The following is a 72089-nucleotide window of genomic DNA, read 5'->3' on the forward strand; positions in this document are numbered from 1 at the left end:
TGTTCCACTATCAAACAGCTCTCACTGTCGAACAGCTACATGCTGGTATATTGCTCAAAAAGCAACAATTCCACAATGCAACAAGTACTGCAGTGTGAACGGAATATTAGAAAATGGGATGGAAGCTTTAGTATTATAATTGGGAAAACTAATGCAATATTCCCATGCCTGAACACACCCAGGCTGGATCTATGCTGATTGTAAAAACACTTTAAAAAAGAAATGTTCTATAGCTTTCAATGGAATTTTACATTGTCAATTTTACATTGCTCTGCAGCGTCCTCTGGTATCACATGCTTATAACACATGTACGTACAGTGGTACTTCGGTTTATGAACACAATTGGTTCCGGAAGTCTGTTCATAAACTGAAACGTTCATAAACTGAAGAGAACTTTCCCATTGAAAGTAATGGAAAGTGGATTAATCTGTTCCAGATGGTCCGCGGAGTACTTAAACTGAAGTGTTCATAAACTGAAGCGAACTTTCCCATTGAAAGTAATGGAAAGTGAATTAATCCGTTCCAGATGGGTCCGCGGCGTTCGTAAACCGAAAATTCGTAAACCGAGGTGTTCATAAACCGAGGTTCTACTGTATAACATTTTAAATTTACCAGTATAGATTAGTTCCCAGTCTGTTCCCCTGTCATCCATTTCTCCTCTTTCCTTCTTTTTCTTTCTTTCTTTTCCCCGCCCCCTGTCAAATTCCCATGCTTTAGCCTTGCTTACAAACCATCTCTTCCTGTTTTGGAGCTGCAGCTGTCAGAAATGACGCAGGCAAGCAAGGAAGCGCTGGGCAGGCTGCAGGGCTGAGGCCTCCCTGAAAGTAGACCAGGCATAGACAAACTCGGCCCTCCAGATGTTTTGGGACTACAACTCCCATCACCCCTGACCACTGGTCCTGTTAACTAGGGATGATGGGAGTTGCAGTCCCAAAACATCTGGAAGGCTGGGTTTGTCTATGCCTGAACTAGACTAAGACCTGCTGGCCCTCTCTGGCTTACAGTTTGTGAAACTCTGGTGGGCATACTGTATTGAGTTGGGGGGTCAGTCTAGATGATGCCCTGGATCCCTTCAAGTTACAGTATTGGGCTCCTTTATCTGTTGGGGTAACAAAACAAGCTTGCCAAACCTTTTCCTTCCATTGAGGTAGTGACATTGGCTAGCCAGTTAAGCATCACACTTAGCATAACCAAATACTTGTTCTGTGCCATAGAACAAATGGGCCAATATTAGGCGGGTTAACCCCCTCTTCCCCTTACTTATGGGGTTCATCTTGGAAGCTCCCAACCCCCCAGTGACCCAGTCCAACACTGTGAGTACTATGGGACCTCTTCATTTTATTCTTGTTCTTACTCGGAGCCTAGTACATTTTAGGTACAGTACTTGTTCTGTATTTTATGTCCTGCATTTACATAGCCACTCGTTAACAGAAATTCTTCTCGCTATCCACCAGGTGAAAGAGCAACAAAATACACTACAAAATAATAACAGCACCTGTGTATAACAAACGATACACTTTTGTATTTGAACGAACAAATGAATAGAGGACACCATTAATAGCTGGGACCCTCTTTAGCTTGGCTGGGATGGAAGAAATGCCCTCTGCATCTGCTCAGGGGCACCCATATTCCAGGAGTTCACCCTTGATGCTACTACCAATTAGGTGCCAACGCAAAGTCTCCATGAGCTCCAGGTTAAACCCCAATTTCTTTGCCCCTATTTTCTTCTAATGCCAAGGACGGGGGGGGGGGAGGGGACGGACGGACCTGTGGCCCTCCAGAGGCACTCCATTTCTCATCAACCCCAGCCAGCATTGCCAGCTGTCAGGGATGATGGGAGATGCAGTCCAGTCCAGCAAACATCTGGACTGAGGTCCACAGCTATCCTCATCCCTGGACCACAATCAGGCGAGCCCTTCTTTCCCGGCGCAGCTCCACCCGCTTTCAAAGAGGGAAGGGGGCAAGCAGACGTCGTTATATAGAAGTGTAGCATTTCTTTCACCCAGGCAGCGAGTGAGGGCGGATCTCGCCGCCCACAACCGGGGAGGGGGAAGCTCTCTCTGGGCTGATTCTCTGATCTCATCGCACAAGCCAGTCAGCTGCGAGCTGTCTGCCTCTCTCGTCAGCTGATCCAGCAGGAGAGCCTCCCGTCTCTCACTGACTCTTCTCTCACTTCCCAAGTGGATCCCTTCCTTCCTTTTTTTTTTTTTAAAGATAGCAGCAGCAACAAAACAATTGCCGGGGATTTTCTGGGTCAGGAGGAGGATATATTCTGAAGGCTGGTCGGTGGGGGGATTTAAAGCAAAACACCAATACACAGCAGCAGCAGCCAAGCCCACAGCCCCAAACTGGATTGCATTGCAACTTTGCTCCAACTCCGCTCCTTCTGTTCCCTCCGCCCAGGATGGCTTCCAATTTTAACGACATAGTGAAGCAAGGGTATGTCAAGATAAGGAGCAGACGTTTAGGAGTAAGTATTTTTTTTAAAAAAACAAACCAAAACCCTCCACTGGCGTTATTATACCGTGTTTGATTTATCAATGGGTTTGTGGTGTTTAATCACAGCGTTGGCCACGTGCGTTGTTGTGTGTGGTTGTCCGTGGATCTGAAAGGGAAACAAGGTTGCATGCTTTATTTTTATTTATTTTTTAAGTGTGCAAAGGGCCAGTCCTTTCCAGGTCTCTCTCCGCTGTCATATGTGCATTATATATATAGAAGCAGCTTGCAGTGCCGTGCAAAGGACATTTCTCGATAATGGATACAAGCGGGGTGGAGGGGAGGAAAGCCTGCAAAATCCACACCGGCTCTAATGCTATTTTTTCCAGTGCCTTAGCTATGTTTGTGTGTGGAGAACGTAGCAAGCTTTGGAATGTCACAGAACTCTTGTGTTATGGGGTTTGTGGAAGGGAGGAAATCTGAAGATTTATGAGCATGCTTAGATAAATTTCTTCTCTAATCGTATTAGAATTGTCTAAGGGATCTCCTAGTCAGCCAGCGTCCCCTCTTAACTTTTCACTTTCAGAAGAGGAGCCAGCAAGCAGACTTCCAGACTCAGTGGTTCAGTGCCCACATGTGCAGTTCCCATTCATATCAATGGGTCTCGGTCTCGCCCAAAAGAACTTCCTGGCAGATTACACATCAAAGAGTGTTGTAGCACCTTAGAGATAAGCAGCCTGATGCTGGACAAGCTCGCTCAGAAATAATCCCTGCAGGATCCAGTGACATTTACACCCCAATAAATATGCCGCGGCAGTAAATTCAGTGGCATTTTTGCATGAAAAAGGTCTCTGGTGAAACCCCTGGCATCTCCAGGTAAGGCTAGGAAAGATCTCTGAAGAGTCAACAGTAAACCATATGGACCAATGGTATATAGGTCAGTGTAAGGCAGCTCCCTACATTCCTATGCTGCCTTAAACATTGCTAAAGAAAGCAGAGATATAAAATTTTTGAATAATGATCAACAACGTAATATGCCTGGATGTTAGGCAGCAGTAATGCATTTGTTTCTGAGCCAACATGCAAGGAAGTGTGCTACCGTGGTTCTTTCATGGACAGTCCTATCTATGTCTAATCAGAATTAAGTCCCATTGACTCCATACTCCACCCCATTAAGTGTGTACATATAGGATTGCAGGCTGCATTAGCTGGCGCAGACATCAAGCTACAACGGGAACGTAAAATTCACATTGGCCGCAATGTGACCGATATCATCGTGTAGGTAATTGGAATGACAGTTCTTGAATATCATAGTCTCACATAACAAATCACCCATTTGAAGGAACACATGTCTTGCTACCTGACTAAATATTAGATGTTCCTTTCAAATGTGTATTGCTCAGCTTGGATACAGGTGCAAATGTGAGGGTGTCATTTCCTGCAAACACGGCACTTGTTGGAAACCTCTGCAATGCATCTATAGGTCTAAGTTTCAGTGTCAAAATGTTACCAAGGATGCCCCCTCCATGCAACATTTGGTACCTAAAGAAAGCCACAGTCTTTAGTGTGCTAAGTGAGCATGCAACTCTGTACAGTACTTGGTTGGAGAGTTTGAGGAAACAGAAACCTATACTATTCCAGTGGGGCTGATATTCTACAGAAGTGCTGGCTATAAATGTTCACAAAGGTTCATGGTATAGAAGGTGTGTGTGTGTGTGTGTGTGTGTGTGTGTAGAAGAAATACCTTGCATGAACACGTGTGTGTTTAAAGATATATCTCCAGACCAGTGCCTTATTGATCGCAACAGAAACTGATGCCTTAATTTCCATGGTTTGGCTATACCAGGGGTTCCCAACAAAATTTTCTCGAGGACCCCTCATCGAGCCGCTATTGTGACAAGGACCCCCATTAATTCCTAATCCTAAAATTAAAAAGTGAGAGCCAAATTAAGAGTCTTTTTATATTTTATATTTATACGTCTTTTACAGTTCTTCCTCTTCATCTGTAGGCCTTTGTCGTTTTAACGAACCGCTTTTTAACCAACGGTCCATTTTTAACTACGCGAACTGTAGCTTCCGCGAAAAACAACGCTTTGTTTACAAACACTACTGTTTTGCAAAGAGGCGGCGCATGCCAGGGAGGAGGGAGGGGAATAGAGAAGACAGGGTACCTGCGCAGTAGCGCACAAATGAAGCCGACGCACGCAAAGCATCTTGGGGAGGTGAGTGTTAGTAGAATGCGCACACTGCCTCTTTGCAAAACAGTAGTGTTTGTAAAGCGCCACCTAGCGGCATACAGCAGAACTTCTAGTTTTCTAGTTTTGCGCTAGACTCTGCTCATGCAGGAAGCAGCCAAAACACAAAATCTGTTATCATACGAAATATATTTAATATATTTTTTATTCTAATAGCATCTTGCGGACCCCTCTGGCATAGCTCGTGGACCCCTGGGGGTCCCCGGACCACCTGTTGGGAACCACTGGGCTATACATTTTACGTTTAAGCAATTATTTCATTTATTTACACTTCCGCTCCATTTTGTACTCTAGGTTCATGGAGGTTTATGTAGCAAACCTATGATATTCTTAACTCCACCATCATGCTCTTTGCCACACAATGTTGAACTACAGTGATCCATATTAGGACTGGGTTCTGGAAGTCTTGGGTTGAAATTTGAGGGAGGCACATAGTTCAATGGTAGAGCACATGCATTGCTTGCATAAGATTCCAAGTTCAATCCCAGGCATCTCCAGGTAGTGCTATGCAAGACTCTTATGTGAAAATCTGGAGAGCTGTTATCAGTCGGTATAGACCAGGCATCCCCAAACTTCGGCCCTCCAGATGTTTTGGACTACAATTCCCATCATCCCTGACCACTGGTCCTGTTAGCTAGGGATCATGGGAGTTGTAGGCCAAAACATCTGGAGGGCCGCAGTTTGGGGATGCCTGGTGTAGACCAAGCACCCCCAAACTCTGCCCTCCAGATGTTTTGGGACTACAATTCCCATCATCCCTGATCACTGGTCCTATTAGCTAGGGATGGGAGTTGTAGTCCACAAACATCTGGAGGGCCGAGTTTGGGGATGCCTGGTGTAGACATTACTGAGCAAGATGGACCAATGGCATCTTCTTCTGTTTCTATCCTCACCCATTGATAGTCATCGGCAACTCACTAGAGTTCTGCCTATACAGTAGTTCTGTGAAATGGGAACTATGACCGATCTTGGAGATTGCTCATACAGAACATAAAACTAAGGTGTCTCATGTGGCAAGTAGCAGACAGAAAAATAGGTGATGCCTGAATTTCAGATCTGAATTGCAAGTTGACTCCTAGAGTCCTTGCTAAGAATGCTAAGGAGCCACAGAACAGTCACTTCCAATGGTACAGTAAAAGTGGGAAAGGTGGCCTGTTGGGAGAAGGAGATAAAGCTTGCTAGTTATTAAAAGTTTCAAACAGATGATGCCTTGTGAAGATCATAATGAAATATGCCAAATTGTACCGTGTACTAGGGCCCTCAGGTACAGTTCACATTAAATTGTCACCTCAGGTGTGGTAAACTTTCTGTGATTATTCTGCTCATCTGTGGTATTATTCTTGTTAGCCTTGCTGTCATTTTTTTTAAAAAAGGTGTTTGAAACAAACACAGCAAAATGGTCAGTGCTGCTGTTATCATTATATTGCTAATTTATTATGTTTTGCACCAGGTGTAATGAGGAAAAACCACCGTCATGTGCTTGTTTAGATGGGAGCTCAGGGAATATACAGGTGGAAAGAGGTGCTTATATTCTGCCCAGGACACCTTATATTGAATTCATGGTGTGGAGCAGTTTAGTTGATACCTATTGGAAGAATTTCCCCTCCCCCAAAATCTATTGTCCATTTGATTTGTTCACCTATGGTAAGCTATTATTTCTTATAAGAAAATAAGAAAAGGGAAAACTACAAATTCAGTACTACTTATGCATTTCCTTTAGAGTTAAACAGAACAGTTAGAATTAATGGAGTCCAGTAGGCATTGTTTTGGAGAAAGAGGATGTCACTGCGGCTCCTGGAGATGAGTTTGTGGCTGCTTTCTGCCTCTGTTCCTATTGCTGTGAATTAAGCCATGGTTGGCTTAGCATGTTCTCTAACCCCAGGATCGTAATTTCTCTTGCTTTAGACAAGCCATAAGCTGTAAACAAACTTTGTTCTCGGCTTACAGTTTGTGCTTTGCCTGGAAGAGACAAACTAGAAGGATGGGTTTGGATGACATGAAGCAAAGTAGCAGCAGAAGGGCTGGGGCACCAATTTGGGCCCCCCACTGTGGGTGGCCAACGTCGGCACGCACTGCGCCATGCCCTAGTGATGTCGTGACGTGACATGATGTCATCACGTCATGCCGCGATGTCATTACCGTGCAGCGCTCTCCGGTGCTGCAGCAGCAACTGGACCAGGGCCTCCGACTTTGCGCGCCGCAGCTGCGGCCGCCGAGCACGAATCTCAGCTGAAACATCTGTAACATTCATGACTTGCTTTGAGACAACATCATTCTAGCCTCCCTGGAATTACGGTAGATCTTGAATACAAGATCACAAGCACATGGGATCAGAGATAGGAATAGTGGGTGTGAACTAGAAGTGTTGAGGCCAAAGACTTGTTCCTAATGGTTTCAGTGTGGAGATCTTGTCTCATATTAAGCCACGGTTCCCTTTATTTATTTGTTTACTGTTTTATGTTATAGTCTACCTTGGTCATGATGGTGGGTCAAAAAAAATATGTAAGAATTAAAATAAGTAGAAATGTACAATTAAAATCATAGTATAAAAACCAGAAAAATACAACCAGTATTGGTATAACAAAATGACAGCACAGAACTGTAGGACAACATTGGAGGAAGAAGAAGAGGAGGAGGGAAGATGTCCATTCAGCCCAAGGCCTGAGGTGCCCCTTGACCAAAGAGGTGCAACTTGACCAATCATCAAAAAACATAGTGATGGAACAAGGCAGATGTCATAGGGGAGGTCTGGGGGACACCACGGAGAAGACCCTGTCACATGCTACCACCTCTTGAACCATGGAGGGTGGCAGCTCAGCCAACCAGGCCTCCGCTGCGGATCTTAACATCTGGGCAGATTGATGTAAGATGAGACACTTCTTCAAATATTTGGGGCTCAAGTTGTTTACGACATGTGAAACGGAATTCTGGCTTAATGTGGATTAACAATTGAGGAAAATAAACCAGGATTACAGTTATTCATTATTATATTATATAAGGGCAGGTACCTTAATTTCATCATCCATTGTCCTTTGGAATTATGACTATTAGACTACGTGCCATTTTTAAAAAAAATCAATTTAAGTGTAATATATTTATATAATATATTTATAATGCCAAAGGACAATGGATGAGGAAGGAAGAGGAAAATAAGGAAATTAAGGTACCTGCTCTTATATAGAATGAAATTATAGAATAGCCACTGATGAACTCAGTTTGGGGAGCGGAGGAGAGGCAACTAAATGCAGTTGGTCCCATCTAAGCCAATGGTATGAGCCTCACTCTTGTTTTCTGTGATAAGACAGGACATAAAGTCCTGCTAAACATTTGAACCAGCTGAAATACACACACATACACACACACACACAAATAAACAAGTTTTTGCTCGAAGGCCACAATGAGTGAATATGTATGTAGCAGGAAAGGGAATTACAGAAATGATAGCTGATGGCTAATTTAAAAATCTGATTTAGGTTATTTACTGTTAGTAAAAGTGCAATTTTACATTCCATTTGAAACGGGCAATTAGCATATTCCTTTAATTAAAAAAAATAGTTGCCATGGAAGCAACAGTATCACATCCTCCTCCTTTCAAAGAAAAGTAAAATTATTGTATTGCATCTCTAAAATACCAAATTCTTACAGAAAATCCAGGAATCTCAAGGCAAAATCATTGTTGCTGTTGTTGTCATCATTGTCATTATCATTCTGCAATTTTTTATCTGCCTTTTGACTTCCAAAAGGCCCCCCAATCTGGTATCCAGATTTTTAAAAAACACAACAAAACAATATAAAATGAGATAAAAAACACAGTACATCAGTTAGATGATTTAAACTATATGTGCACCTTCTAGTTAGGATCCCCAAACAATGACTCAGTTTCTCCCCCTCATAAGTGAAAAACTTCTGAGCATGTGCAGAATGCTTTTTGTTAGTAACTGGAATGTGCCATGAAGTGGCTTTGCTCCTCTACTTCTATTTCAGCATGTAATCTAAGGGTCAAGGTAGTTTTTAAAAACCCTTAAAATCAGCTAGGGGAGGGGAATGCTGAACAGCTCCCCCACTAAAATTGGTACCCCCCCCCCACAAGCTGTGATTAGCCCTGCTGGAGAGAAAAAGATCACAGAGGGTTGAACTAGATGATTCTTGGTGTCCCTTCCAACTCTACAATTCTATTATTCTGTGATTGAAGGAGAATATTTCAGCTGGGAAATAACACTGGGGGTGGGGATTAAACACTCCCTGTTCCAATGCTTGTTCTCCATTGTGATTATAAGTTAAAAACAGCTGGGAACATAGTCCTAAATTCTCGCTGGTTTAGACAATACCATACCCTCCAACATTTCTCCAATGAAAATAGGGATGTCTCATTCCATAATGATAATTTTACTATTTATACCCCACACATCTTACTGGGTTGCCCCAGCCACTCTGGGCAGCTACAAACGTACATAAAAACACAAAACATGAAACATTTTAAATAACCTTCCTTATAAAGGATTGCCTTCAGATGGCTTGGAGGTTGGATAACTTCATACCCTCCAACATTTCTCCCATGAAAATAGGGACATCCTAAGGAAAAGTGGGACATTCTGGGATCAAACCAGAAACCGGGATGTCTCCTCTAAATCAGGGATGTCCCTGGAAAATAGGGTCACTTGGAGGGTCTGCAATATGCTTGCTACATATTCTTGTGAGACTGAATGATCTGTAATCACAATATTATGTTGCCTATGCATTATATTACAGAGTTATCTATCTGGACTATGAAAACTGAATCCAAAGGACACTTTCTGCTCTCTACCTAGATCTGCCTTCCTGTAACTCACTGCTTCCTGTCCTATTGTCAGTGGAAGGGATGAGCTACTATATTACATCCTGCGATACTCATTCTACTATTTGTAAAATGATCACCATTTCTCCCTTCAGTCTAATCACGGGCGATTCCATTGGCTGCCTCTCCTACGGTTTTCCTGCTAGATCTTGTATCATCCTTGCAGGTGTCCTGAGAACCTTGTATGGCTTGTCAAAATCCACTGTCACATACTGTAGTGTCCTTGGTTCAGAAATAACGCTGTCTTTTCCCACCAATTGTAACACGAAGAAGAATCCCAGGCGGAGAGGCTTCTATTATATATAGATTGTGAGCTGTTAAGACCTGAGCATTCCATAGCGACTTCCTTCCTGCATCTTTGGTATCTTGTTTAATGGGGCAACCTGAGGACAAGACTTGGAACTGGCAGGGCTTGATCTTGGATGCAAGCTGCCAAATGTGTTGTGTTCACAGACCGGTTTAGAGCCACCCACTGCTGTTTCTGGCAAGATCTCTGAATTCTACCTTGCTCCCCACTTCCCCGTCCTGCTGCTTCTGCAATGGTTACAATTTTATCGACCAATAAAATGGCAGTTAAGGAGTTACAGACTTCCAAAGGGGCAGTAACAGAGCTATGGGCACCAGGCACCCAGCTGATGCTCACCAGACCTTGCAGCGCACCAAGATTAATTGAGCTCATGTACCTTCCATGTGCTAGTTAGCCCCATTCCCAGGGGTGTGCAAAACGGTTGCATCTCTAAAATAACCACATGGATTTTGTGATCATGCAGGCATTTATCTGAACGTTAAAGTTGTTTCTTGTCTTTCAATCCCAAACATATTTCTGTTAAACAGAGCATTTCTACCCCTTTGGGCACTCCCTGCAAAGTTGGGTTGTTTTATTTGATATTATTATTTGATATACTCTAATACTTGTTAATGGCCAGGTCTGACTTCTCTATCACCCACTATACCCACTTGTTTATTTTGCGTTTCTATCGTAAAGGTAAAGGGACCCCTGACCATTAGGTCCAGTCGCGACCGACTCTGGGGTTGCGGCGCTCATCTCGCTCTATTGGTCAAGGGAGCCGGCGTACAGCTTCCAGGTCATGTGGCCAGCATGACAAAGCTGCTTCTGTCAAACCAGAACAGCACATGGAAATGCCGTTTACCTTCCTGCTGTAGCTGTAGCTATTTATCTACTTGCACTTTGACGTGCTTTCGAACTGCTAGGTTGGCAGGAGCTGGGACCGAGTAACGGGAGCTCACTCTGTCGCGGGGATTCGAACCACCGACCTTCCAATCAGCAAGCCCTAGGCTCTGTGGTTTAACCCACAGCGCCACCCGCGTCCCTTTTCTATCATATTCTCTGTTATATTCATTCTCTCGCTTGCTCTTTAATCAGAGATTCCTTTTCGTCAATAAGATTTTGCTAGATTCCTGTGTTTTTTCATATGTGCCATACTTCTAAAACTTTTCCCTGCCCCCCAACACCTATCCCACAGTTAAATGTGCAGCGTTCCTTGTTGCACATGCCTGCAGGTGGCCTGTCTCTGAAACCTTTCTGAAACTGCACACCAGGGGACATAAGAACAACCACCCAGCTGCTCCTTCTATGCCCCCCACTTACCCAAATTCCACTGAGATAATAAGGCAGTAAATGTCCAGTCGCTGACAAATCCAGCATGGATCAGTGATGGTCCACTGCTAGGGAGCATTCAGGGCCATGTCAGTCCAGTTTGCCTCTGAATACCAGTTGCTGGAAACCACAAGAGGGGTTTAGGGCTTCCTATCAGCATCTGGTTGGCCCCTGTGAGAACAAGATGCTGGACTAGACTTTAAGGGTTCTTCTTATGTAGTCTGCTAAGCTCTTGATTGGCAGGAGAGAAAAGCACATCTGCCTCAGAATAGTGCCCCTCTTAGTGCTTTCTACATTCTTCCAGTTACCTGGTTTCATCCCCTTTGCCAGTATCATTGACAGGAGCGAGCCAGCAGTAAATTACACTGAGTAAGTTGGAGTTAACTCTTGATTAGCAAAAACGGGATCTGCACAGGAGTGTCATGTCTAATGAGCACAGCAACTCATCTCCAGCAGGTCTTGTTGTGAAGCTGCCTAAATCCTGTCCTCCCCAGGATTACCCCCAAGTAATCTGAGACTATGCCTGTGTGAAGCTAACTACTCTGCCCTCTTCACGCCTCTCCTGGTTCTGGGAGACCAGGGGAGAGAGGAGCTTGTTGCAGCAGCAGGAGGAGACACCTGTGCCTCTTCACCAGCTGGACTCCTCTCTGCCTCTTGGCCTCCCCCCTCTCCTGCTTCTGATTCTGGACTTCTCTTTGCCACAGACTCTCCCAGCAAACCCAGTTGACCTCTTCAGCTTCTGACACTTCCTTCCCCAGTCTTCTCCCTCTGACCACTCAGCATCCTACGTCCCCCCCTCCCATGTCTTGGAGCCTTCTTCCCTTGGGGCTTCCCCACCTGGTTTCTCCCAACATTCCCCTGCGCCCAACCAGTCCATGACCATCATTAAGCAGCACAACTTGAAATCTTTCAAGCCAAATGCAGCTTAGCTGTGTCAATAACTGGCTTGATTTTGCTGCTTATCTGGGGCTGTAAATACAGGGTATGTGTGTGTCAGGCACCTATAGAAGATAATATGAGACTAGTATGCTGTGTTTGGCTTGCAGGGACACAAGTCACTCAGACTTGCTTTAGTTTACAATCCCCAAATGTACAGGGGTTTTATTTATCTCTTGGTATTTCAAGACACGCCATCTTTAGAATGTAAATGAGGACTTTCTTCTACTGCCAATTTTTTTGACAGGCCATTTGTTTGATTTCCCTGTTTTGCAATTATTAGAGAACCGAGGGGAAACCGAGAGAGTGCGCGAGAGAGAGCACACTGTGATTTTTAAATTCACCGTGCTCGTGTTGGACGCTTTTCTGCACGACCTGCTTGCACTGACTCTTTAGTGGTGTGTAATTTGTAATTCCAGGCCATGTTTTCCCCCAAGATTCCATGGATTTATGTTTTAGCCACATCATAACGGAAAATTTGCCAAGACAAACTGCTAGCTGTCATTGATGATCTACAAAAGAATATTTTTTAAAAAGCGAATCTTAAAGCAGCATCTTGGGAAATGTTGCAAAATGCTTTCATGTCTGAGAGATGATGGTTCATGTGTCAGATGAGCTAGGAAAAAAATATGATTCTTACTCTTGAAAGAAGTTAAGTTATTAAAGTTATTATTATAGCTGATCATGTCTGCCAAGCCTGTTTTAGGATTGTAGGACAGAGATAACAGATGTATTTCTGCAAGTGTCTGAATTGTTAGAGTTGCTCTGGTCATCTTTGGTATTCTGTTGAATGATTTGCCTTTGGTAGCATTTCCACGGTGTGTATAACAGAAATGAATACTTATTTCATTCATTCCTTTGGAAAACAAGAAATAATAATAATAATAATAATAATAATAATAAATAATAATAATAAAAAATAATTTGATTAAATTTTTAGTTGCTTTAGTGCCCAAGGCAGTCCAAAGCAACTTACAACCAAATAAAAGTGCATGTGTATGATATATTTTCCTACTCAGATAGGTTTTCATTGGAGAACATTTGGCAAGTTGTGATAACCAGTCTGGTTTTATTCTGTTATTTTTATGCTGTGTATTTTAGCTCTGAACGTGTTGTCATGACTTTCATGTGTGTGGCCTCGGGCACTTTGAATAAATACTTGGTATCGAATAGGCCACAAGAAAGGTGACAAGTGAGCCTCTTTGGGAAAAGTACTTCACAGCTGGGGTGCCACCACTGAGGAGGCCCTTTCCATTGTAGTTATTGTAACAGAACACTTCTCAAATAAGAGTATGCTTTGCATTTAACCAGGGCAGCTTGTAACTTTCAGCCAGCGCCTGGTGGTATAGCTCAAAGCTAAGGGGTGCTTCCTCAAAGTAGCAGCCTCGTGTTCAGCAAGACATTCTCCCTGTTTTACAGTATATTCCTGCCTTAGGCTGTAACTGGCTTGGATCCATCCCACTCATACTGGTGCCATTGGTCCATCGAGCTCCGTATTTTCTACACTGACTGGCAGTGGTTGGTCAGTATTTCAGACTGGGAGTCTTTTTTAGCCCTACCTGGAGATACTGAAGATTAACCTCAGACTTCCTGCATGAAAAGCAGATTTTCTACCACAGAGAAAGCTACAGCATTCCTGTCAATCACGGTTCTCATGTGAAGTCAGGACCAGAAACCAGGCCAAGACCTTGCATCATCAAGGCAAAGTCCTAGGCGGAAAAGGAAGCATTTACTTTCTGTTGAGGAGAGATAGTGGCCAGTCTTGAATGAGAGAGAGGCCGACCATCCTTTATTCACTAGGAATATGCTCCAACCTGTAGGCCTGATGGCTCATCCTACAGGGCCAGCTGTGCAGAGAGCCAAGGGTTCCCAAAGCCAGTGCTTTTTTTCTAAGTGAATCTAAGTTTGACCTCATTGAGGGCAGTATTTCAATATGAGTAGGAAAATGAGAGCACCCCTAAACCAGGCATCCCCAAACTGCGGCCCTCCAGATGTTTCGGCCTACAACTCCCATGATCCCTAGCTAACAGGACCAGTGGTCAGGGATGATGGGAATTGTAGTCCAAAACATCTGGAGGGCCGAAGTTTGGGGGTGCCTGCCCTAAACATTTTTAAAGGGAAAAAAGCACTGCCTGTAGCCCCTGTAGCTCCTCACAAGAGGAACCACAGCTGCCTGTACTTTAAAAGTCTAGGTTGTGAGGTGATAACTCTAATTTACTGCTTCTCAGTGACTCAGTGCTTAAGCCTTTAGAGTAGTTATCCCCCACTAAATTTGGTGGAAAATGATTTGCTGGTTACTAGTGACAATTAAGTGAAGTTGCTTAAAGTAATGCTTGTCATTGACCATTCCCTTTCTATTCTTCATTGGTGGAGTTTAATTAAATGGAGTTGCATTGATCCAAATCAGCACAGGAGCTGATTGAAAGTAATCCATTTACTTTATAAAGAACATGTAGATGACAACTTCCAGGGCAGAACCTTCCCAGGGCGTACTGTGTCAGAAACTTAATGCATAATACATCAGATATCAGTAAAGGCAGCGTCTCAAAGCAAAACATTAAAGCGTGAGCTTTCTGCGCCAATAACACTGACAGTCAACAAACTGGGGAGGTTTTCGAGAAAGTTATGAGAGTGGAAAAGGTCAGGGAGATAAATCATATGTGGGCAAATGGAAATAGTAAGGTATTTCAGAAAAGCCAGTTAAGGCTGCAGTTCTGAGCATTCACACTGAGAACTTGTTGGAAAGTCAACGTGTTTAGATCAGGCTGCAAGATAATTATAATACTCAAACACAAAAAATAATTCTGGTTACAGGTAGGTAGCCGTGTTGGTCTGGATCGAAGTAAAATAAAAAAATTCCTTCAGTAGCACCTTAAAGACCAACTAAGTTTTTATTTTGGTATGAGCTTTCGTGTGCATGCACACTTCTTCAGATCTGAAGAAGTGTGCATGCACACGAAAGCTCATACCAAAATAAAAACTTAGTTGGTCTTTAAGGTGCTACTGAAGGAATTTTTTTATTTTACAAAAAATAATGTTATAGAAGGGAGCAATTGTTCTCTCGATCTACTGAGAGCAGCAGCAATAGCAATGCTGTCTGTGCCATAAGATGACAATTTAAACTGAGCTGCTCACCGGAACAAACAACTGAGAGGCTTATGGAATCTCCTTCCCAAGAAAAGACGGAGCAGGCATCTGTCAGGAATGCTTCACGTTTACAATGTGCCACCTTAGGGAAACGGCTGTGGTCCCATCTGCATCAATAGGAGTATAGCATCTAGATCAAGGGAAGTAATAGTACCACTGTATTCTGCTCTGGTCAGACCTCACCTGGAATACTGTGTCCAGTTCTGGGCACCACAGTTCAAGAAGGATACTGACAAGCTGGAATGTGTCTAGAAGAGGGAAACCAAAATGGTCAAAGGCCTGGAAATGATGCCTTATGAGGAACGGCTTAGGGAGCTGGGTATGTTTAGCCTGGAGAAGAGAAGGTTAAGGGGTGATATGATAGCCATGTTCAAATATATAAAAGGATGCCATATAGAGGAGGGAGAAAGGTTGTTTTCTGCTGCTCCAGAGAAGCGGACATGGAGCAATGGATTCAAGCTACAAGAAAGAAGATTCCACCTAAACATTAGGAAGAACTTCCTGACAGTAAGAGCTGTTCAACAGTGGAATTTGCTGCCAAGGAGTGTGGTGGAGTCTCCTTCTTTGGAGGTCTTTAAGCAGAGGCTTGATAGCCATATGTCAGGAATGCTTTGATGGTGTTTCCTGCCTAGCAGGGGGTTGGACTGGATGGCCCTTGTGGTCTCTTCCAACTTTATGATTCTATACATTTAGTTTTGAAAGGGAAGTCCTTAATTTGAACTGGGTTTCAGGCAGTAGAAAGGGAGAAGGAGAATGCTAAGGAGTTCAGCATGGGACTTTTCCCATAGCAGGAGTGATAATATCAACAATGAGAGCAGCAGGTTATTTGATGGAGCCTCCTTGCTTTGGAAAATGAATGAGTTGATGGTGAGGCTTTCAAGTTTGTTTGCAACAGATTAGCATAGAAGAAGGCCATAGGGTGAGGGAATCATCATGGTGAAGCTGGTTATTTATTCCCTTTTCTTTAATGCAGTTTAAATGGTTACACGTCTTTGCAAGTTGTTTTCATTTCTGATTGAATGCCTCAAAGCAGTGGTTCCCAATTGGTGGTCTGTGAACCCCAGGGGTTCTGCATAAGCCACCCAGGGTGTCCGTGGCACCATTCACATAACAAAGACTATCGTAGAGATATCAAAATTTTCAAAAATAGTGGGTTAATGGCTTGGATTTTGAAAAACAGGGGGGCTGCTGTCAGGGTTGCCATAGCGTCCAGATTTTTTTGGGGGGAAATCAGCAATTCCCCTCAAAAGCTCAAGAACTTTTGTATTTTACTTCTAGAAATATGGCAATCCTACTGTTGTAGTTAGCTAATTGGAAACCACTGCCTTAAATATTGCATGTCAGCAAGCTGAAGATCTTTTTTTTTTTGTTCAGTGTGTTTTACAGGTTGAACCTGTGCAGCCAGAAGTAAGCTCTACCGAGTTCAGTGGAGTTTGCTCCAAAGAAACTATGCATAGAATGGCAGTCCTGAAGGTCCTGATGAATTGGATATTTTCTATGTATTGGTTGTTCTCTATCTACCCCTATCCATTCAGCAGCCTGCATTTTGGGACTTTGCCTGAGGGACATGCCTTTAGACATTTATTGGGACTGTGGCTGCAGCTGGAGTCATTATGAAAATGTACCACTATACCACAGAGTGCAGAGGAATTTGTGAAGAGTGCTTCTGAGCATGTACAGGTTACATAGAGCTCATTACTAAGTAGCTGCAACCACCATCCCCCCCTCTAGGCAGAAACTTGGCATTTGCCTTTTTCAGAGACAGACCACAGTGTACAACTTTTGGTGCCTCCTCTCACATATGTACAGTGTATAGGATAACCAACGATAATTGGAGTGACTCACAGGGGATGAGGTTAATTTTTGTGGAGTTGATGGACTTTTCTTCCCACTTTCATTTTCTTGAGTCATCAGCGAGTATGGCCAGGGCCCACGCTTCTAAAATGACTCAGGGCTTTGTTTACATCTGTACCACTCATCTCTTTAGGTAACTGGCTACGGAGAAACGTATAGAAATTCGTGAAGAGTGTTTCTGAGAATATATGGGTTACACTTTGCTCATGACTAAGCTGCTATCATCTTCCCCCTCTGGGCACCTCGGTCAGAACGTGCGCTTTCCACACACTTTTGAACACTGGCACTTACACCAAAAGTGTAAGACTTTCAAGGCTTCTTTAACCATCTGCCAGATAACCAGCAATAATTGGGGTGACTTACTGTGGATTTGATTCATATATATTTTTTTGGAGCTGACAGGTCTTTCATTGCACTGTCTGCAAATATGACTGGAGTCCCACGCTGCAAGAGTGACTCAGACTTTTGCTTCAGTGAAATTAATGTCACTAGTTTTAATTGAAATTATTGATCCATCAGGATGTTTACACCATTTACTTCCTGGTGCCTAAACTGCAGAGGATTAAATAATTGGACTCCTCATTTGTTTGATGTTACTGTACTGTAGGGTAGGGGTAGGCAACCTAAGGCCCGTGGGCCGGATGCGGCCCAATCGCCTTCTCAATCCGGCCCACGGATGGTCCAGGAATCAGCATGTTTTTACATGAGTAGAATGTGTCCTTTTATTTAAAATGCATCTCTGGGTTATTTGTGGGGCATAGGAATTTCTTCATATTTTTTTGTCTCAAAATATAGTCCGGCCCACCACATGGTCTGAGGGACAGTGGACTGGCCCACAGCTGAAAAGGTTGCTGACCCCTGCTGTAGGGGAACAAAAGTGCAGCTTCGTCAACGAAGAAAACGATTCCGGTGAACTTACTGATTTAGTTTGGAGCGTGGTGAGGGAAGGAACCCCTTTCCACCTGAGGGCTGCATTCCTTCCGGGGGCTGCATGCCGGCGGGGGAAAAGTCCAGAAGCAAAAGTGGGAAGATGAGACTCTTAACCTTGATACAGTAGGCTACATTCCAGATGTGCAAAAGTCAGATATACAGACACATGCACACACCTCTCTCCTCCATCAAGGCGCATTTTTTGCTCAAAGAATAGCACTTGATGAGGTCATGGAGCAGGGCCAGTGAGGGGTGTGGCCTGGAGAAAGTGTGGGGGGAGGGGCATAGCCTAAGGAACGCCCTGAGCATCAGACAGAGATTCCTGGACAATTGCATTTGGTCCCCAAGACTTCGGTTCCCTATCCCTGGTTAAGAGTATGCTTTCCAATTTCTCCTTTTGCTCAAGTATGTGTATGTATATGATAAACACAATTCAATAATGTTGAATGGCGTAGCATCTTATAGCGGCAAGGGAGTTGTGATCACGGGGCACACCTGTTAAGGCCTTGTTCTTAGCTTCTAATTTCCTGGTTTAGTGGAGCTCGAGTGAACATCAGACAGCTCTAACTCTGAACTTAAACCAGCAAAAACAACAACAACATTAAATAGGATGATTGCCCCATTAAATGAACAAGGCTTTTTTTAAAAAAAGAAGTAAAGGCAAGATTTATCACATCCTCCTGACCACCTTGACTCTTTCCCCCACAACTGAACAACCTTCAAAACACTCCTACCGTAGTATTCCTGTGCCTACTACTGCAAGTCTTGATCGATAACCAAGAGGTCAGAAATTGAGAGATGTGTGTGCACAACTGGACCAGTCCCTAAGCAAAAAGTACCATGAAGGTATCACCCTGTGAAGCAGAAGGCATGTTCCATCTGTTTTGTTTGTCATTCTCTTATGGCTCATATCATCATCATCACCATCATTATTAAAAGTGGAGGAAATAAGGCTGCATACTACAGAAAATGGAGGTGAGCGAAGTATTAATGTGTGATTGTACAAGCTACGTCAACAGGAACAGCAGCTCTTCCCCCTCCTCTGCATCTTCCTAATTAAATGCAGTAAGTAGGATAGAGAGAACCATAAAATGCCACAGCCTTCTTCGTAATTGGTAAGTCCTCATAGTCCCCCAAGTTCCAAAGTCTGTCTGGTCATGAGTTAGTCACTGGGTGCATTGCACTGGCAGGCAGCCCAAGTTATTAATGAACTGACTCATTTTTTATTTTTTTAAAGCAATATCTGACCTGCACTGATGGAAGCTCCAATCAGGTAGCAGGAACTGAGCTAAATCGATAGTATTTTCTGTGTCTTTGTCATTATAGAGTTAGTTACTGTACTTGTGAACATTACTCATATAATTTATGTCCGGAATCAGCTTCACGTTGAAGCAGAATGGATATTAGTGTGGGCACTCAAGGTGGACTTTCCACTAGGGACAAGTGTAGGAGGAATACCAGATTACGATTTCGGATATAGTTCTTCCTCACGGAATGAATTTGAGTCTTCTGGAGGATCAGCCCCAGCTAGACAGAAGAGGCAGTGGTTGGTTTGGTGGGAATATCCATAATTCAGTGGTAGAGTATCTGCTTTGTCAACAGAAGGCCCCAGGTTCAAGTCCCGACCTCTCCAGATAACGCTGGAAATATCCCCTGACCAAAAGTCTGGAGAAACTGATGCCAATCCTGGGCTAGATGGACCAGTGGTCTGTCTCGGCAGTTTCCTGTGTTCCTTTCACCGATAATCCATTTTGGGGTTGCCACTTGGGGAGTTGCCACTCTGAGACCTTGTTTATGGCCCCCAGCATGGTGGAATGTTTGGTGAGAGAGTGTGGAAGAAAAGCTGCTGGCCCCCTTTTAGGGTGAGAGCCCACAACAACGGTGGTCATAAGGGCTTCCTGGTGAGAGCTGGGGTGGGGGTGTCTGCACTACCCCAAGTAGGAGATGGAGTGGTCTCCTTGGATGCTGAAGAATGAGTCTCAGAACCAAACCAAATATTGAGTGTGCTACTATTCTATTTAGAATAGTAGAATTCTAGAGTTGGAAGGGACCTTGAGGCTCCTTCATCCTCCATAGGTTCAGAAATCGTAGTCCAGGCATAGGCAAACTCTACAATTGGGACTACAATTCCCATCATCCCTGACCACTGGTCCTGTTAGCTAGGGATGATGGGAATTGTAGAGGGTTGGAGTTTGCCTATGCCTGGCGTAGTCACTTGGTGCCCTGCCTTGTCAGGCCCAGGTGCATCTGGGAAAAGAGGGGGGTTTCATCAAGTAGGCTCTGTGACCTCGTCTCATTCCTGCCCATCAAGGGTTCCGAGGGATTCATATGACTGCTGGATGGGGAGACTTAGTGGGCCAGATCTGTCACGGTCCGGTTTATGGGCGGTCAAATTCCTGGCTGAGGATGTTGGGACCGGGGGCAAGACAGCGGGGTGGGAGCTGGAACGGGAGTCCAGAAACCAGGAGTCAGGAAGCCAAGGGTCTGAGGATCAGGGAGCTGGGAGCCAAGAAGCCAAGGGTCCGAGGATCAGGAAGCAAGGAGACAAGAAGCCAAACGCAGGAAGCATGTTGAGCCAAAGGGAAATGCTGATCTTATATCCCTTCCCAGCTCTTGCCACCAGGTGCTGTGAGTTACCAATTGGCCTCACCTGTGCGGCCGCGCCTTGCCTCTTCAGAACAAACTTAGGAAAGCCCCAGTCCTGTGAAGCCCTATTGGTCATAGGGCCTGGCTCCTGCACGCACTCCTGACAAGATCTGTCCTGGGGGCAACAATTAGTCACCTCTGCTTTATGGGTGGCATCAGAGCTCCCATGCTTATGCATGGTGTGGTAAGATTAATGGATGCTTAACACTGTATTTAGGGACCCAGGTGGTGCTGTGGGTTAAACCACAGAGTCTAGGGCTTGCTGATCAGACGGTCGTCGGTTCGAATCCTTGCAACGGGGTGAGCTCCCATTGTTTGGTCCCAGCTCCTGCCCACCTAGCAGTTCGAAAGCACACCAAAGTGCAAGTAGATAAATAGGGACCGCTCCGGCGGGAAGGTAAACGGCGTTTCCGTGCGCTGCTCTGATTTGCCAGAAGCAGCTCTGTCATGCTGGCCACATGACCTGGAAGCTGTCTGCGGATAAACGCTGGTTCCCTCGGCCTATAGAGTGAGATGAGCGCCGCAACCCCAGTGTTGGACATGACTGGACCTGATGGTCAGGGGCCCCTTTACCTTTAACACTGTATTTACCGTAGTCAGGCACTGTCTGGACGAAGAGGAGCGGTTTGAGACACCTGCCAGGGAATTGGTGGTGGGACACCAAGGAGAGGTCAGAGGGAGAAGCAGGGCAGTCTCGAGCAGGTTGCGCGCCCTGGCGCTGAGGGGCGGAGATCGCTCCGGCGCCCCCGCCCTCGCAGGGCACAGCATGGCTTCCGCGCGACTTTGCCGCACGGTGCCCCGCACCATCGGGACTCTACCTAGAGCCGGCCCTGGGGAGAAGATTAGGAGGAGGTGCTGGATGCCGAAGGGGCAGCAGGATTTAGTGAACAGGAGGACCCTGGGAAAGGGAGCAGTTCAGACTATAAGGCTGAAGCAGAGGAGGAGGGATCAAGAATACAGGGAGTCTCTCTCTCCTGCTGTGACAAACTCCCTTCCCCCCTGGTTTTCAAGAACCCGGAGAGTAATGAGAAGAGCAGAACTGAGGTCAGAGGTGTGCAGACACAGATTGGGACTGCTTGGGGAACATCTGGGAGGGGAAGAGCTTTAGAGAGGGTAGAACACAGACACCTTCAGTCCTGGCAACTGCTCCACAGGGGCAGGACCTATTGGGAAGTGCTGCTGAATCAATTAGACCGAGTTGTATGTTTTCTTCCTTGAATAAAGTGTTAAGTTTACTGACAACAGAGATCTGCTTCCTTTATGCTGACCTGCGTCTGACTCCAACCCTGACATGAGCCCGCAGGCGGTGGGGAAAAAAGCCCCTCACCTCATTTTGCACTTCACACATTATGGCACATCTATATTTTCCTGCAAGGAGACACTCTCCCCTTCTCTCTCTCTGTATCTCATTATCTTCCTGTAGTAAAATGAAATGTGTGGTTAGTTCTGCAACTGGTGAATGTCCCTTTTTAAATAAGAACCGTGCGTTTGTAGCAGCAGGAGGGTGATAACAGTGTCATGGGCAAATAACAGTGTCATGCTTAATAAAATTGAGGCATATTTTAGGATGCAGACATAGAAGCATTACTTCTTTATGCTACTCATTGGTTTAACCATTTTAATTAAAAAGACAGTTTGCATGTAAACTGTGCTGCAGAGGTGGAAAGAGTCTGCTTGCCACAACCATCTGTTTGGTCCCTGTGAAAATGGGATGCTGGGCAAGGCAAGCCACGGACATGATCCAGCAGGTCTCTTACATTCTTATGCCTTGCATCTTGTGGCAGTGGTGAGCTTCCATTTTGTCAAGCATGCCACAAGGAAAGAGAGTGTCACCCTTAAAAAACATAGATAAATAATTCACTTTTTTATTAAAAAAAAGTATTTATGGTTTATTTGTTTGCTATGGGTGATACTCCAAGTCGACAGACCACTGAAATCAACTGATTTCAATAGGTCTACTTTTGAGTATGACTAAAATTGACTATCACCCTACTTAAGGCCAAAAAGGAGAGAGAAGGGACTAGATGGAGGAAAAATCCAAGTTCTCAGAGCGCCAAGGTGTTTTATTATCCCCACATCATTTCAGAATCAAGAAATTCCTTTGTCAGCAGCAACATTTCTCAAGATCAACCAGGACAGATAACATTCTGTAGCACTTCTGATAAGAAATGTCGCCCCACTGAAGGAATTTTTTAACTCTGAAACATGCTGGGCATAGTTTGAGAACTTGTCCTCTCTGGATTTTCATATATTTACACATGGCCATCCAATAGCTTCGTTCTCTGGATGGCACACATAAAACAATAAAAAGCAAAATTAAAATACAGTTTTCAGAGCAGAAAAGCTTCTCCCTGGCAGAAATAAAAACAAACCGCAGCTCAAAAGTGAGGGCTAAAACCATGGCATTTTCATACATGTTAAAAATTACAGGGTTTTTGATAGGCCAGGAAAAATAAACAAGGCTTCACACCACTGAGGAGGCCCTTTCCGTGGTACCAACTGGAGTGGGACCTCAAAGTTTGGATAGCCATTCTTTTAGGAATCGTGGTCATTCAGATTTAAGAGATAAAATCAGCATTTTAGATTACTCATGGAAATGGACCCATTAGACTGCCAAGGTATCTGAACTTTCCAGAAACAACTGAAGACATTTTATTTTGAGAAGCTTCCCCAGTTGGCTGCATAGGTCTGCTGCCATGGTTGTCTACTTTGTCTTGTTCTTAAAATTCATATTCTGGTGTGTGTGTTGTTGGTACTGCTTTTATTATATTTTGTACCTTGACTTGGGACATACGTTGAAGGCGATTGATAAATAATATTAACCACAACAATATAATGCATATTAAACAAACCTACACTGGAAGCCACCAGCTCTGGACAGCTCAACTTGGACAGTTCGTCTGGGATAGCTCCCCCTGTTTCCAAAGGCTGGAACCCACCAAATATAGAGAGAAAAAAGAGGGGCATAACACAGAATCTTCATAATAGAATCTCTTTTTACCTTCATATGCTAAAATTACCTTACTGTGATTACTCTCCTGGAGGTTCATAATGTTCAATGATGTCTTGACAATATTTAGGGATGCCTTGCCCAATAATTAGGGATGCTGTCAAATTCCACCACCATCGGTCTAGAGACTGGAAGCCCAGATATCAACTGGAGTGGAAACATTGCTGGAAAGGGTCAGGACTTGCCAGGCTGCAGATGCAAGGAATCAGAGTTATTTATACCAAAAGTCTGGCTGGGGAATGTGGCAGCTTTAAACTACTAGAAGCCCCTTCAGCGAACCTTGGAGGACCACTAAGAGAATGTTCTCTTTAAAACAGAAATGGGGAGTTTGCACCCCTTCAGATTTGGCTAGAGGACTACGGTGCTCCCATAATTTTTGTTGGGAGTTGATGGGAAGTTGGCTGTAGCAGTCATACCTCACCCCTTACCCCAAAGGTATTAGAAGGGGCTAGGTAATGTTCAGCATCCTCAACTGGAGTAACATCAACCTGCTTCTTGATGGTGCCACCGTACAGCAGTTCTTGAACCTCAAAACTCACCATGGCAGCCTTCATCAGCCTGCTGCCCTCCAGATATTTTGGAGACCAATTCCCACCAGTTCTAGCCCTTGTGGTTCAAAACATCTGGAGGGCAGATGACTGGCTTTTCATAGGTTCCAGCTTATTCCCTCAGAAACCTGATATCAGCTCTGAGCTTTTCCAAACATGCAAGTCGAGTTTAGCATAAAATTCCAGCTGGAAAGCTCTCGACATCTTACTATGTTTCAGAACTTGTGTGATACAAAATTGCCTGCATGGAGAAATTTTGTCATGATTCCCGCCCCCCCCCCCAAAGGTAAGTACAACGTTAGTGAAGCAGATCGCATGGTGAGAAATGTCTCCGTTAATGAGCTGCCACCCTATCTCTAGGTCGTCTATTTTTACTGGTTTATCTCAAGTATAGAAAAGTCAAATTTTGGGCACAGAGCCAGGTGTGTAGAATATGATCTTGCACTGCAGGGTATTGCATTCACTTAAAGAAAGAAAAGAGATAGAGTAATAAAAAAAACCCCAAATTCTTCAGAATACCTGATCTGTCAGTTCTCATAGGTGTTTCCTGGCAGCTTGTAGAACCACGGCAGGCACATCCTGCTTTTGTTATGGAAACAGCAGAATAAATAAAGTGAAATGTCTGTTTCCCAGAAAGTCTTCCATATGCCTTGATGAAGCAGAGCTTGGCCTGATTTGTCCTATGCAGGATAGCAGTGACAGTAATTGTTATTGTCAGCATCTGTCTGTCTCTGGAGACAATGGAGGAGTGCACTTTGGGGAGTGAAGTCAAACTGTTGGAAGGCCTCAGTGCCTGCTGTAGCTGTAGAAACTGATATGGGAGAGACATGTTTTGTTGCAGCTGGGGCAGATGAAGGCATCCGGCTGTGCTGCTGCAGATGCACCCTGGCGTTTCTTCTCTCCGTGCTCCTCCCACTCCTCATTCCACCTCTGGTCACTGCTATGGGTACATGACCTGTATGTTTCCAGGCACTGTGGTCGTCTGCAAGGAATTCCCACACAGTTGGGTCAATGTTGCTAGGCTTTGCAGACGTCTTTGTAATAGAGAGTTGATCTGCCAACTAGCCTGGTGCTGGAAGCACATCCTTGGGGATTCTCCCATCTTCCATTCTGTGGACATGAGCAAGCTGATTTGTCCTATACACGACTATAGCGACAGGAATAACAGTAGCTTATCAATACCATTGCAGTGTAGTAGCTGCAAGGTGGACAACCGTTCCTTAGCCCTGGATCTCTGAGATGTCATTCTGCAGATAACTGAGATAAGAACTGCTCTTTTTTGTATTCCAAAAAGCAATATGGAAATAACATCTCAAATTCTTAACCATACATTTCATTTGAAACCAACGCACCTGTTTTGTATATGGCAGCACACTCGGTTATTGGTTATACCAATGCCGAACCCTCCAAGGAACCCTGAATGACTTAGAAGTGCTCCCCAAGCAGTCACTGGCACAGATGCGGGTCAAGGTCAGGGCTGACAGAAGCTTCAGAGATGGTGCTACACCAGGCACCTTCAAATTGAGAGAGCTCATTGGTAGAGCACATTTGTTCAGAAATATCTCCAGGTGGTGTTGGGAAAGATTCCTTCCTGAAATGTTGGAGAGCTGTCTCGGTCACTGTAGACAATATTGAGAGAGGTGGAACAGGGATCTGGGCCAAGGAATGGTCAACTGATGGTCTGCATACCAGAGTTCATCAACAGTGGAGTTTTATCTGCCCTGGTGGTCCTCTTAGTGATGAGCCAAGACGGATGTTGAATTTCATCAGCATCACTTCCCACCCTGCTGTGACAAACAGTCCTCCTAAACCTTTTGATACTTCTATGTACCCTTTAGTGTAGGGGTGTCCTTTGGCATGTTCCACAGCCCCACTCCCTCTTCCTCTTCCTAGGCTACCCTTGCAAGGAAGAGGGTGGCATTGTGGTCTAAACCCCTGAGCCTCTTGGGAAGGTCGGCAGTTTGAATCTGCACAATGGGGTGAGCTCCCATTGCTCTGTTCCAGCCTCTGCCAACATAGCAGTTCAAAAGCACACTGGTGCAAGTAGATAAATAGGTACTGCTGTGGCAGGAAGATAAATGGCGTTTCCATGCGCTCTGGCTTCCGTCATGGTGTTTCGTTGCACCAGACGCTGTTTAGTCATGCTGGCCACGTGACCCGGAAAGCTGTCTGTGGACAAACACTGGCTCCCTCGGCCTGAAAAGCGAGATGAGTGCCACACCCCGTAGTCGCCTTTGACTGGACTTACCATCCAGGGGTCCTTTCATAGCTGCCAAGTCTCCTGTTTTTTGCGGGAAACCCCTGTATTTTAAACCGTTTCCCGCTGGCTGCCCAGATTGGAAAAAATCCTGTAAATCCCCCGGATTTCCTACCTGCCAGGGAGGCTCCATTTTGGGTGCCGGCGCCGCCAGATTTCCGGTTGTCCGGACATTTCCGATGTCCGGACATGCGTAGAAGCGACTTCCGGTGCCGCGCCGCTGCTGATCCCACATTTTTCAGCGGGAGACTTGGCAGCTATGGGTCCTTTACCTTTACCTAGCACCCCTTGCAGCGGCCTTCCCCCATGCATTTTTTTAAGTGTTCTGAACCGTGAAAATGCCTCTTGTGTGCTGTTCTGCACAGGCTTGTGACTTCTGTCTAGCTGGAATGTTTAACCGACTATAAAAAAGGTAAGAGTCATACCCATGGCCCTGGTTTGCAGCCTGAACAGCAACTCTAAGAATGCGGTTGTAACACAGGGCGACTAAAAGTTGTTAATAGCATTTGACTGACTGATGGATCGATTGCATGAAGGCACTGACCATTTCCAAAGACAATGAGGCAAAATGTTTTAAAGACTGAGAGCAGAAGTTTGAACCCTGCACAGACCATGACCGCAACCCAGTGCAAGGCCTGTTGCCAGATCCTGCAATTACATGTTAACAAACCCTTTGTATTTGCTTATTTTGTCCCTCTCCCAGAACGCTGATCTCTATCATTGTTTTAGCTTTCATGGTTGTTGGCAGTTTGTCTAAGCAGATGTTGAACTGAAAAAATTCCAAGTGCCTGAATGAGAGACAGAGAGAGGCAGGCAGGCAGGCAGGCAGGCAGGCAGGCAGGCAGGCAGGCAACCCAACGCCATCTCCTCCTGGTGTTCCTTCAGATATTTGATCCTCCTCATTTAAGAACAAATTGCTTCTGTTCAACTCTTTGGCTGTGAAAAGTATCCAGCTGTAATAGCTGCCATGTGTCGGGATCAATACAAAAGTGTGAAGCCAGTGCTTTCCCTCCTCTTTAACAAAAGAGAGAGAGAGGCAAATGAATCATTTTGAAGAATCAGCACTTAGGGATACATTAAAACTCTCTGTCTTTGTCTGTGTTCATTTCCCCGTAATCCTTATGCAAAAGAAAATGAAATCCTGACAATGTGTTTTATTGATCTCTCTGGATATTGCTGTTGCTGTGAGTTAGCTTCCTGAATTAAAGTTTGTTGTGCACTGCAAATTAATGTGGGCTTGATCCAGAAGACGTTGCTTGTGACATGCAGCAGCCAGATCAGAGGTAAGCCCTTGTAAGTTCAATGCGACTTTCTGCCTCGGAGGTGGGGAACCCTTTTCAGGGCGAGGGCCACATTCCCTGGTGGGAAACCTTCTGGGGGCCACATGCTCATGGCGTTTGGGACCAGTATAAGAGCCAGTCTAAGAATTGGTGGATGAACATGAAAGCCCATACACATCCATTTGTGTACCCTCTGATGCAAAAACATTATAATTTGGGCTGGCTACCTCAGCATGTAGCAGCTCTGAGCATGGCCAAGATTATGCATAGGAAATAGTGAGGGTGGTTGGAGAACTGCTAGGAGACCCCCCCCCAAAAAAAAACTATAGTTCCCAGAGTGATTTAACAATCAATCCCTCTTCCCAGGGGATGGAGGGAATTGTAGCTGTGTGAGAGGAACAGCTCTCAGCACTCTTCACAAACCACAGTTCCCAGGTTTACTTAGGGAAAGGCTGTTTAAAGTGGGATGTTACTACTTTAAGTGTAAAATGCAGACGGGGCCTAAGTTAGCAAAAACTGGGAATGTTAAGGCTCTGGAATGAGGTTTTAAGTTGATATTTTGGTGCAGGGATAGTGTTTCAACATGAACTGTCAAGGAGAAGCTTTGTGCAGCTGTGGTTTTTCAAGCCACTTCATTTCCCTCATGCTTCGCTGAACAGAAATGCACAGTGTGTTTTATATATTGGATGACAATCTTAATAATTGTTATGAATGGATTTGACAACAGCTAGAGAAACAATGAATTAATGCACATGTACTAGGCAAGTCTATTATTCAGAGAGCAAAATGTTCTCAAAGGATGTTGTCATTAGACATTTGTGAACCTGATTTCACTTGCTCAATGCTGGAATTATTAACTAGCAAATTATTATTATTATTATTATTATTATTATTATTACTACTACTACTATTACTACTACTACTACTACTACTAATACCCTGCCCATCTGGGTGGGTTTCCCTAGCCACTCCATGTTATGTATAGTGATCTATAATATATAGCCACTATATGTTGTCTATAGTTATGTCTGAACAGGACCTGAATCACTTATGACCCACCAGCCTGAACATAGCTCAGCATGTATGGTGGGGTAGCAGGGGCTCTATAGATGTCCCAATTTTGCTGTTGGCCTGGAACAGCAAAAGCAGGGAGAATCGTATCAGCATCTAGGAGGAGGGAATACATGGTTCTTGTCTCAGTTTGGCTCGGTGAGTCACAGTTTCTGCAGGACTTACGAAGTACCACCCACTCAGTAACCGAAGAACTGGAAAAAGGAAACTATGGACTCAGCTAGATTGGTAAAGAAAAAATGATTTATCTGTGTTGTATATGCGATGCAACATCATGCCACCAGGTGGGGCTGTGGAGTGCAGTTTTTCTCTACCTGTTTCCCCTGTTTAAATTTGCAACATGTTTAACTGAAACGCTTCTTTGATGTGTCTAGATCCAGCCTATATGTGCTAGGATCAGAAACCATGGTTTAATCTCTGCTCGTTCAGCAAACCATCACCAAGGCTGGGGAACAATTTCCAGCTTGAGAGCCACATTCCCCTGTGAGCAGTTTTCTGGGGGCTGTGACTCTTAACATACCTTATGTATCACTGGGGTACATGATAACACAAAAGGTTTGTTTCTACACACCATCCATGCGTTTCTTCATCTGGGCGAGCAGGATGGCGACTTCCAGGATACATTCCAGCCATGCAGAGACCATGGAGCAGGGCTGGTGAGAGTTGTGGTCTAGAGAGGCCTCAAGGACTGCATTTCTTCTTCAGGTCTGATGTTCCTCATTCCCAGTTTGAAGCTTCTCCTTGTCAGACATAATGACAAAGTGCTGTTAGTCATAAGCAGATGCTTAGGCTATCCTTCACAGGGAACTGGGAATTGCTGCCACCTGCCTCCTTGATTCCACTCCTGACTTCCACCACCAGCAAGAGCTGCAGCTTTCGGCAAAGCATTGCCGCTTGGCTTCTCCACTTGGTGGTGTGATGTGGAAGCCAAGCATCTATGTGGTACGTTGGAACACCCTGGTTCTCAGCAAACTCAGTGGGAGCCGGGGCATTCCATAAAGCCTCCTCTACTTAGAGCCTCTGATTATTAAATTCTGCCTAAAATTGGGAAGCTGACTTACAATTCCTCCCGAGCAAACGTCTGTGCTTAGCCCGAGAGAAGATGAGCTAGAGAACTCCTTGCCGCAAGAAAAGGTGTGTGGCAAAGAATTTCGAGAATTCCCACCAAGATGGGTGAGATATTAGTAGAAAATGATGTCAGTAGCTGCCAACTCATTATGCCAAACTCTGCCTCTGTCTGCCACCATTTTGTGGCAGGCTGTGCCCCTGCACCACCATTTTGTGACTGGTGGGCCTCAGCAATTCTCAGCTGCCTCAAGTGGGCTCTGGGGTGGAGAGTTTGAGAGCTCTTGCTGTACGGGAACTGAATCAAAACCTCTCAAAGAATAAGTGTGTGGTGTCTTCTAACCTTTTGATAAATGCCACACAAATTGACACCATTGTTAGCATAAGCAGTACTATACCCCGAAAGGTTTCAGATGCTGAGAAACAGGCCCTGGAGTCATGACTTGTAGATTTACAGAAGGGAGAAATTTGCAGAAATTCACTTTGACTAGAAGCAAATCCCTTCTCAGCAGTATCGTTATTACACTCGACAAATAAGCATGTTTACCTTCTGGCTGCTAGCATTACAGATTCAAACAATCCTGCTTAACCTTTGCAAATAATCCTAGGGTTATTTTAATAAGACACAAACTGTTCACCCACCAGCTGGATTCCCTAAATCTTTAGCTGTGCTTTTATTTGCCAAGCTGTTGAACGCAATGCCACCTGGATGCCTCAGCGGTTACTGGCGCACCTCTGCACTCTCTGGAAACGGAGTTTGGTTTCCTAATCCTGTGTAGTTATTTTACCATCAAACGTCGCCATTCTTCTCTTGTGGTGATGTATACCTTTGGTACCTAGATCTGTCATTCTGAATGTGGAACTCAAACAAGTAGGGATAAAATATCGCATCAGATTGGATGGTTTTGTTCACAAAAATGAATGTCCTTTTTGTGTCTCGGGCAATCCTTTTCAGAACTCTCAAAAACTGGCCTGGATCCAAAGAGCCATGCAATTAGCTTGCATGCCCCCCAAAGGGGTTTGGGTTGCATTTCTCTGTAAGCAGAACCCTTGTCACCTGGCAAACCTGCATTTGAAATGCAGGACGGATTCAGAAGCATTTTGGGATATGGCATGTTGTTCAAAAAGGATAAAGGGTGCTGACCTTTAAAGCCCTAAATGGCCTCGGTCCAGTATACCTGAAGGACCTGAAGGAGCGTCTCCACCCCCATCGTTCTGCCCGGACACTGAGGTCTAGTACCGAGGGCCTTCTGGCGGTTCCCTCGCTGCGGGAAGCCAAGTTGCAGGGAACCAGGCAGAGGGCCTTCTTGGTAGTGGCGCCCGCCCCATGGAACCCCCTCCCATCAGATGTCAAAGAGAAAAACAGCTAACAGATTTTTAGAAGACATCTGAAGGCAGCCCTGTTTAGGGATGCTTTTAATGTTTAATCGGTTATTTTATTTTATTTTTCTGTTGGAAGCTGTGGCTGGGGAAACCCAGCCAGATGGGCGGGGTATAAATATTATTATTATTATTATTATTATTATTATTATTATTATTATTACAAAATATAATAATATTTTGGACCCAGGTGGTGCTGTGGGTTAAACCACTGAGCCTAGGGCTTGCTGATCAGAAGGTTGGCGGTTCGAATCCCTGTGACGGGGTGAGCTCCTATTGCTTGGTCCCAGCTCCTGCCAACCTAGCAGTTCGAAAGCACGTCAAAATGCAAGTAGATAAATAGGAACTGTTACAGCGGGAAGGTAAATGGCATTTCCATGTGCTGCTCTGGTTTGCCAGAAGCATCTTTGTCATGCTGGCCACATGACCTGGAAGCTGTACGCCAGCTCCCTCGGCCAATAATGCGAGATGAGCGCACAACCCCAGAGTCGGTCACGATTAGACCTTATTATTATTATTATTATTATTACAAAATATGTTAAAAAACCTTGTCAAGTCGCTCTTGGAATCCTGACTGTGGTTCGTATGATGTGCGCTTTGAGAGAAAATATTGTAGTACAAATGTGGATGTGAAAATAGTAAATACTTTCCGAGCTGTGTTGAGGATGGTTGACATAATGGGGTTCATGTGTGGTAGAAGGAAGTGTGTTGTGGGTTGTACTGTTCTCTTTATAGAAGCTCCAATAAAGGGTTTGGGAAGAAGCTGCCAGCCCACAGATGCTGGACTCCAATTTCTGTCAGTCCCAACCAATGCATTCAGCAGTTGAGGATGATGACATTTGTCATCCAACAACATCTGGAATGTCTCCATCTCTGTACTTTTGAATGCACATGTGGAAGGTCTGCTGCCATGATGTCTCCACCCCCAATGGATTTTTAAAATAATCTATTATGTAGCTCTGTAAGGATCAAAGTGGGTGTGACACACAGAGGACTTCCATGACTCGAATAACTGATTTTTCTCTTACAAAATCCAGTCCTCCGTTTTAGATGGTAATACGCTCACTCACTTTGAAATATGGTAAGCTAGCCCTCAAGGCCAGCCCAAGACATTTTGGGCTGAGGCAAAGGACAAGATGGCACCCTCTCCACGTTCTAAGTATAGAAACTGCAAAACTATAAGGGGGCAATAGACCCCTTCCTGAAATCCCGCAGAGCTGCTATCAGTCACTGTGGACAATGCTAATTTAGATAGTATAAGGTAACTCTGTGTGTCTTGGTGGATAAATGTCCTATACAGTGGTACCTCGGGCTACAAACACCTCTGGTTACAGACTCAGCTAATCTGGAAGTAGTACCTTGGATTAAGAACTTTACCTCAGGATGAGAACAGAAATTGCGCATTGGTGGCAGCCGGAGGCCCCATTAGCTAAAGTGGTACCTCAGGTTTTAGGTTAAGAACGAATTAAGTACAGTGGAACCTTGGTTTATGAACACTTCGGTTTACGAATTTTTGGTTTACGAACGCCGCGGACCCATCTGGAACGGATTAATTAACTTTCCATTACTTTCAATGGGAAAGTTCGCTTCAGTTTATGAATGCTTCAGTTTATGAACAGACTTCCGGAACCAATTACACCCATGCTTTGGGTTAAGTACGCTTCAGGTTGAGTACTCCGCAGACCCGTCTGAAACGGATTAATCCACTTTCCATTACTTTCAATGGGAAAGTTTGCTTCAGTTTATGAACAGACTTCCGGAACCAATTGTGTTCATAAACCGAGGTACCACTGTACGTAACCAGAGGTTCCACTGTATGTTTTATATATCCACTTTGCATATTCTGTCTTTCCCCCATTTTACTGGTGCTCCTAGTCCTATCAAATGAAACTATCACAAAAAAGCCCTTTAACTGGCTTCTGAAACCATTGCAGTCTGAAATTACGGACAAAAAACTCCCAAACCATCCTGAACTCTCTGAATTCGTTGTCAAAGCCACTTAATTCCAGTGCATCACCCAATTGTATCATTTTGCCTGGTATTCTCTCCCCCCCAGTCTTCCCCCAAGTATATAATATACTGTAAACTGTCCTGCAGACAAAGCCCACCAGTTCCTTCCTTCTCAAGGATACGTAATGAGAAAGGAAGCTGTACCGCCAGCTTTAATTATACAACCATTAGGTTTGTACAGCATCTCAATACCAACAGAGCCAACTCCTTAGGCGGTGCTGTTCTCCTGGGACCCTGCATTGCTTTGCATTAGCATATCTACCACTTGTGTTTTCCCAGTTGGCTCTGGAAAGGCTAATACTCACACAGCTATTCAGTAATCATTTTCATATTAGGCTATTACGTTGTTTACTTAGTATATTGCCGCCTTTGGAAAATATAGAGAATTCTACGATTGATCTCTAATCTGCTTTGTTTCAGCAAAATATAGTTTCCCTCTTTCAGTAGGAAGTCCCTTTAAGATGCACATTGTATGTTTCCGTTGTTCTTGTTGTTGAATAATATTGCTTTAGGGAAGGCTGGAAGGTCCCAGGAGGAATCCACTGGCTTCTCCAAGAGTGGCCAGGAATGTCAAATGCCTAAGATGCTGGAGAGACTTCCAGTCAGTGCAGGCAATACTGAACTAGATGGACTGATAGTCTAACTCAGCATAAGGCAGCTTCATATGTTTCATATATACGTTTTGCTGGTGGGGGAGATATTAATAGTGATACCAGTAACAAGTCTATATAATTTTTTCTAATATATTTCAGATAATAACCCTTTAGTGTTCTGTAATTTTGAAATTAATTTCTTTTAGGCCAATTTCCTGCATTGCTAGGGGTTGGACTGGATGACATTTGGGGTACCCTCCAAGCCTACAAGTCTATGAATTCCCTTGCAATAAGTTTGCGCTGTTCACACACCCAAACCACTTACGAAAGCAACATAGCCCTTCCATTAAGCTGTTCAGTTTGCTTAATTTTGAAGGCATTAAATGCCAATTATGTAACACTTCAGAATGATTTTGCCTACAAAGGATAGAAATGGAGAATTTTTGCACCAAAAAAGCTTCCTGTATACTCCCAGTAACCTCCCCCAATAATAACCCCATCTTGCTTTTAAACCTTGGAGTTTAACTTTCCCCCTTCTGTCGTTAAGCCCCACACTTTAGTTAATAACCCTTTAGTGTTCTGTGATTGTGAAATTAATTACTTCCAAACCAAGTTAGTTTTCTATTCACTTTCCTCCCATGATAATTTAACAAATACCTCAGTGGAAGATATTCAAACCATTGGATTCTATCATCACCATTGTGTGTGTGTGTGTGTGTGTGTGTGTGTGTGTGTGTGTGTGTGTGTTTTACCAATTTCCGTATACTGCAAAATTTGACATTCTCTTTAAAAATCTGATCTTTTACTTTCCCTTCCTACCTAATTTCCCATCCATTCCTTGAGAGTAGTCAAATTGCCCACAACTTGCAGAGAAGGCAGAGCATCCTGGGATGGACCTGGGGCAGCTCAGTTGGGAGAACACGAGGCTCTTAATCTCAGGGTCGTGGGTTCGAACCCCACGATGGGCAAAAGATTCCTCCATTGCAGGGGGTTGGACTCGGTGACCCTTGTGGTCCTTCCAGTGCTACAGTTTTGTGATCCCTAAAAAAAACTCTTTGGGAAAGAGCCCTCCTGTCTTGAAACCCTGGAGAGCAGCTGCCTGTTGGGGTGGACAACACTGAGCTAGATGGACCAGTGGCATGATTCAGTATAAAGTAGCTTCTTATGCATCTTATGCTTCTATTTTCTGGAGCTTGTCCTTTGTAAAAAAAATAAAAATCCCTTCCCCTAATTTTTTCCTTTAAGGGAGATTTTAGTGTGTGCACCCATACTAGCCTAGTTCTGATGCAATGCTCACTTGCTCCTTTTTCATGGCACTCAATGGTGAATTTCTAAGTGGACAACAGAAACATACATCTTGACTTCCTTGCACATGTAGGTGCATGGACACTAAAGCACCATCTGGTGTACAACCTGCCACTCCATTTCACTTTGTGGTAGCTGGTGAGGTTCATTTCAAACTGTTAAGTATGGTAACATATACTGTTGGGCAACTTTGCTTTGTTATTTCATTCTGGCACAACCTCCTGTTTTGGTTTTAAATTATGCAGCTACGTTTTGTTCCTCCTTGGTTGCTGAAACACAGTGCCTCTCTTCCCTTTTATCCCCCACATAACCATCTGCCCATATAGTAAGTGGTGCTGTTTAAGTTGCAGCTATCTTATAACAAGTACAGCAAATCAGCTGTGTGTCTAAACATTGTACGAACCATCCTCAGGTTTTTAACAAAGGGAATTGTTATGATCGGTTTCCCAACACGTTGGTTTCTGAAGCGGGTGCAGAACAAGCTGTTGCAGAAGAAAGGAAGACAGCAAGGAAAGGGCCCCCAGGATTGCTTAGCAGAATGTATTACAGGCATAAAAGAAATTTCCCTGTTTGCATCTGTGAGTTGGTGTGGATATTGTCATTATACAGCCTAGGACTAGGTGGCACTGGACTTAATTGTATCTGGGAGGAGTAAGAAATTTCCCATGTCTATTCTATTCTTGTTTAAGGGAGACAATAAAGTTCTTGCCTAGCTTCCTGACTGGTGTGTCCTCTAAGCCTTCCATGGCAATCACCTACTAGGGAGATTCACATAACACTTCGCCTGCAGGTCGAAAGGGGATGTGGAGGGTATCCCCAACACCAACAACCCCCCTACTGTGAGTGGGCACAATGCTCATGCCCCAACCATAGACACCCACAGCAGAAATTACTCCCCTCTGATGTATGTTCAGCCAGCATGGGAAAGGGCTGCGGACATAAGGGGAAGACCCTTTTGGAAGAGGGCAACCAAAATGGTCAAAGGCTGGGACACAATGCCTTATGAGGAGCGGCTTAGGGAGCTGGGTATGTTTAGCCTGGAGAAGAGAAGGTTAAGGGGTGATATGATAGCCATGTTCAAATATATAAAAGGATATCATATAGAGGAGGGTGAAAGGTTGTTTTCTGCTGCTCCAGAGAAGCGGACACGGAGCAATGGATTCAAACTACAAGAAAGAAGATTCCACCTAAACATTAGGAAGAACTTCCTGACAGTAAGAGCTGTTCGACAGTGGAATCTGCTGCCAAGAAGTGTGGTGGAGTCTCCTTCTTTGGAGGTCTTTAAGCAGAGGCTTGACAGCCATATGTCAAGAATGCTTTGATGGTGTTTCCTGCTTGGCAGGGGGTTGGACTGGATGGCCCTTGTGGTCTCTTCCAACTCTATGATTCTATGATTCTGATTCTATGACCCTGACTGGCTGACATCCCCGAATTGAATTTATTTATTTATTTAATATTTGCTATTAAATATGGCTACTAAAAGGTTTTCAGAAATAAACAATCTGTTATGTAACATGTATTGTATACAGCAAATGAATGGACAAGCTCCAATGCAATTGGCAGCATGTTTTGAAAGCCGCTTAAGTGTCAGGGATCCCTCATCCTTGCCAAGGGACATCTTACTCACAGCATGCAACGTTCACCTCACTCACAGAGAGATGCACATCACACCCAGATCCTTATGTCGACACAAGTCGTACAATGTCCACTAGCCATCCCATTCTACCCCCCACACCTTAGAAACATCCATAAGCACACCACCCACCCAATCGCTCCAGTATCTCCCAGTCACTATCACTAGTGTTGCCAACCACTATCACCAATCTCTCCGCCCGCTCTACTAAAAATGTACTACAGAAACACCAGGAGACAATAGAACCATTCACTGATAGAGGCATATAAATATCAGGAATATCTACTGTAGATTTTGTCATTAAAATGACCCTGTAAGGCGGCTCAGTATGAGACTGATGTTGAGGACACCACCTTGCCTGACACACCACTTAGCACAGGGGTGGACAGCATGGTGCCCCTGCCAGCTGTTTTGGACTACAAGTCCCATCATTCATGACCATTGGCAGTGCTGGGAGTTGTTGTACTCCACAACATCTGCAGGCCACTGCATTGGTTGCCCCTCCACCTAGCCTGTTCATGGTGAGAGGAGATTTGAAACAGGACCTTCTAACTCCCTGTACTACAGTCCTTTCCTTCTTCCTCTTCCTCTTCTAACAACTACCAATGGATTTTACATTTTTCAGCCATTTACCACCACTACTCTGACGGGTGTATATGAAGTTGTTATTCTGCATCAAAGGCAATTTGAATCTCTCTTGAATTATGCAATTACCAGCGTAATACACAGGGAAACTCTTTAAAGAATTCATCTTGCCATTCCTCTGTGCTCACTGCCAGCAAATATGCTATCGTGGGATTGGGGATCGGTTTGCTACTTATGCACCACCACCACCAACAAGAAAAGAATGAAAGAGAACATGCTTCTTCATATGTACAGATGCAGATTTGGAAATAATTACTAACATAATTTACATATTGCACAGGTCCCCAGGTTCAAAATACAGGACCCCCAGGTAGAACTGGGAATGTTCCCTGCCTAACACCCTGGAGAGTTGCTACCAGTCAGTATGGACATTGTTGAGCTAGATAGACAAATAGTGTGACTCATAAGGCAGCTTCCTATGTTCCTAACAGAAATAGGAACGCTATATATTTTAAGATAGTAGAGAAGATTGTGACTAAGTGATCTGTGGGCCTTCTCAGTCTTCTGCCCAGGTGCGAAGAGTGGCCAATTCAAAGCCCTTCCTGCTCTCCCTTCAGAGGACTGTCCCCTGACCACCCTTCAAACAGAAACCTGCCATAAGTGTCTTTCCAGCAGCTGACCCAGGAGGGGAGAGCTTATGAGGGGAGGAAGAGGATGTCCACTTGGATAATGGTGGGTGTCGCTCTGTATAGGTAGATCTTCTTGAAGGTGATTGCATTGTGCAAATAAGCAATTTGGAGATCTCTTGGGGTTATAAAGCAGAAAAAAAATAAGATAAATAAGCAGTGTTTTTTTTTTGCGATTTTGTACTCATGGATACCACTTTTCTTTGCTGCCCATGGCAGCCATTTTGTTTTGGTGCCCATGACACTTTTATCATGTTTGTCAGGAGTACGGACCGTGACAATGTTATGAGTACTGAAACCTCATTTGTTACAAAAAAAGCACACTGTAAATAAGTATTAAAGTCAATAAGTAAATAAGGGGTTTTGGCAACCAAAAGCAATAACAAAGGCATGCTTGTGAGTGAGAATGTAAGTTGGTACAGGAAATGGACATTGTTTTGAGAAGCTGGAGGAAGAAGAGTCTGAGAAAGAAGAATCAAAACCAACTCAAGGGATTTTGCTGAGCTGAGTACCCACTCCTTGCATTTTAATGGGACTATTCATTCCCCCAAATGGAATATTTGAAAATAATTATTTGTCGCAAGGTCCAATTTTTAATAATAATAATAATAATAATAATAATAATAATAATAACGTGTTTCAATGTTCCTAGATTTATCAGAGATGCTGGCTAGTCTTCAAGAAAGCATCAAGCAAAGGGCCCAAAAGAATAGAGAAATTTTCAGATGAGCGTGCTGCTTACTTCAGATGCTATCATAAGGTAAGAGAACATGCATGCTTCCTCTGTGTCTCCTTCACAAGAAGGTTTTCCCGTGTAAGTAACTCCCATGGTAAATCTAGACTTTAGCGGCAATCCTGTTCATGATTCCTTGTGACTTAGGCCCCATTCCCAGGGCTAGCCCACCCATGAGGTGGGGTGAGGTGATCGCCTCAGGTGGCAGTTCCGCCCACCTGCCCTTGCTGCCCACCCATCCACATGTGTCCCCCCCCAATCTCCCCAATGCACCACTGGCACTTCACTAGTCCTCCCCCTCTGGGCCCATTCTGCACATCCACCCAAGAACATCTGGCTGACCACAGGATGGTGGACTAGATGGGATTTTTGCCTGATCTACCATAGGCTCTTCTTATGGTCTGTTTTTCCTATCTGTTTGTAATCAGCCTTAGAGAAGATATAAATAGTATATTTAAATTGTAACTTTAAAAAGTAATACGTCCCTTTCAGAGAATACCTATCAGGAGTTGTATCAATGAAAAAATATATATAATTCGTTCATCATTTGCATAATCATTGTTGCTAGATAGAAAAGTTTCTGAGACTTCTTGTAAAAAAAAAAAAAATCAGTTGGGGATCGCTCTGCCTGAGAAGGTACATGTGTAATTCCCCCCAGCACCATAACAATAATAGACCCTTTAATTTTTAATCTTTGACGGCAACAGGTTAATATATTAGAAAATTGGGATTTAGGTGTGCAAACAGTCTAGGCGCCTGGGAGCGAAAAGATAAGCTTTTGGTGGCTGATCCATTCTTATTTGGCTTGAGAGGTGTTTAAGGAATAAATCTCATGAGAATTCCACATTTGAATCTCCTTAAACTATTTGCTCCGATCTACATCTCTCGGATGCATAATTTATACAGGATTGGCCATGAAGCCTGGGGGACAATTGGCCCTACGTGTCTAGAAATAGACATTCAGGGGAAATTTATCTGAGGCCATTTTCAAAAGTCACGAGAAGAGACTCAAAATCCCTTCCTCTGCTTCATCTCAACTCCTATTGGGATTGCACAGAATGTATATTTAGAGCACTTTAATTTCGGCTCAGCACAGAAGGTGTGTCATCTGTAATGATACTGAGCTGACAAATTATTGATGCAAATCTTATGTCTCTTTTACTCTCTCCCCTTCTTCACATGGTAATGCAAAATATAAGTGGTACATCCACCTGTGAATGATGTGGGAATTAGGGCTGAAATGTAAGATCACAGTCTCTTAAAGATTCCCTTCTTTAAAATGGGTCTTTATTTCCTCCCCTTGCATAATCCGGAGACTAGATTATCTGCCACTCAAGGCACCTGGCTACCCATTAAACCCTGTTTATGTTGGTGTAATGTGGACCCAGGTGGCGCTGTGGGTTAAACAGTGGGTTAAACGACACAGTGCTTGGTCTCATGTCTTGAGGAACACCCTTCCCTCAATGTCTTGCTAAGGGTGCCAGGTGCCCTGGGTTACCATAGCAACACCAGCAAGGTGACATTCTCCCACCAGGCTGAACTGGTCCATGTGGTGTCTCGTGGGGTGGCAGCCATGGAGAGAGTAGGCTGTCTCATCCTTTCCTCCTAGCTCAGCAGCAGTAGTTCTGGAGGGGGAAAGTGGGGCATTCCCAGATCAAAATGGAAGCTGGGAATGCTGGGAATTTGGGATGTACTGGTAAAAACGAGGCAATTCAGGGTATGGTGATATCTACAGACTTTCTAGAACTTCTACATTTGCAGCCATAATTACAAATAAAGCCGACCTATTGACATGTTTGTTTATTTGTTTATTGTTGTTTAGAAATCAAAAGTAAACAGTAATCCAACTAATAAAACCCTAGATTACCACACTAAAGACAGCAGCAAAAGGCAACACACACACACACACTATGGTACCACTGTTCAACAAACAACAACAGAATCAAAAAGCTTATTTAAAAAAGGATTTTTGTTCAGTTGTCAGCAGAACACAAATACAGAAGAAGATGCCCAGACTTCTCAGGGAAGGAGTTCTAGCACTGAAGAAGCCTTCTTGTCATGTCACAATGAACAACAGCGCTCTCTTTTTTATGTATAGACTCAGGAATTCTAAAACATACTAAACCTTTATTGGCCTCGTTGGAGTCAATAATGTGTTCTAATAAGCATCACAGGCAATGATTTAGGATCAGTTTAATTCCACAGTGCCTGGAACTGATATAATCGAACTGGTTTTTTTCCTAGTGATTTATTGCACTAGCTCATCTGACTTAGGTTCCCTTGCCTTGGTGATGTATCATGCTGACATATAGCTCTGATGACCTGGCTTTATAGATACATGGGCATAGATCCAGAGTTTCCTTCTGCCAGCGACAGCATCCTGGGAGCTCACAGTTACACGCATGAGGTGCTCCCAGTGCCTGCTGGTGGAAGGTAGCTTTAAATGTTCCCCTTGCAGTCCATTTGGAACAGTGGAGGAAGCGCTCCTAGGCAGGGTATAGGAGTTAGCGAAAGTTGCCTTCCCGCAGCTTCCAGAAGTGAGATCCTGTGCTGGATTGGCAGCCCTTCCTTTCAGGGGAAAGAACTCTGGATCCAAGTCGTGGTCAAGGGACATTATATGCACAAGGGTTTGCTTAACCAGGTGGTAGGAGAAATGTTTGAAAGGAGAAGGTATGCTATCTGAGGCATGCCAGCACAGTGCTGCACAGCATGTCTGCAGGGAGGCCTAGAACAGCTTGAGGATTCAAGATTGGGGAGAACTTACTGAATTTCTGGGACAATATGCAAACTGAAACATCTTTTTAAATCACCTCTCTGACTTTTGCAACTCAGCTCTCCAGCCAAGTAACATGTGCAAAAATGCATATGTGAGTGAAGGTAACATACTGTACATAAATGCATTGTATTGCAGAAAATAGCTTTGCAAAAATGTGTACATTAAAGAAAATTTATATATAACATCTAACAATATTTGGAGAAATTGGAAAAACGGGTCATAGCTGCCGATCCCTACTGGGTATGTCAATGGAGAGTGTTGGGCCTCTCTGGAAATGTCCACAGTAGTTTGTAGAATCCATTCCAGATATTATAATGTACACTGGAGTTTTGGCAGAGTAGAATGAATCTATTCTGCCCAAACTCTTCAAAGCAGATCTCAGGCAGCTTCTCATTCCCAGTTGCGGTTTTGGTTATATATCACCCTAATGTATGTATGTCTGGCTATTATTGAGTAGAACAGAATTTATCGTGTTCACGTAGATGAATGCTTCTTGCTCTCTGCAATATCAAATCAGGACCTTTGGCACTATGAAGATCACAATCATGGGAGATGAACAATCTTCCTTGCCTGCTTTATGAACTGATGCCAAAATGAAGTGCAAACGGTGGGAAGGACAAGTAGCAAAAAGAAAACAAATTTCACTCTTCAGGTGAATGAACTTTGAAGCTTCAAATGTGAAGTGAGGCTTGCAAGATGTATGTTGAAATATATTGCTCTGCCTTTTGGATTTCTGCATAGCGGTTGCTCTTTCGGTGTCTGACCTTTAAGGATGAATTGATGACGTGAATAAATCGAGTAATGCTTCTCCTTTATTACCGGTACTTCTTTCCTTCCTAAACAGCATAAAGCCACCACAGGCAGCCAATAGTCTATGCCCCATCCATAGACAGTTACCTTCATAAAGAGCTTGATATGAGAAAGTGTTTCCAAATAGAGTGTGATTTCTCATTTCCTTCTACTCAGAGGAGACCCAATCATATTAATGAACTTAATTACTTAAGCACGATTAAGTACTCTGAGTGTGATTAATGCTGGATATCACCCGGAATTCAGATTAAAGCTATCTTGGAAATATGAAGCCTTTGTAACCAAAGACAATAAATGATGGCATATTTTCATTTGATTGAGAAAAATATATGGAAGAAAGCTAGATTTCAGCAAGGCAAGAATAAAATCACCTTGTTTGGGATGGGCAAAGTCTTCCCTCCCCCTTTGCATGGTGTGTGTGTGTGTGAGAGAGAGAGAGAACATTAATGCGCGTGCATGTGTGTGAATGAGAAAATGAGAGAAATTCTCAGGTGGTAAGGTAGTATTATTTACATATGGTAGAAATTTAGGCATTCAGATCTTTGTTTTGTTTTTATTAATAAAGCTTTTTCATAATACAATAAGATTAAAAAACCTAATGTAAATAAAAGCAAAAACAGAGAAAGAGAAAAGAAAATACAGAACCCTCTCTCTTAGCCCTTGTTTCACAAAGAAAGTGGAGGACCCACCTGAACTCTCACCCCCTGGGAGGTCTTCCCTTCCCTGCCTCAGATCAGCCTTAATCTTTGCATTCCACTCTAAGAACAACTCTGCTGGATTGGACCACAAGGCATCTTGTCCACCAGTCTCCTTCAAACACTGCTGAGCCAGAAGCTTCTTGGAACCATTCCAGCAAAGCATGAAGGCAGCAACGTCTGCTGTTATTTTGTCTGCAGTATCTATGCCAGCAGGCATGAGGCGGCTTTGGATAAATTCCCCCAACACCACCAGGACTCAGCCTTTGACTTTCCCATCTCAAGGAGCAGCTCCCCAAACGGGTCCATGGTCAGGGATGTGTCCAACTGCTCCCTGACTCCATGCCCACCCTGGCAAGGAGTCACCAGGACCGGACATCAGTGCAGGAAGAAGGCCATCCCAGGCCATGTCTTCTGCCACATCCATGCTTCTGGTCAGTCCTCCGATACCAGCCAATCGGGCACCTGCTTTAAACAACTACCAGATTTTTAGAAGACATCTGAAGGCAGCCCTGTTTAGGGAGGCTTTTAATGTTTAATAGATTACTGTATTTCATTTTTCTGTTGGAAGCCGCCCAGAGTGGCTGGGGAAACCCAGCCAGATGGGCGGGGTATAAATAAAAAATTATTATTATTATTATTATTATTATTATTATTATTATTATTATGTTTTTATGTTATATTATTAAGTTTTATGTTATATATTTGCTATGTTATATATTTTGTTATATATTTATATGTTATATATTTATGTTATATTATTATTATTATGTTAGGTTATGCAATTCTGGGCTGCATCAATAGGAGTATAACATCTAGATCTAGGGAAGTAATAGTACCACTGTATTCTGCTCTGGTCAGTCCTCACCTGGAGTACTGTGTCCAGTTCTGGGCACCACAGTTCAAGAAGGATACTGACAAGCTGGAACGTGTCCAGAAGAGGGCAACCAAAATGGTCAAAGGCCTGGAAACGATGCCTTATGAGGAACGGCTTAGGGAGCTGGGTATGTTTAGCCTGGAGAAGAGAAGGTTAAGGGGTGATATGATAGCCATGTTCACATATATGAAAGGATGTCATATGGAGGAGGGAGAAAGATTGTTTTCTGCTGCTCCAGAGAAGCGGACACGGAGCAATGGATTCAAGCTACAAGAAAGAAGATTCCACCTAAACATTAGGAAGAACTTCCTGACAGTAAGAGCTGTTCGGCAGTGGAATTTGCTGCCAAGGAGTGTGGTAGAGTCTCCTTCTTTGGAGGTCTTTAAGCAGAGGCTTGACAGGCATATGCTTTGATGGTGTTTCCTGCTTGGCAGGGGGTTGGACTGGATGGCCCTTGTGGTCTCCTCCAACTCTATGATTCTATGATTCTATGATTCTAGGTTAAGATGAGATGTCATGAGTGCCCCAGTGAGCCTCATGACCCCATTGGGAGTTTAATGTTTGAATCAACTGAAAGGCTAGAGGCAAGAAGGAGAAGAGAGAGAGAGAGAGAGAGAGAGAGAGGAAGGAATAGAGGTGAAGCTCAGATAATTACTGTATGTCTGCCGCCTGGTGGAATGGCAGGGTACCTGATTGCTTTTTGAGAGGATTAGACATAGAATGGAAGATGGCAAGATCCCCAAGGACATGCCCTGTGGGGAGCTGGCTTCAGGCACCAGACCTGTTGGCAGACCAAATCTATGTCATAAAGATATCTGCAAACATGGCATGAAGTCTGGCAACCCACCATGTGGGAATCCCTTGCAGATGACCGCAGTGCCTGGAGACAGACAGTCAGGTCATGTATCCACAGCAGTGACCACAGGAGAAATGACCACTGGCAGGAGCGCAGAGAGAAGAGATGCCATAGTGCACCATCAAAACCTAACACCTTCATCTGCCCCAGCTGCAACAAAACATCTCTCCCGTATCGGTCTCAGCAGCCAGAGCAGGTGCTGTAACTCACCAACAGTTTGACTCAATGGCATACTCTTCCATAGTCTCTTGAGACAGATGAATGTCAACATTGAGAAGACTATATTTGCCTATCTTCAGCTGAACGGGGGGATGAAAGGAATCTGCGTGCTTGCCAAGGAAGGTTCATTACTGAGCTATTTGAAGTGCATCGGGTCACTCTCCTTCACAGGCTGGGGGGTTGGGTGGAACTGGTGAAAACAGGATACAGTATATACTGTATTTTCGTATGTATGTGTGATTTTTGCAGCTGCTGTTGAAGTTGTAAAGCAATGAACCACGCGGTGGAGCACTGGAGAACTTCTGAAACAACAGTGGCATACAGTGGTGCCTCGACTTATGAATTTAATCCGTTCCGAAGGCACCTTCGTAAGTCGAAAAATTCATAAGTCGAAAAACGCCATTGGAAACGCGATTTCCCATAGGAATGCATTGGAAACGAAAAATTTCGTAAGTCGAAGCAACCCTATCTAAAAAGTCAAAAAATCCCTATCTAAAACCGCCAAGGTTTTTCCCCAGATGTTGAGACATTTGTAAGCGCACGGCCATTACCTCCATTCGTTGTCGAGTCGTTTGTAAGTCAAGGTACCACTGTATTAACTCTGCCCAAGGCATGATGGAGAGCAGCAACGGCTGGGAAGACCACAGCCAGAATAAATGTTACACACAGGAGAAATCAGGATATACTGTACTGTAGTTTGAATGCTTCACCTATAGGGTTTATAAATCATTTAATGTGTCAAGACGAATGGATGTCGTTAATATTGCAGTTGTTGTATAAGGGATGGTTATTTTGAATGGAATGTAACAGATGAATAAGATCTTGGAACGCAGAAACAAAGTAAATAATCAAACCATCAATTCTAGCATGCGGGAGGCCACCTAAATTATATAATTGGGCACCCGAGTTAATGGAATTAGTAATTGTATTGTATTGTATTGTAATTTGGCATTGCTATCACGAGACTACCATTGAATTATTGTAATTGAAAACTAATAACAATTATTGTTAAAAAGACCATTGAGAACAAGGCTATCGGGAGCTACTAGCCGTAATGACTGTGCTCTCCCTCCTCTATCCAAGGCAGTATGAGTCTGAATAAGAGTTGCTGGGAATTGCAGGTGGGCAGAATGCTGTTGCACTCATGTCTAAGTTGCAGGCTTCCCACAGGCATCTGGTCAGCAACAAGATGCTGATCCAGATGAATCCTTGGCCTGAACCAGCAGACTCATCTTAAATTCTTATGCAATGTGGTAGAATCATGAGATCCCCAACTATTTTGTGTTAATCTGTTTTTAATGTACTTTAAATTGTTGTGACCTGCCCTGGGATCTTAGGGGGAAGGGTGGAATCATCATCATCATTATCCAGTTCTCTGCCCAAGTGGAGAAAATCTGGGAGGACACGCATCTGAGCCAAGCTATTGCAGATGGACCTGATGTTCTTTCTTGCTCACCTACACCAGAAAAACTGCTGCTGTAGTGCCCTGCTCTTGAGCTTTGAGTGCTCAGAATCCCATACCTTGGTAACGCAGATCCCTGGCTATTGTGCTGGCCCTGAATCCAACTTGTCAGATGCAGGGCTGTCTTAAGCATACGTGGCGCCGAGAATCCCATACCTTGGTAACGCATCCCTGGCTATTGTGCTGGCTCTGAATCCAACTTGTCAGATGCAGGGCTGTCTTAAGCATACGTGACCTAGCAAGCCAAATGTAGTCAATCCAGCCATGTACAGTAGCCTCCCAGGTCCTTAAAAAGCTGTCTTGCTTTTGCCATTTTGAGCAGGAAACAAATACAGAAACTTCCCTGGTGGGCTCTCATACATGCCTGGTGAGTTGTGTTCAGCGCACTGAGTCACAAGTTACACAAGCCTCCTCCGTACGAGCCTCTTTGTACAGAGATCTTAATGAGAGCTGCAAGTTGCTGTTCTGTTTTATTCCAAAACCGCCCCCCCCATACTTCTTCTTCTTCTTTTTACTCCAGGTTACGGAACTTAATCATGTGAAGAATATATTGCGCTTGCCAAAGGGCACAAGGAAGCACGCTGTAGGGATATATTTTAATGATGACACATCCAGGACGTTTGCTTGTGAATCAGGTGGGTTTAGTGGCACGGGCGGTTGTCATTCGCTGTACACGTAGTAGCTGTAACTGTCGCAGCAAGCTGTAAACGTTGTAAATGTTACACACCACACCAACATGCAGATTTTTGGTCGTTTATATGCAGAGCTCGAAGCGGATGAATGGTGTAAAGTCTTGCAGGTGGAGTGCCTGGGGACTCAGATTAATGATATTAGCCTTGGAGAACCTGACCTATTGGCTTCCGGTGTAGAGAGGGAACAAAGTGGTATGTAAATACTTTTTTTTTTACACAACTACAAATAGAAACGTTTAGGCTGCCTCTGCAATGTGCTCATGAAATCCATAAATACTGCGGACCAGTGCAACACAGTGTGACATTCTTCCATGCGATCGTGTTTTGTGCTCCACGGTTGCTGCTGCTCCTGCTCCCAATGTTACCCTATTTATAGATGCGGGTATATTGCAATGACCAAAGTTAAAGCGTTTCAGCTTCCGCCAACTCAGTAACAGAGTTGGGATTTAAAAACAATGTTAAAAAAATTGAACCTCAGCTGTGATACAAAGAGGAAACCGAAATGTTTTTTCTGCACAGTGCTAAGCCTGCCTTGAATGCTTGGTCATTTCATAGGTTGTTCTGCGTTCGACAGAATCCTTCTAGGGTCAAAAGCCTGCCTCGGAAGCAGGGGGCACTTTTCAGGCGGAGGGCTGCGTGGGAAAATGTTTGGGTAGGTGGGTGCATGCCAGTCAGAAGCGGTGCCAGAGGAAGAAAAGTAGGAGGTGCAAAGACTGTGACTCCTACTTTTGTATAGCAGGTTATGTGCCAGCCAGAGAAAATTCAAGGGTCCTTGCAGGGCAACATATAAGAGGCACCACCCCAGTTCAACATATTGGAGAAGGGAATAGAGCTTGGGCTAGGGAGAGCAGTCTGAGGAAGAGCCGTGGCATATGAAGAGTCTTGAGGACCATGTAGCAAGGCCTAGAGAATCCTAGACCTGAGCTTTTTTCACCCTTGGCACACTTGTATCTATTGGTTGATTTAAAGATAGCTGTGTTCAAAGTATGGATGGGGAGGAGAGAGGCACACATGCAAGATCTGCCTCCAACATGCCCATGTGTGATGTCCTTTGCACCAATTCTGCAGCTGTCAAGTTTGGCAACAACCTAAAACTGCACAGATTTTGCTACATTCCTGCCTATATCCAACAGCTTCACAGTCAACCCCTTTAAAACTGGTAGCAGGCTTTCGCACGGTCAATTACTTCCCTTTCCTGCAGATTGTCAAAGTAACAGAGCAAAGATCAAACTAAGGATAATACTGTAGTTCGGAATGCTTGCGTTGAAGTGTTCATTGAACCATACATTCCCTGTTCCTGGAAATGCCATTCCATTGCATCCTGCCCTCTGTATTCTCATTCTCTAACATTTATCCCCCATTCTGTGACCACTGAGCTCAGGCCTCACCGGGCTGTGAATGGAGTCGTCCCCACCTAAAAAAAAAAAAAAAATCTCCCAGGTAATATGGTGGTGCCATTTTGGACAGATAACAACTGATTCTCAAAGAGTTGAGTTTGCTCTTAGTCCCATAGCAAATTCATCTTCCCATAGTGCTTTCATTAGGATGTGAAACCAAGGCTGCAGTCAGTGGCTGTCTAGTTCCTAAGTCCCTGAAAACTGATTTTTTAAAAGACTGAATCCTGTTCCTTGTTATGCATTGTCTCAACATTGAGGCATGGAAATGCTATAGATGAGATCTTTTCTACACATCATGCAGAATGAAGTTCTGGCAGTATGAGTTGGTAGAATTCTAGACTTTACTAAGATAGCTGTGGGTGTCACTTTTTGTGAGTGGTCTTCCACCTTGGGTAGAAGACTACACTGAACGTTCTGGTGCGCAGAATGTACATATTATTCCAGCATTATAAAAACTGGGGAAGTTCCACATGGGGGAGAAGCTCTCAGGGACAAGGACCTTTGCTCTGCCTCCCATGAACTTTTTTTAGTGTATCCTCTGTGAACACTGTAGAATCCTAATTTTCTAGGGTCCTACATTGTGTGATGAGCTTACATGTGTACAGATTCAGATTATCATCCTTCAATTCTGATGGCAGAGGCAGTGGATTTATTTCTGAACTCCCCCTCCCTCATTTGTGGAAGTTCCCCAATTGCTCTCTTGTTTTTTTGTAGAACTGTTATGAGAAGAAGAACTGCAGAATGCAGTTTGGACATTGAGAAATGCTACAGAAGTGATTGCTGTTATGATATGATTGTACAATGTCTGTCATGTTGTTTTTGATTCTGCAAGGATTTTAGTCTAAATCTTTTGTTTTTCTCCCAGAGAGATTCAATGTGTATTTGATGCCATCCCCTAATTTAGATGTGCATGGGGAATGTACCTTGCAGATAACGTTTGAAAATATCTGTCTTTGGGACATCCAGAATCCCAGAGTAAAGCTCGTCTCTTGGCCTTTAAGTGCCCTCCGACGATACGGGCGGGACTCAACATGGTTTACATTCGAAGCTGGGAGGTGAGTGCTTTGCAACAGGGCTGCACAAGTTCTTCAGACCTGGGAATTCTGGGCACCTCCACACCATACGTTTATTTAAAGCACCATGGTGGCACTTTAAACACACATGAATTCCCCCAAAGAATTATAGGAGCTATCCCATCCCTATTTAAATGGCCCCAGAGCTAAACTTGACCTTTAGCAATCTGAGGCTGTTGGAAACCCACTCAAGCAAGACCTGTATGCGTCTGAATACACCCAATTTGACTTGGGATTCAGGCCTTGGGCAAATCTGGAGCCACCACCATAGATACATACCATTATATTGACTATAGCTGAACACCAGCAGCATACTAAGCAATGGTTTAATTGGGGCATTGGGGTAACAACAGAAAACCTCTACACAGATAACTGAACAGCAACATCATTCCCTTGTATGCTACTCGCATACCTTAGATCCTTCGTATATATTTTAACTTGAATGAGTAGATTGTCGTTTTATCCACAAGAAGACTGATACTTTGGCTCAATGTGGAACCAATTGCATTTGATAACTTCTGCCCCAAGTATACCATAGATAAAATTTCAGAATGTGTGGTGATCATCTTCCAAATAAAAATTAAAAGTGAAAGAAAGGGAGCTATTCTGCTTTTGTGTCCTCCTTTCCATTGAATGTTTTCATAAGACTTTTATTCTCATATAAATCAAATAAATAAATAAAATAAATTCTGTCTGCCAAGCCATTGAAGCTGCTGTGAAATTGGGTATCTAAACTTCCATATTAGTTGCGTGCTTATGAATATGCACACATACTTACGATGCATATATTTGCTTCCTGACTTAACACATATTAACAGGGCCAGCCCAAGACATTTTGTTGCCTGAGGCAAAGGACAAGGTGCCCCCACTTCCACTGGATGTTCAGAAACCAAATGGGCTGACACTTGACTCTTACTTCAGCCCTCGTGACTGAGCAGTATCCTGCGCCACACTTGAGCGTAGCAGGCTAGCTTAGGAGTGCAGGAAGAAGTGGCTTCCTGGGTGGGGTTGAACTAGCTTCCCGGTTGTTGTGTGTTTGCAGCACCATCTTGCCTCTAACACTCTGCTTCCCAGTAAGTAACAGCGATCCACCTGCCAGCAAACTAATGTAGCAGCTCCACTCCACCCAGCAAGGCTCTTCTGGATTCAGGGCAGGCCATGTGGCACCCATGGTTCTGTTGGTTTGCTGCCATGCCCTGCATTTGCCACCTAAGGCAACCTCCTCCTTCTGCCAAACAGTAATGCCTGGCCCTCCATGTCAATCAGCTGCTGTTATCTCCTCACGCTGTTACATTTCTGTGCAGGCACTACTAAAGATGCATGCTAATAAATCAGTCTGCTCACATGTGACCCTGCTCTGTTCTCTTTCTGGCAGGATGTGTGACACAGGGGAAGGGCTATTCATCTTTCAGACGAGAGATGGGGAGGCAATCTATCAGAAGGTTCACTCGGCAGCTCTGACCATAGCAGAACAACACGACCACTTATTACAGAGTGTGAAAAACTCAATGGTATGCTTACTGGCCCTGCCTGTCATCTAGCAGTCAGCGGTAATGACATAAAATCCATAGGCCAGCTTCCTAAGCATGAGTTCAGATTGTGATTTTCAGATTGCAAACAGATTTGAGTGTGGGGTTGTCTTCCTCTCCTCGTTAAATCTTTCAATTTCTTCATTTCTTCATGCATGGGGTTATCGGACAAGTCTGTGACTATGGCTGCTTTTCAATTAACTAGCCTGATAAGAAATGGCTCTGCACCAGATTTGCAGGTTGATTTGTGGATTTTGTTTCTTTCTAAGAAGTGAGCATGTTGTCTAAGTCGCTACAACTGATCCAAGACTGACAAGAGTAATGTATGGCATATCAAAATGGGGTAGGGTGGTGGGCTCCAGCTTTTGCATGAAATGTAAAATACATGCTCCTCATACATCTTACTTTAACTCTACTTCTAAGCCCCTGATGCATTCTTGAAATGCAAGTTAAAAAGAGTAAATGAGAATGACATCTTCTGTACCTTCACATGTATAGCGCATGTTCCTTGTGATCTATATGAATCTTTGATCCCTTTCAATACTTTAGCTGCCCAGAGTGGCTGGGGCAACCCAGTCGGATGGACAGGGTATAAGTAACAACAACAACAACAACAACAATCACCACCACCACCAGCACCACCACCATATTTAATATCAGATGCTAGACTGAATAGTATTTTCGTATGACTCAGTAGCATTTATGTTCTTATTTCTATTACTCACCAGCTCCAGGGCTCTGACCATCTTAAATAAACCTTATGATGAATCGTGTGAGTTTTATTTGAGCAATATTGCTTAAATTGGCATAATTTGCATAGGAACAAGCCTATGTTTCTAAAGAAAGTTGATGCACGCAAGCATCAGGCAAATGCCACAATAGATCAAGCATTCCCTCATGCATGACAGAGGAAAAGGAAAGCCTTTTCTAAGATGGTGCCTGTCACTCACAAATGTTAATATTAAAATTATATTTCTAGAGAAAGCTCTTACTCAATTTCGATTCACAAAGCCCTAAACAACTTATTTCCAAGGGATAGTCTGATCCCTTGTATCCCAGTTGATCATTGAGATCACCTGCAGGAGCATCTTTGGTCATTGGTCATTCTCATGTCAGCAAGACTCATGTTGGAAGGGACCCCCCCCAAGGGTTATCTAGTCCAACCTCCTGCAAAGCATTTGACAACAAGAGACTGAGACTTTAGTGTCATCTGTCCAGTCCTGTGGAATAATCTGTTCATAGAGATTCAGCAGGTGCCTTCTGTGACTTTTAAACACCTGCTGAAAACCTTTCTTTTCTACCAGGGCTATGCAGGCAATTAAGAATATTTCCTTCCATAATGGTTAACTGATGTCCGCTTGTAACATTTTCCATAATTTTTAATGGCATGGTTTTATGTTTTATTGCTGTAAACCACTTTGTATAAATAAATGAATAAAATAACTGGGAGCACCTTTCATAGAATTTTAGAGTTGGAAGGGACCCCACGATCTGTCTAGTCCAACCCCCTCCAATGCAGGAATCTCGGCTCAAGCATCTGTGAGAAATGGCCTTCCAACACATGCTTGAAAACATCCAAGGAAGGAGAGTCTCACCTAGGAGCTCCCTATCCCTTGACATTAGACAGGTGCCTGCTAAAAGCATTTTTGCTTCAGCAAGCCTACCCAGATATGTCAAGTCAGCATGCATTTTAATATGTAATTTTTTAAATAATGTATATTCGCAACTGCCAATTCTATTTATACAGTGGTGCCTCGACTTACGAATTTAATCCATTCCGAAGGCACCTTCGTAGGTCGAAAAATTTGTAAGTTGAAAAACGCCATTGGAAACACGATTTCCCATAGGAATGCATTGGAAACGGGAAAATTCGTAAGTCAAAGCAGCCCTATCTAAAAATTTGTAAGTCGAAAAATCCCTATTTAAAAATTTGTAAGTCGAAAAATCCCTATCTAAAACCACCACGGTTCCCCCCCCCCCGGATGTTGAGACATTCGTAAGCGCGTGGCCATTACCCCCATTCGTAAGTCGAAAAATTCGGTTGTTGAGTCGTTCGTAAGTTGATATACTACTGTATTTTGAAATGGTTTAGACATACCGGTACATATTTTTAATTCCTGACTTCATTGATTATTTTAATGCATATTTTATATAAACCACTTAGGTTTAAATAAAATAAGCAGTATACAAATTACATTGCATATATGAGTATCTTTTCTTTTGGAGCTCCCCCCACCCCCGCTTCTAATTGTTTTTCTCTAGCTGTTCTCTTCCAGCAGGTTTTATGTTCTCTGCAAATAAAAATGATTGCTCCCATTTTCACTGAATAGGAGTTAACAGTGAAATCAAAATTACGAGAGTTATGTTTTGAGAAAAGGGGTGATTTTTTGTTTTTGTTTTTTTGGTTTTTTGGTGCAATGTTTGACAGAGTTCTACAATTCCAAAAATAGATTCCGAGTTGTTTCCATGACACTGGAATGTAGGATAACATTACAAGTTCTGTTGAAGCATTACTTAAGGGACCATATTTATTTAACATGCTGTGGGCGGAAGCCGCTATTGCATGTTCAGCGTTTGTTAGATTGGTGTGGGTGTTTAAAGATAACTAGTTGATTTCATATTAATTCTCCCCCCCCCACCCCCGGTCTTTCTCTGAACTTTGAAGAAATTTTAAGTGAAATATGAGACTGAAATCAATATAGCCAAATATAATAACTGACCAAGAGTTAAATCACAAAAGGGAAATGTAAAGATTCAAAACTGTCCTTTATTATAGCTTCTGTTCCCCTCCCAGTGGTACTAAATTACTAAAAATGACAAAGTTTCGCGTGGATCACATCCTTTTGACGGGAACATGAACTGTACTTGTAAAGAAGATGCCTTTCTCCAGACACCCTTTTATCTAAGGGCAGGTCTACACTATACATTTAAAGCACATTTAAACCCTCTCTCCCAAAGATTCCTGGGAACTGTGGTTTGTTAAGGGTGCTGAGAAATTGCAGGGTTGTGATGGGGAAGCTACAGATCCCCAGATTCTTTGGGGGAAGATATGTGGTTTAAATGCACATTGAATGCACTTTAAATACTTGGTATGGAGCACATTAAGCGCTTAGGGCAGGCATTTTATAATTGTCATTGGCTATAGCTGTCTCCTGTTTTTCGCGGGAAACCCCCAGGTTTTAATCCGTTTCCCGCTGTTATCCTGAATAGAAAAAAAAAATCCCGGAAATCCCCCGGATTTTCTACCTGCCAGGGAGGCTCCATTTTGGATGCCATTCTGCCCATGCCTGGGCACCGAAAATTGGGCAGCGCCGGCACCGGAAGAAGTGAATTCCGGTGTCACGCCGCTGCTGATCCCGCATTTTTCAGTGGGAGACTTGGCAGCTATGCCATTGGCTGCCTTCTTTTGTAAACAAACATCAGTCTCTCTCTCTCTCTCTCTCTCTCTCTCTCTCTCTCTCTCTCTCTCTCTCTCTCTCTCTCTTTCTCAAGTTACATAAAAAGCAATGGTAGCCATGTTTGTGCATAAGAGAGGTTTTTTTAAAAAAAGAGTCTTGAAATCCATAGTTGAGCAGCGCCTTTACTTGGGCATAATGGAAGTGTCACAAAATAGTGGCAAGTCATATTTTGCAAAATGCTCCTTTTGCAGTAACACATCCCCGAGGTAAAGTTTCTACATGCTTGAGCTAGGTTTTAACACAACATTTTCATGATTGAATTATATTGCCATGTGTTTATCTCAAGGTCTGTTGCCTTTTCTTTCAGCTACAGATGAAAATGAGTGACCGGGCTGTTTCCCTCAGCACCATGGTCCCCTTGCCCCGCAGTGCCTATTGGCAGCACATCACACGGCAACACAGCACTGGGCAGCTCTTTGGCTTACAAGGTAGGAAGCTGATGGAATAATAGTTGAGGCCTTATTTCCTTAATAAGTACTATATCACGTGTATCACCAAACGGTGGTTTGGTATGCCAGGAACGGGCTTGCATGCTTCCTCCTCCCCTCGCGCGATCTGATTCTCTTCCTATCTTCCCATGTCAAACTAGGGTTTGTGCTCACTCTCCAAACCAGGGTTGGAAGCCACCTCCAAACCGTGGTTTCCAGCTTGGGGTTGAAGGACAAGCACAAACTATAGTTTGCCAATTTGGTTGCAATAACAAACTCTGGTTTGTTGTCAACCAGGAAGTTCAGGAGACAAGTGGAAAGGGCAAAAGGAAGAAATGAAGAAAAAGAGGGAGCAGATGAGCCCCAAGGTTTGCTAGTGTAATGTCATGGCCATATGTGAGCCAACAGTGATCAGTTTATCAGAAGATATTCCCCCACTGAAAAGACAGAGGGATGCCACCAATCCTTGGGTGATATTTGCCTCATACTGTCTAGCCTTCACATCAATATTTTCTGGGCTATTGGCCAAATATTTGCCAGGATCATTGTTGGAAGAACAGCCACTTCCCTCCACTTCTATAGTTATTCTGGACATTTTGCAAAAGTGCTGCGAACTATACTTCATATCTCCTCAGATATGATCACAGGAAATTTTATAATAAACTTTTTAATTATCCTCCCCTGCTAAACATGGCAGATGAGTGTGTGTGTGTGGAGGGGGGCATACTGTATATATGCATCAAATTGTTGGACAGCATGTTAAATGTGTTTTCTTATGATCTCTGAGGGACATCTAGTGGCCAGGATAAGTACATTCACTAATGTTCAATATAGCAGTTCATTGCACGGATCTGGAAAGATGGGTGCGCATATCTTCAGCTGAAGTTCGTTCCTGTGGCTGCTTCATGTTTCTAAATCCAAATCTTGAGAATGTAGGGAGGAAGAAGTCTTGAAAATGCCCATCTTTGCGCAGCCATGTATACCTGAAGGTTGATCTCAGTGTTTAAGCACATGAAATGAATCAAAATATTCCCAATACAGTGGTACCTCGGGTTGTGCTGTGCCGTTCGCACCCTGAAAAGTCTGCAACCTGCGCATGTGCGAAAGTGCGCTTCTGCGCATGTGCGCGTGGTGGAACCTGGAAGTAAACCCTTCCAGGGCTGCCGTGTTCGCATCCTGAAAAGATGCAACTCGCAGTGGACGCAACCCGAGGTATGACTGTATGTAATAATTAAACCCTAGGGATTTCTCCTCCTCGTTTTATGTTTGAAGAAGATTCTTTTATCTGGAATGTGCAGTGGGCAAAATAATAAAGTTTTGATATGTGTGAGGATCAGCTGTGGGGGCCGTTCTTGGCAACATGCTTGGAACAGCAAAAGAACATACGAAAATGTGGGAGAAAATTAAGAGATCAATGGAAATTGGACTCAATCTAATAGGGATCCCAAACCTAATTTGAGAATATTCAGACCAGAAGTTATTTGAGCCACATTCAGCTAAGCATGAACAAGGCTAGGTAGATTTCTAGGGTTAAAAACTGGGCAAAGCCAAGCCTAATCTGAAGTGGAAGGCAAGGTGTGAAATGGAATTATGCAAGATGGCAGCAGGTGCAGGAAGGAGAAGCTTGCCTGGTCAACAGGAATAAGGACACACTAGGATTCATTGAAAAGCATCAAAAATCCATTGTGCAAAAAGGACAGGCCTCTTCCTGAGTCCCAATTGACTGAGAAAAACGTAAGCTGGGGTCTACCTTCTGTTGGTTATTTTGTACTGCTTTTAAAGGGGTTTCATTATATACATATAATAAACTTTCCTGCTATCTGTGGGCCTCCAACTCCCATCATCCCTGATCACTGGCCTTGCTGTCTGGGACTGATGGGAGTTGGAGTCCAACAACAACTGGAATGTCACATATTCCCCACCCATGTATTAGACATAACATGTATGATAGTTGAACTGATATATTGATTTTTTTTCCCCTCTACCCCCTGATCTGATTTGGAGAAGATAGTCCACTGAAGATCCACCGGACAGAGACTTTCCCCACCTATCGGTCAGAGCATTGATAAAGGAAAGCCGAGGACATTTGAAACATGTGGTCCTTGAGATAGACTAAGCTTTCATTGACAATTGGCCAACAATAATGAGGCTGACAGAAGAAACGAAGACTGGATTAAGACTGCGATGTTCTTTTTTAATCTTCAACCAAACGATATACATCTTAGAAATAATATTGGAAAGTTGCTATATTTCATAGTTACATCCAGAAGAAAAGAAGCTCTCCTTTTGGTGTGTGATTATCATCATTTTTGGAATATAATTGATATCTGTTGATGATTTGTCCTATGCTATCAGTTGGTCAAGATTCATTTTGATGGTATCTTAGATAATGTGGTTTACATGTATAAACTACATGAAATATTTGTATATTTTTCTTTAACTCCAGTGTCCTGATTCATCACTGAGCATAGCAATTTTCAGAATGGTGACCAGTTTTTTGGAACTGGAATCTGTTGTCCCTGTCTATTAAAGTCTGATTAAGACTAATCTAAGTTATCAGCAGACATTTCTTTTGTCTTTTTATGTTTCATTTCATACTCCTGTGTTTAAAAATGTCTTTTAGAAGTAAAATGCTCTTCGCTTCATCCGCTTGAAATATTGCATGCAAGTTTTCTGAGTTGAGAACATCAACAGAAGCGCCGTATCTAAGGTGCTGCCAACAAGTAAAAAGTCTGACCTGACATTCTCAACATCTTATTGGGAAGTGCACTGCAACCCCATGGCATCTCAAGAGGTAAGCATATACGTACGTTCTTTGCTGAACTCAAATCAAGGGATTTCATTTCTTGTAAACGTTCAAGTTATGGAGCTGAGAAAAAACAAACAATATTGCAATAGGCATTTTTAATAAAGCTGAACACATGCAACTAAACAATAAAGCGAGAACCAAAACATGAAGTGAAATAGTATGCTCAAGCCTTAATATGAAGGTGGTGAAAGTGAAGTGGAAGATATTAAAGTCGGGGGGGGGGGGAGAACTAGTGAAGAGAAATACAGATCCTGTTGGCCCAGACTGAGACAACTGTTGAATGCAACAGAACATGAATTTACAAAACATAGAAAAGTGCCTTATTCTGAATCAGCAAAACAACATCAAACCTGTGGTTACATAAAATACACCCAACAAATACACAAGACGTAACCGGCTGTGCTCTTACATAAATAAAATATATTATTCACTATATCGTATCAAATAACTTAGCGAGTTCTACGGAAATAAGTCATAAAGTTCAATGGAGTAAGCAGAAGACCCAGTAGATCAGTTCATTCACGAGGTCCACACATGTACTACTAGCGTCTATTCCACCTGTGTCTTTGTATGTTCATAAAGTCCAAACAATCCACATGGGAGCTTGTTACAGTTCCACAGAATCCTTTCACAGAGTCTAGACAAAGATTTCCAGAATATTGACCTTGTTTCGCCATCCTGGGCTTTATCAGTTGTACAAGTTCTAAGTAATGCAAATAAATACAATGTGGTAGTCTCATACATTTTAAAAGGAAGAAGAATATAAATCCTACAAACACCTGTACATACCAGATGTGATGTAATAAGATTGTGGATCTTATGGCATAGTAAAGATAAAGGGACCCCTGACCATTAGGTCCAGTCGTGACCGACTCTGGGGTTGCGGCGCTCATCTCGCGTTATTGGCTGAGGGAGAAAGCTTCCAGGTCATGTGGGCAGCATGACTAAGCCGCTTCTGGCGAACCAGAGCAGCGCACAGAAACGCCGTTTACCTTCCCGCTGTATTTATCTACTTGCACTTTGCCATGCTTTCAAACTGCTAGGTGGGCAGGAGCTGGGACCCGCAGTTTGGTCAAACTCATGTTCGTAGCTTCGAGAACACTGTCCATAGTAGTAGTTGCAATAAACAGCAACTGTTGCAATGTGGGGTTATATGGACAGGCACAGTATTGATTTCAGTTACAGGTGTTAGCAATCCACAGATACAAAATTTAATTCTTAAAGTGACCCGTATGGCCCACAGAAGTGAAACAAACTTGATCCATGCTCAGGTGTTGTGCGTATAAACATTAGTACAAACTCATAAAAAGCAACGATAATCAATTTCAGTATTTAGACCTGAGGGATGTAAGGAATTAAGTAAGAAAATAAATCTACTTTCTTTACTTACCTCCTGTAAATATGCACTGCAGGTAAAAAGAGTTTACCAACAAAGAATGTTTTAAGTTCATTTTACAGGCATTTGTCACATGTGCTACTCCATGTGTAATTTATGTGATTAGATGTCCCTGTGGATTGTTATATGTAGGTCATACTCTCAGACCTATCAAAGTAAGAATATCAGAGCACCGATCTAGGATCAGGAACAATGTAATAGATGCTCCTTTAGTACAACACTTTATTGAAGCATCTAATTTGGAGGAGTACTTGACATTTTTTGTAATTTGGACGTATTTAGGTCCTGTAGAATGAGCTAAAAAAAAATCCTTATGCAGAAAGAAACTAGTTTTCTTTTCTTACTTAATTCCTTACATCCATCAGGTCTGAATACTGAAAATAAAACCCAACCCATTTATTTTACAAACAGGAGTGTGTTCCACACAACTATTGAAAGAAGTAATAAAGTACAGTATCAAGCTGGTCAGGGAATCTGGGCCTTAGCTTTTGTATAGGTTTGGCCTTCAAGGAAACAGCTCGGAGCATGCTCAGAACAGATGTATGGGCTCCTGGATCTATCAGAAAAGTCAAGCTGCTAATGTGGCTGGGTTGCCATCATGACAACAGGAGGGAAGAGGGAACTGCACAACTGGGATTAAGAGCTAGTAACTCCTTTAGCACACATATTTACTATCATTGTGTTTTTGGCCTGGAGACAGATGGGTGGAACCTCTTGACCGTAGCAATACTTCTGGACTGAGACTGGCCGAGTGGTTCAGAAAACTGCTTGGTCAGAGAAAAGGAGATTGACAGAAATGTCTTGCTGAGCCTCTCAAAATTCAAATGAATTATGGGATAGAAAACAGTGCAGCTTTGAGATTTTGGGAGAAACTACACAGGGAGTAGGAGAAATGAAGAGTGGAAACAATGCAACAAACTCAAATTCTAGAACTCCGCAATGGCAATTCATTGCTTGCCGTCATGTTTCCAAGGTATCCTCTCAGTTAACGATGTACATTTATAACTTAGACCCCTTTCAGTCATGGCAGGGAGGGACAACTAATTTTAGGTATGCACTGTTGACAACTTGTCTCAACATTTCTGGCATTGTGCTTAAACCAGCTCCTAGAAGCTTGCCCCAGTCTTTTGTTGAGACTGGCACTATGCATAGCACTTTCCCCTGACAGCTGAGTCAGGCACACAGGTAGGTTCCTGGACGCAATATTTTAGTATGTAACTTTTAGATGTGTTCAGAGTCATTTGCATGGCCTCATTGCTACGCATTGTATCGCCACGCTATTTGCCTACATATGACTTGAGGGCAAAGCATTCTGATCAGGAAGGATGCCCAAGTCTGTACTGTACATGGCTTTCCATATGAGAATGGAGGCTTCTTGCCACTCACTTCTCACTGCAACACCTGGCCTTCCAGCAAAGGCCAGGCGATCACTCAAAGTGGCAGATTGTCAGACCCAAGGGGTGCCACCACAAGGAAATGTGCCAGAAGTGACTTGCTGGGTAGGGTGGTACTCTCCAGCAGGTAGATTGCCATTGCTTACTAGGAAGGCAAGGAGGTCAGGACAGTACAAATGCCCTGGCAGAGCCAATCCAGTGCTTCTGCCACTGTGTTTGCACCATGCCAGCTTTCTTGTCCCACCTGGTAAGCAACAGTAACGCAACAGCCAGGAAGCTAGTGCAACAAAGAAAGCGATGGAAAGATAAATGTCACTTAACAGCATTTGCAGAGGAGGACATGGAGAGGCTGCATGCAACAGGAGAAGTGGTTGTCAACAGCTGTTGAGTTGCACGATGTTAAACAGTCCAGAGCATCACAAAGCAATCATACATGAAATGGGAGACCAAAGAGAGCACCAATGCATTTTTCTGTAGTGAGCATGGAAATGAGCATGGAAATGAATAAAATGCTATCAGAGATTCCTGAAAATCTGAAAGCACAGCGAAAGATTCTAACTAATCCTTCCTTAAATGTGGCTCTGAAATGCCAGCACACAAAAATTGTGGGAACAGACCTCCCGTAAGCCACCTGATGCCCTATAATTCTGCTAGTCTGATGAGTGGGCAGTGGGTAATAATAGGATTTGGATTTGCAATTTTATCAGCTTTATCATCCTTGGAGTCCTTCCAAATCAAAAGGCTGTAGAAAAGTGAGATATACTAGTAACCACGGAGACAAAGTAGGTGCAGACAAAGAAAGGTGCAGCTCATCTGCTTTGCTCTGGCCAAAGGATGCATGTGAAATAAATAGTTAAATGGCATTGTGTTGCTTAGCGAGGAAATCAATACAACACTGTATTTTAAGACCTTCTGCACAGCTCTGCTTAACTTTGCAGAGCTTAATTTATATAAGGAACACAGATTAAAACGCCATTTATTTCTGGGCTGGGCTTCTCATATTAATAAGTGGTTTAAATGGCAATTTGGGACTGAATTGGTTGCTATCTTGGAAATTTTGTCCTGCTCGCACTTTCCCTTGGGCTAACGACAGCATCCATTTGTGTTTCTGTTTATCATGGAGGTGGCAGTTCTGTAGAAGCCTCCATCAAGACTATATCCACCCAGTAATTGATACAGTGCAACTATATATACAATGGAGTAGTCCAGTTATAAGGAAGATGGGAAATTCCATAAAACTGGCCTTGAAATGCTAAGCCCGTAAGTCAGCTGCATCTGATATCTGCCTACATTCCACCGGAGTTGTGGCAGAGAGTGAGTGGGGACCCAGAGAGGTCATGCTACTTTCAAATGTTTTGCATTCCTCTTATGATTTGGAATATCATTTATGACATTTCGTGTCAAAAGCTGTCGCAAACTGTTAGACAAATGTGTACCTGTGGATACTGATGATCAGAATCAATTTGTCAGATGGGTTGTTGCTCCACCATTGTGAGCTGAATTAGCTAGAGAGGTCATTAGCTAAGCAGAAGGAGAGGGATTGTGAGATCAGATCGCCTCTGGCTCTGGGTAAAAGGTTTCAAAAAAGTTGCTTGGAGATGAATTCTAATAGGTTCCTTTATACATGTAATGATGAATTGGTGCACGTGTGAGACTGAATTTTGACACTGCATGCCTTGTTCACTGGAATACCAAAAGGTTCTGAAATATTAAATTTAATCAATCAATCAATCAATCAAATTTCTATACTGCCCTTCATCTGAGGATCACAGGGTGGTTTACAATATAATAATAATAATAATAATAATAATAATAATAATAATAATAATAAAATTTATTCATACCCTGCCCATCTGGCTGGGTTTCCCCAGCCACTCTGGGCAGCTCCAATATAAAAAACACCAAAAAATAAAATAACATAGTACTAAAGAAAAATAATAATAACCCCTCCCCATAAGATTTGGGAAACGTTGATTTAACATGTTTAAAAGTTTGGCTTTATTTGTTTTATTTTAAAATGTAAATACCAGTTGCTCTACAGAAGACAACTAAGCAGTTTGCAATGGAATATACATGTATGTGATTGTAATAAATCTTTTCATGGCTTAACCGTTTATTCAAGTTAACTGTCAGAGGTTCTTGCGGCTACTGTTGAGTAATGATGCTCCACACCTCCTTGTCTTTAAGGTGTTTTTATTGTGGATCTTATTTACAGTGCAAAGAGTCTGGAAAACATGTCTGCTTAGTCCGTGTCAGAACCTCACAATGGCTTCTTTCTGTTTCATGCCCAACATAACAGCTTGGGAATCCCAAAGCGCCTCCCTCTCGCCCTACGAGGTGCCGTGCGCCTCAATTCAGGCATTGGGGGGAAGGGCCGTCCTTCTGACTGCTCTCCCATGGCCATTCCTGTCATTTCCTCCCCAGCTGCTTTCTTCTCTACTTGGTGCTGAGGCTCTCTCATGCTGTCAGAGCCTCTCTCCTCCCTCTCTACTTCCTGATTCCTGTAATCTGATCCGCTACTGGACTTGCTGCTCTGCGAGGAACTCGACTTGATTGAGGGGGGGGGGTCTGTTCCCTATAAGCCCTCCCCCTTACATTAACTATCCATTAACATTCAACATTTCATTTTCATAAGTGCTGTGGACATATACTGTATAGAGATATAAAAGCAAGAGTGTGCATGATCAAGCACATGGCTTCCCGTACACCAAAATCCCACTGAAATCAGTGAGATTTAAGAGCTTAGAAAGCTGTGCTGGAATGCAACCAACAAGGCCTTTAAACACACCAGGACTGCGATTTCAGCTTACTATTAATTAAATGACCTTGCACATAAACAGCATGCAGAGGAAATAAGGGTTGAGCATTGCTACCCTGTGGCTCCACATAGTGAATCTGACATACTTTCTGTCTTTGCATTGCTGTTCATTTTAACAAGGACAGAGTAAACTACCTTGGTTCCAAGCAGGAATGAAATGCGCCCCTATATAGGGAAGTTTTTAATGTTTAATGCGTTATTATGTTTTTATATATGTTGAAAGCTGCCCAGACTGGCTGGAGCAACCCAGTCAGATGGGCAGGGTACAAAAAATAAATTTATTATTATTATTATTAGTCCTGGCTTTCAGTCACTTCTAGAAATCTCCTGCTCTAGCTGGGATTCAAGGCCTGCAACCCTAGCTCTGTTTGAACTCAATGGGACTTAGAATCATAGAATCATAGAGTTGGAAGTGTCCACAAGGGCCATCCAGTCCAACCCCCTGCCAAGCAGGAAACACCATCAAAGCATTCTTGACATATGCCTGTCAAGCCTCTGCTTAAAGACCTCCAAAGAAGGAGACTCCACCACACTCCTTGGCAGCAAATTCCACTGCCGAACAGCTCTTACTGTCAGGAAGTTCTTCCTAATGTTTAGGTGAAATCTTCTTTCTTGTAGTTTGAATCCATTGCTCCGTGTCCGCTTCTCTGGAGCAGCAGAAAACAATCTTTCTCCCTCCTCTATATGACATCCTTTTATATATTTGAACATGGCTATCATATCACCCCTTAACCTTCTCTTCTCCAGGCTAAGCATACCCAGCTCCCTAAGCCGTTCCTCATAAGGCATCGTTTCCAGGCCTTTGACCATTTTGGTTGCCCTCCTCTGGACACATTCCAGCTTGTCAGTATCCTTCTTGAACTGTGGTGCCCAGAACTGGACACAGTACTCCAGGAGAGGTCTGACCAGAGCGGAATACAGTGGTACTATTACTTCCCTTAATCTAGATGCTATACTCTTATTGATGCAGCCCAGAATTGCATTGGCTTTTTAAGCTGCTGCATCACAGACTTACAGCTCCTCAGACTTACACCTGAGGAGATGAGCAGAAGATTATTCTCATTCATTAGTGGATTTTTTAAAATTATAGCTTAATTATTCATCACTCTTAATTTAGCAATGTTCGGTCTTGCTGCACCTGGGACAATGATATTGTGACCAGTGTGCTGTAGTGGTTAGAGTGTCAGACTGGAGCCTGGGAGACCAGGGTTCAAATCTCCGCTCAGCTATGAAACTCAATGGGTCACTGCCACTCAGCCAATGTATGGAGATACAGGGGGGAGGGGACAACACTCCCTGGGGAAAACAGAGGGAAGGGTATCCTACCGAAACACAGGGATGAGCCAGGGGGTTGGAGGGAGGAGGGGCTGGATACGTCATGGATCGGGACAGGGTGGAGGGAATCACAGGGATGACCCACAGCAACACGTGGCCGGGCCAGCTAGTCCTAAAATAAATAGTACTGGTCCTGTGCTGATTTACATTACTGTGTGAATTGCCATGGTCGGAGGCAGCAAAGCTTTTGAATACCAGTTGCTGGAAACCACAGGAGGGGAGAGGGCTCTTGTGCTTGGGTCCTGCTTGTGGGTTTCCCACAGGCAAAAGGTTGGCCACTGTGACAACAGGATGCTGGCATACTTGGACCACTGGCCTCATCCATCAGGCTCTTCCTATGTTCTTCAGTGGACCAAAGATGGCCTGGCTGGGTTTGCTGTCAGTTCTTGCTAGCAACCAGTAGCCTGTCAGCATAATAGGGAACAAGGGATCCAGACCCTCCGAGTGCCCCTATTTTCCAGGGACAGCCATGGATTTACAGAAGCCCTCCCGGTTTCTGATTCGATCCCAGAATGTCCCACTTTTCCTTGGGACATCCCTATTTTCAGCCGAGAAATGTTGGAGGGTATGGAGATAGGTAGCTATGGTATATAACCTTTGGAAGACATCTGAGGGCAGCCCTGTATAGGGAAGGTGTTTTTTTTTGTTTTTTTTTAAAAATAAGTTTAATGTTTTTATTATGTTTTTATATATGTTGGAAGGCACCTAGAGTGGCTGCAGCAACCGAGTTAGATGGGCAGGGTACTAATAATAATAATAATAATAATAATAATAATAATAATAATAATAATATAGGACGTTTCATCAGAGAAGTGTTGGCAGGTTTGGTAACCAGGAACGATTTCAAGAAAGGAACTAGGATGAGGAGGTGTTTCTGTTGAATTGCTTAGGAAAAATAGACCTGATGAGCACTCCTTTAAAATGAGAAAATTCTCTCTAACTAGTTTGTCCCCCACCCCCACCCCACCCCGCTGTCAAAATGTGTGCTTTCAAAGGAGAAGACATATTTGCCTGAATGGTATGTCTACATTTTAATAAATATTTCAAGGTCTTCAGTCTACTAGTCTTTTGAAATGGATTCTGAAGACAGACATGACTCAGGTGTGGTAGTTACGAAGCAGATACCTTGTTCATTCATGGTTCCCCTCCTATGTGTAAGTAAGCCATTGATGTTAGGGCTGTGCAGCTGAAAACGTCTCCTATTTTTCACCGGTCGGGTTAATGAGAAAAGAAATCATCAAAGGGAAGAAACCGTTTCACTGAAATTCTCACAGGTGGGATGCTTTTGGCATGCTTGCTTTACATTTGAGGAGGGATGTCTTTCACAAGAGTCAGGTTTTTGGTTTTTTGGTTTGCAGGAGGGGGAAAAGCAGGTTTTTGAGTATGTCATTCCAGAATACTAGCTGAATACTGATGATGTTGTGTGGCAACATGCCAAAAAATCCAGAAAACCCCTAGCACTATTACTTGCAAGTGTGGAAAGGCACTCAATATGGCTCTCACACAACTGTATGAATAGCGTTTGCCACGTCAGACCTAAGATTTAAGCTGCATTTTTGCGCACACCCATTTGGGAATAAGTCTTATTGAACTCAATGGCATAACTGTATTGTGAGGTTCCAATGAAAATACAAGGTGGCTAGTACACAAGGGAGAGGATCAGGGCTGCCACCCCACAGTTATAACTCCCAAAGTTTCTTTCTATTTCTTCCACCCCAGTTTTCAGGAATTATTTTCCCTTTTGCACCCATATCCATTTCCCTCTAGTGACAAATAGCAGCTGCGTAGGGAAAGAGATATTGTTGGGGAAATATCCCAGAGGGGGTATATCCTTCCCCACGCCACATTCCTGATTCCAGATTGCCCCCCTCTCATTTTTAAAAGTATGTAAATGTGACAAAATGTAGTGAGTGGCATTCAGCTAAGCTTTCCTAAACAGCAGACACACTGAAATTAGTGAACATGACAAAGTTAAGTCCATTCATTTTAATGTGTGCACTCTGAGTATAGTCAAACCTCGGTTGGTGAATGTAATCCATTCTGGAAGACCATTTGACTTCCGAAATGTTCGACAACCAAGGCACGGCTTCCGATTGGTTGCCAAAGCTTCTTGCACTCAAGTGGAAGCTGTGTCGGACATCCGGGTTCAGAAAATGTTTGAAAACCAGAGCATTTACTTCTGGGTTTTCGGCATTCAGGGGCCAAAACAGAGCCGTTCGAGAACCGAGGTTTGACTGCAAGCCTTAGCTGAATACAGCCCATTACCTAGTTAGGCCCTGAGACTTCATCAAACAGAATGACTTTATATCACAACAGATGACATCAAGATATTACTGAAAAATTGCACCATGAATTCAGCTGATGAAATAAATATCTATTTGCAAAGGAAAATAAGCACACCCAGCCCAATGGCACAATGATTACAAAACATGAAAAACGAGTTTTACATTGTAGAATTTAGGAGGGTTTTTGTTGTTGGTGGTGGTCTTACTTCTTAACTTTCATTTTGGGAAATGTTGCTCCTCTGACCACTAGGCGTCACTCTTTTTCCATCTCAGAGGACAAGAGAGGAAACCGCCAACTGCTTTATTTACTTATCAGTGCCTACTCTGTGCTTTGATCCCTGGCTAAACTGGGGTTTATAGCTAATAAAGTCAAAACATCTTACACTTTTTCTTCTTTTATCTCACTTGTGGAACCGTCCCCAATTTCTGCTGTATCAAGCCTCCATCCTTTATCTCCCCTGTTGCTCGTGGAGCAATAGAGCCAGCGTGAGGCACCTGGGCTATTCTAAATGGGATCTTGCTGGTGAAACCTTATAGACAAAACAATAAAAGTGTAAATGGGAAAGGGGGATGAGCTGTAATCGTCTTCTCTGCAAATATATGGGCCCTGGCAAACCTTTCCTGAGCTGCTGCTCCACATGTGGTATGAACAGGGACTTGCGGGGTTGAAGCAGAGAATCCTCTCTTTCAAGGTTCTGCCTCTTCTTTGGTCTGGGGAGATGTGGGTTTGCTCTGATGATTTAACAGCAGCACACCTTGCTTGAGGAAATGCCTCTGTCTTGCAGAAAGAGTCCCAAACATTTATCTTTGAAAGACCTTGGAAGTCTGAGAATAGGGGAGAGAAAGTATTTCTTCACACAGTGTATAGTTTATGGTTACCAGATTTTTTTCAATGAATCCGGGGAGACCTTTTTTTTTGAAGCTGAGTAGCAACAGGGAGTCAGTAGTGGTGATGGTGAGGCAAAAGACCCTGGGCTCAAGCACACATGCATATTGTATAAAGGTGCAAAGCACCCTGTGAAGCATAAATGCACAGTTTTTTTTAAAAAAACACACCTGGGCAACGGCGCGGCGCGCCCGTGACTCCCGAGCCTTCCCCAATCTCCTTCTCCCTTCCCCCTTTGTTTTGACAGATCAGGGGAGGCTTGGGAGTCACAGGCGGGCAGCCGTTGCCCAGGAGGGTCCAGCCTGTTAGCACAGTTGGCTTTGGCTGGCTTCAGGAGCTGCTCGCGAACCAGAAAAATGGCAGGCACCACGGCAGCAAGCAGCTCCTGAAGCCAGCCAGAGCCAACCATGCTAACCCATCAGGGGGCAGCCTGATGGGCAGGGACGCTGCCAGCTGTGGTCTGCCTCCGCCTCCTTGGCCAAAGCGGCTGCGCGACGCTGCCATCCAGGGAGCCCTGGCTGCCCCGCTGATGGGAGGCTCACGGCCGGCTTCCCCACAACGGTACCTGTGGCCCGAGGAGAGGCGGACAAGGGCAGCACTGCCAACGGGAGCACATACAACAAGCTTGATATACAACAATCATACTGTAAAAGAAAAAAAAAAGCAGACTAAAGCAGAAGAGGCTTGCTGGTGGGGTGGAACCAGGGCTTTTTTCAGCTGGAACTTTGCTGCCACATACACCCGGACAACACCATTACTGGCCCCAACAACATCCAACATGTCAGGACTATTTAATTGCTCATCCTCTAACATTGTGTATGCCATCAAATGCCAACAGTGCCCTTCAGCTCTCTAGATTGGACAAACAGGCCAAACCCTATGCCAAAGGATAAATGGTCATAAATCTGACATCAGGAATTACAAGACATAGAAACCAGTACCGTGTTTCTCATATTTTAAGACATGTCTTATATTTTTTTTTTCCGAAGAAAATAAGCCTATGGCTTATTTTCGGGGGTGTCTAATTTTTTGCCGAGCCACGACTGAGCGGGAACCAGCAAAGGCAGCAGCCCGCCGCCGGCTTGGAGCTCGGCAACGTGCGCGCTGCTGCCTTTGCCAGCTCCCGCTCTGTTGGAGCTCGGCAAAGCGCCGCTGCTACGGTACCTTTGCCGGCTCGAGCTCCAAGCCGGCGGCGGGCTGCTGCTTCGCGGCTTCTCCTCCTCCTCCTTCTCCTCACTGCCGCCTTTTTCGGGCTCCAGCTCCTTCTTCCCCACAGGCTCCTCCGCGGAAGGCCCGTCCAGCAGCTCGGCCTCTGAGTCGCCGCTGCTGCTGCCGCCTCTTTCTCCTTCTCCGCCGCCGCCGGGCTCTCCTCCTCCGGGCCCCTCGTCCTGGGCGGGAAGAGCGGTGGTGGGGTTCTCAGCGGCCGCCAGGCTCTCCTGGGTCTCCTGCCTTCCCGCTCGCCTCACACGCGCGGCACACGAACAGGCAAGGCGGCGCGCTGGGCCGAAAAGGGGGAGGGAGGGGGGAGGGTGAGCGCAGACGCGCGCGCAGGGGAGGCTCCCTCTCACCGGGCCATGTGCACGAGAGCGGACCCGGCGGCGAGTCTCGCGAGAGGGGGCAGGGAAATTGAGCGGGACAGCAGCAGCCCGCCGCCGGCTTGGAGCTCGGCAAAGCGCGCACTGCTGCCTTTGCCGGGTCCTGCTCATGTCTTATTTTTGGGGTATGCCTTATATTTCGCAAGGTCTTGAAAATCCTGCCATGCCTTATTTTTTAGGGATGCCTTAAAATATGAGAAACACGGTAGGAGAACACTTCAATCTCCCAGGACATACTATACAAGATCTCAAAGTAGCTGTCTTACTACAAAATAATTTCAGAAATAGACTGGAAAGAGAAGTTGCTGAATTGCAACTTATCACCAAGCTTAAAACCATGGAGAGACCTGGTTTGAACAGTGGATTCTTATCTCATTGTTGTTGTTGTTGTTTAGTCGTGTCCGACTCTTCGTGACCCCATGGACCAGAGCACGCCAGGCACGCCTGTCTTCCACTGCCTCCCGCAGTTTGGTCAAACTCATGTTCGTAGCTTCGAGAACACTGTCCAACCATCTCATCCTCTGTCGTCCCCTTCTCCTTGTGCCCTCAATCTTTCCCAACATCAGGGTCTTTTCCAGGGAGTCTTCTCTTCTCATGAGGTAGCCAAAGTATTGGAGCCTCAGCTTCAGGATCTGTCCTTCCTGGGAGCACTCAGGGCTGATTTCCTTCAGAATGGATAGGTTTGATCTTCTTGCAGTCCATGGGACTCTCAAGAGTCTCCTCCAGCACCATAATTCAAAAGCATCAATTCTTTGGCGATCAGTCTTCTTTATGGTCCAGCTCTCACTTCCATACATCACTACTGGGAAAACCATAGCTTTAACTATATGGACCTTTGTCGGCAAGGTGATGTCTCTGCTCATTATACATGATAAAGCGATCTTCAGCCATCTCACCCCGTGCTTTTTCCATGCAAGACCATTTGCAGTCGTTTACAGTCGTCAACAGTTATCAGTCAGTCAATCACCCATTTCCACCACCCTTCTGAGTGATGCCCCCTCCCCACCCTTTCTCTACATATAGCGCCTGGGGACTTCTATTTCAGTGTATCTGAAGAAGTGTGCATGCACACGAAAGCTCATACCAAAATAAAATAAGGTGCTGCTGGAAGGAATTTTTTAAATTTTGTTTCTGGAACTCAGTTTTGGCACCTCTCAGGTGGGTACCACTGGCATTATAAGAGAACAAGGGAGGTGAGTTCTGGTACCTCTTTTTTTCTAGAAAAATACCACTGGGTGAATAGTGGATGGAACCACAATCTAGGAGGGAGAGGGGTGAGGTGGCAGAGAGGTCAGCATGGTGCAAATGCCTCGCTTGCTGCAGTCAATCTGGTGCTACAGCATTTGCCCTATGCCAACTTCCCCACCACCTTGTTCTGGTAAAAAATAGTAGCTGACCTGCCAGTAAGCTAGGCAGGAATGGCTCCCCGCAACCCCACAAAATATTGTAGGGGCCTCACCTTGCATAATCGATCACATGATGCACTGCACACACACCATTTGAATGGGAATGCCCAGGGCTGAAGCTCCCACGGCCCCTAGGAGTTGACTCCTATGCCCCTTCCCATCCATGTTCAATGGATGTCTGCTTATGTTTCATTTTATATAAAGATATTAAAGGTACGCAGGCCGCAATGATGAACTCCTCCCTTTCTGCGATAAAGGCAAGGCATCCTTTGCGAAATATCTTGCCTCTGAAACTGGAGTTAATATTTGCATAAACCCTGATTCCTTCACAAACACGTAATAACCCAGATGAAATGTGCATGGTGTTAAATGATGGATGATCTCTATTTTTAGCATAATTTAGTCAAGGGAGAGAAGGGCACCTACATTTAGCGTGCTTTATAAATATATTTAAATGCACAATAATATCCTGTAGTGTTTTAAGCCCTGAGAAACAGATGTTATATTTACAGCCATATGTTTCTATTTTTATATTCACGAATGCCTCCCGTTAGGGTTTACCTATGCAGCTCTTGCTTTGCGGACCGGGAATACAGTTCTACCATTTCTGATCCTCACCGTTCAGAATTGCAGGCTGTTGACAGTACCTGTTGTTTATTGAGGCTAGCATGGGGCCCATAGGGCTTCAGAACTTATCCCCCACCCCCTGGCAATGCTTCATAGCACCTCTGTGCCCATAACCTCCAAGTGTCCCTATTTTCCAGGGACAGTCCCAGGTTTACAGAAGCTGCCCTGGTTTCTGATTTGATCCTGCTTTTCCTCAGAACGTCTCCATGTCCATAAAAGAAATGTTGGGGGATATGGAGTTATCTGATCCCCCCCCCCAAGTCATCTGAAGGCAGCCCTGTATAGGGAAGTTTTTTATGTTTAATGTTTTATGTTTTTATATATGTTGGAAGCCACCCAGTCAGATGGGTGGGATATAAATAGCAAAATGATGATGAAGATTATGATGATGATTCAGCACCCTAAACAAACTTCAGCTCCCATAATTATTTGGGGGAAGCCATGACTGTTTAAA

At 43.9% G+C, this 72089-nt stretch overlaps 1 protein-coding gene across 2 annotated transcripts; it reads left to right on the forward strand.

The window, feature by feature from the left end:
* The first annotated feature begins 2004 nt into the window (after positions 1-2004).
* DOK5 (docking protein 5) lies at positions 2005-57631 on the forward strand. 2 transcript variants are annotated; one of them, XM_035124059.3, is made up of 8 exons: positions 2005-2470; positions 38732-38839; positions 47028-47142; positions 47272-47391; positions 49462-49651; positions 51045-51180; positions 54964-55084; positions 57092-57631. In XM_035124059.3, exons 1-8 carry the CDS (start codon positions 2405-2407, stop codon positions 57148-57150), a joined length of 915 nt encoding a protein of 304 aa, XP_034979950.1. In that variant the 5' UTR covers positions 2005-2404; the 3' UTR covers positions 57151-57631. The 2 variants fall into 2 exon arrangements, with proteins under 2 accessions (XP_034979950.1, XP_088530789.1); XM_088674663.1 differs by having other exon boundaries at positions 49501-49651.
* The last annotated feature ends 14458 nt before the right edge of the window (positions 57632-72089 follow it).

The sequence above is a fragment of the Zootoca vivipara genome, chromosome 7, assembly GCF_965207765.1.
Source record: "Zootoca vivipara chromosome 7, rZooViv2.hap1.1, whole genome shotgun sequence".
NCBI lineage: Eukaryota > Metazoa > Chordata > Lepidosauria > Squamata > Lacertidae > Zootoca > Zootoca vivipara.

Coding starts and splice junctions, on each gene's coding strand:
- DOK5 (XM_035124059.3), top strand. CDS start 2,405: ATGGCTTCCAATTTTAACGACATAGTGAAGCAAGGGTATGTCAAGATA. Junction 47,143..47,271: donor GACGTTTGCTTGTGAATCAG/GTGGGTTTAGTG, acceptor GTTTATATGCAG/AGCTCGAAGCGGATGAATGG. Junction 47,392..49,461: donor TGTAGAGAGGGAACAAAGTG/GTATGTAAATAC, acceptor TTTTTCTCCCAG/AGAGATTCAATGTGTATTTG.